The sequence below is a fragment of the Manacus candei genome, unplaced genomic scaffold (genome assembly GCF_025592945.1).
Source record: "Manacus candei isolate 608988 ecotype Guabito, Panama unplaced genomic scaffold, ASM2559294v1 h1tg000112l, whole genome shotgun sequence".
NCBI classification, from domain to species: Eukaryota; Metazoa; Chordata; class Aves; order Passeriformes; family Pipridae; genus Manacus; species Manacus candei.
Window position 1 is genome coordinate 1,352,799 of NW_026138160.1, and position 71,602 is coordinate 1,424,400.

Consider the following 71,602-nt stretch of genomic DNA (forward strand, 5'->3'; position numbering starts at 1 on the left):
CCCACCGCCGTCCGGTATGTACTCTGCTTCTGTAGAGCACTGTCCCCGCCCACTGGGCGGAGTCAGTGCTGTTTGGTCCAAACAGTAACTGCAAGCTATGCCCAAAGCCTGTTCCCTAACCCTACCCTTAAAAGAGAGATTGCAAGCTATGCGCAATCCCTTTTCCCTAACCCTAATCCTAAAAAAGTCAGTGCAAGCTATGCGCAAACCCTTTTCCCTAAGCCTAAAAAAGAGAGACTGCAAGCTATGCGCAAACCCTGTTCCCTAGACCTAACCCTAAAAAAGAGAGTGCAAACTATGTGCAAATCCTGTTCCCTAAACCTAACCTTTAAAAAAAGACTGCAAGCTATGCACAAAGCCAGTTCCCTAACCCTAACCTTAAAAAAGAGACTGCAAGCTACTAGGGTTAAATTTAGAGTTAGGGTTAGGGTTAGGCTTAGGGTTAGGGTTAGCAAGAGTTAGGGTTTAGGGTTTACGGTTTGGGGTTTAAGGTTAAGGTGTGGGTTAGGGTTAGGGTTAGGGTTAGGGGTAGGGGTAGGGTTTAGGGTTAGGGTCAGGGTTAGGGTTATAGTTACGGTTCGGGTTAGGGTTAGGGTTAAAGTTAGAAAGAACCTGTCTCAATGTGTGATCTAGCAATCGCGGGTTTACCCATTCCAGACACGCAGTGGTGCCCAGTAAGCCCCTCTCAGGCTATAAACCCAATTCACTGCCCACTGCTGTCAGAATCTTTTGTTTTTTCTCTTGGGTCTCTGTTTTTGCTGTTGCTGTTCTGTTGCGTGTCTGGCAGAATACCCACCGCCATCCGGTATGTACTCTGCTTCTATAGAGCACTGTACTTTGCCCACTGGGCAAAGTCAAGAGGCGGAGTCAGCGCTGATTGTTCTGAAACCCTGGCTCCGCCTACTGGGCGGAGTCAGTGCTGTTTGGTCCACACAGTAACTGCAAGCTATGCCCAAAGCCTGTTCCCAACCCTAACCTTAAAAGAGAGACTGCAAGCTATGCGCAAAACATTTTCCCTAACCCTAACCCTAAAAAAGACACTGCAAGCTATGCGCAAACTCTTTTCCTAACCCTAACCAAGAGACTGCAAGCTCTGTGCAAACCCGGTTCCCTGACCCCAACCTTAAAAAAGCGACTGCAAGCTATGCGTAAACCCGGTTCTTTAACCCTAACATTAAAAAAGCGACTGCAAGCTATGCACAAAGCCAGTTCCGTAACCCTAACCTTTAAAAAGAGACTGCAAACTACTAGGGTTAGGGTTTGGGTTTGGGTTATGGTTAGGGTTAGGCTTAGGGTTAAGGTTAGGGTTAGGGTTAGGCTAAGAGTTAGGGTTAGGGTTAGCAAGGGTTAGGGTTTAGGGTTTACGCTTTGGGGTTTAAGGTTAGGGTTACGGTGTGGGTTAGGGTTAGGATTTAGGGTTAGGGTTAGTGTTAGGGTTAGGGTTAGCAAGGGTTAGGGTTTATGGTTTAGTGTTTAGGGTTTAGCGTTAGGGTTAGGGTTTAGGGTTAGGGTTAAGGTTAGCAAGGGTTAGGGTTTAGGTTTTAGGGTTTACGGTTTGGTGTTTAAGGTTAGGGTGTGGGTTTGGGTTAGGGTTTAGGGTTAGGGTTACGGTTAGAGTTAGACAGAATCTGCCTGAATGCGCGATCTAACAATCACAGGTTTAGCCCATTCCAGACATGCAGCGGTGCCCAATAAGCCCCTCTCGGGCTATAAACCCAATTCACTGCCCACCGCTGTCAGAATCTTTTGCTTTTTCTCTTGGGTGCCTGCTTTTGCTGTTGCTGTTCTGTTGCGTCTGGTAAAATACCCACCGCCTCTGGTATGTACTCTGCTTCTATAGAGCACTGGCCCCGCCCACTGGGTGGAGTCAAGAGGTGGAGTCCGTGTTGATTGTTCTGTGTCACTGGCTCCGCCTACTGGGCGGAGTCAGTGCTGATTGGTGTTACAACCCGCCCCAGGAAAATGGGAGAAGGGGTAACTCAGGTTTTTATTAATAATTCCCTTCGGGTGGATTCAAGTGAAACGACACTAAATAATCGGTGTCTGAAAACATATACTGGCAAGGTTTATTTTAACAATTCTGTATCAACAGGCATGCTAGCAGTTTGGTGCTGTCATACCACAATGTGACACAAAGATAACCTTTGGGGGGAGAAAGAAAATGCATGGGGGAGAGAAAGGCAGGATAAGAGCAAGGGAGAGTAAGAGAAAGAAAAGCTGAGAGTGGACAGATGTATATAGTCACCACCCACGGGGTCCAGTGATGCTTCCATGTCTGTCAGTTGAAGTGGTGGCCTTGATCTGCCGGGAGTGAAGGAGGGAAGTCCCCATACTCCAAGAAGTTATGAGTTATAGCCATGATTAGTGTCACGGGCCATGCCTCGAGCCTCCAACATCTCCTAGGTCTGTGCTGAGTTTTTTTTGTGTCTCGCCTGGTTCCCGCCTTTCAAGATTAGCAGAGGGAGGGAGGGGCCTGATTCCTCATCAGATATATCAACAGTCAAAAGCCTGTAAGCTCAGCTCTTGCCTTTTCAGGGCTTCACACCGTCAGCACTGGAGGGAGGCAGGGACCCAACTGCTCATCAGAGGTATCATGCAAGTCAAAAGCCTGAAAAGTCTCCTAGAATGCATAAATCATTAACCATTTCAATCTATGACAATTGGTCCACACAGTAACTGCAAGCTATGCCCAAAGTCTGTTCCCTAACACTAACCCTAAAAAAGAGACTGCAAGCTATGCGGAAACCCTTTTACCTAACCCTAACCCTAAAAAAGACACTGCAAGCTATGCGTAAACCCTCTTCTCTAACCTTAACCTTAAAAAAGAGACTGCAAGCTATGCACAAAACCAGTTCCCTAAACCTAACCTTAAAAAACAGACTGCAAGCTACTAGGGTTAGGGTTACAGTTAGGGTTAGCAAAGGTTAGGGTTTAGGGTTTAAGGTTTAGGATTTATGGTTAGGGTTAGGGTTGGGGTAAGAGTTTGGGTTAGGCAGAATCTGTCTCAATGCGCGATCTAACAGTCGCAGGCTTAGCCCATTCCAGGCACACCGCGGTGCCCAACTAGCCCCTCTTGGGCTATAAGCCCAAATCACTGCCCACCGCTGTCAGCATCTTTTGCTTTTTCTCTTGGATCTTTACTTTTGCTGTTGCTGTTCTGTTGCGTCTGGCAGAATACCCACCGCCGTCCGGTATGTACTCTGCTTCTATAGAGCACTGGCCCCGCCCACTGGACGGAGTCAAGAGGTGGAGTCAGTGCTGATTGGTCCGCATCACTGGCTTTGCCTAATGGGCGGAGTCAGTACTGATTGGTCCACACAGTAACTGCAAGCTATGCGCAAACCCTTTTCCCTAACCCTAACCTTAAAAAAGAGACTGCAAGCTATGCACAAACCCGGATCCCTGACCCTAACCTTAAAAAAGAGACTGCAAGCTATGCGCAAACCCGGATCCCTGACCCTAACCTTAAAAAAGAGACTGGAAATTATGTGCAAACCCTGTTCCTTAACCGTAAAAAAGAGACTGCAAGCTATGCACAAAGCCAGTTCCCTAACCCTAACCTTAAAAAAGAGACTGCAAGCTACTAGGGTTAGATTTAGGTTTAGGGTTAGGGTTAGGGTTATGGTTTGGGTTAGGGTTAGGGTTAGGGTTAGCGTTGTGGTGGTTTCACTCTAGGCCTTCCTGGAGACCAACTTGTAACCAGGAAGGAACTAGAAAAGTGATCACGGAAGTATTCCATGCTATTCCTTTACGTAACTTGAGGTATAAATAAAGCCAGCGGGAGGGATCTCGCCCTCTTCCTTTCCGGCGAGGTTCGAGAATGGCGGGTCCCTGTTTTGGTCTGGTTTATCTGGAGCTGAGGCCTACGGTGACTACCGTTATCTGCCACACGTGAGGGGAGAGCCTTGGGCCGTGTCTAGCCATCCTGCCTGTTCGAAGGGAAGTGGTGAGATTTTTGCTAGTTTGCCTTCGGTTGGCTGGTTGGCTTGTTCGGTCCTTGCCCCTTTTTGTCCTTCCCCCTTCCCCTTCCCCCCCTGCCCCGGTGTGTGGTATTCTCCTTTTGTGTATCTGTCTCATATGTAATATATATATATATATATATATATATATATATATATATTTGCTATAGCTTTGGCTGCTTGGTTTTTTCTTCTTTTCCCTCTCTGGGAGGCGGGTCCTTGTTGTCGAGTTTCGGGGACTTGGCGGGAAGCCAGTTCGAAACTTGCACAACATTTTTGGTGTCAGAAGTGGGATATTTTGGTTAAGTTTGGCTTGTTTTGATAAACATTTTTCCAGGAAGACAGCCAAGCTCGGTGTTGTTTTGCAAACCAATCTATTGTTTTGGGAACAGGTCTGGGAACACTGCCAGAGTCTGGGAAAGCAGCCAAGGAAACATTTGTTTTTATAAACAAATGTTTGTTTTGGGATCAAGAAGAAATAATAACAAAAAACAATGGCTATTTCATTAATTTGTCTTATAATTCTAGCCATCTTTGCACCTGTGTTAGGCTACCCTATAGGAAGACGTCCAGACCTTGAGGATGGATGGAACGAATTGCTTCCATCCTTTAATTTTGACATTGAAGGTTTGGTAAAGGAGATCCCCATGGTTAAAATCGGCTCTAATTACTATATAAATCTTATTGCAACAGTACTGTCATTGATAAAGGTACTGGAAGTGCCCCTTAAACTTGGAAGAATGGAGTTCCGTTGCCTTCCCTCTTGTAGGAAAGATCACACCTCAAAGGGACTCGCTGGAACTTTGGAAAGGGCTGCAGACAGGCCAGTCCCTGGGTGGCATGGAGCTTGGGGAGATTTCGGTAGATTAGTAGGACATGTGTCACCCCCCATTAATTGGGAGTTCACACCAGAACAAATGTTTGATTCTGGTGAGATGGCCCACTGTTTGGCAGAAGGGTGTTTTTCCTACAAAGATCCGAATATGCGATTCTCCGCTTTGTGCTGGGGCCTGGCTAATGCTTATCGAGCTGCCGTAGACCACCTTCAAAGGGTTAAGGTCGACACAGAAACCCAAACCACGCCACTTGAAACCAGTGATGTCCCTATTAGGTCCACAGAAGTTGGGGTCCAAACACAACTTGAAGTCAATGCCATTTCTACTAAGCCCACTAGAACCGGGACTCAAGCTAAGAACCGGAAGGTCATCATTGCCCCTATGAAGAAGAAGAAGACGTGGGTAAGAGAGATCAAGGAACTTACTGACCCATCTCCCCAACCAGAACGCACAGAAGAAAGAGAAGAAGAAGAAGAAGAAGAAGAAGGAACAGAAGAACCTATCCAATTCACTCAAGACGTAGTGGACGAAGGAGCGGCAGCAATGGGAGAAGGAGCAACAGTAAGTGATGAAGGCGCGTCTGCGAGAGAGGAAGTAGTGGTTGTGACTGAGGAAGGAGTGACTGGAAGAGAAGAAGCAGCTACCAGAGAGGAAGAAACGGCTACACGGGAAGGAGCACGTCCAAAGGAACTAGGGGCACGCCCAAAGGAATACAGAACAGCATCAAGAGAAAAGAAAGCAACAGTACAAACGGCCGGTGGTATATTGTCGCTTGATGATTTATATCCTGACTACACATTCAGTGTTACAAAAGACGCAAAGAAGGAGCCAAAGCATCCCCCTCAATTGGAGGGGGAATTATCCCTACCCCTCCAGACCCAACCTTCTCTTGGAGGTGTGAATGATTGGAGGAGGAGGCCCTTATCTCAGCACGCGAAAGATTACTCACTACCTCCACCCGCTGGGTATCGCGAACGGCGCAGGAGTCCATCCCCATGGCGTGAATGGCATAGAAGTCCATCTCCACAGCGTGAACGACGCAGAAGTCCATCTCCGCGGCGCAAACGGCGTAGGAGTCCATCCCCACGGTATGAACGATGTAGGAGTCCATCTCCGCGGCGTGAACAATATAGAAGCTTATCCCCACGGCATGCCCAGTCTCCACCTCCACATGAGAGATATGGGAGGAAGTGGGAGCAGTCCCACGTAGGAGTGGAAGAGTAAAGAGAGAGGTGGAAAAGATTCTACGTGGGAGAGATGGACAAGAAATAATGCGAGAAAGCGAAATTACACAATCACTGACCACCAGAGAGCTTCGAGATTTACGGAGAGATTATATGCGCTTGCCTGGTGAAGAAGTCCTCACCTGGCTGGTGCGATGCTGGGACAAGGGAGCTGATAGTCATGTAATTGAAGGTGATGAAGCACGACAGTTGGGATCCATTGCTCGAGACCCTGTGATAGAGCAAGAAATGGGGAGGGAGAAAATGGCGTCCAGTCTTTGGCTCCGAATCCTCCACGCGGTGAGAGTGAAATACCCATTTAAGGAGTCCCTGAAGAGTTCTCCAAGAAGGTGGAGGACTGCGGAAGAAGGCATCCAATACCTACGGGAATTGGCCATGCTGAAGATCATCTATTCTGATCCAGATTATTATGACATCCAAGTTCCTGAGAATGTTCCCTGCACGCAACCAATGTGGAAAAAGGTAATTCAAGGTGCCCCTAAACCATATATTTCCTGCTTGATACCCGTATATAATCCAAAGATGGATGAACCAAGCGTGGACACTATGTGTGCTTGGATAAGAACCATCGAGGAAAATATGGAAGACTCCTTCAATCCCCTGTACCGACGCACCTACGATAGGGAAAGAACGGAGAGAGATTATGAATATTCCAGATATGAGGACGACATTAGAGACAGAGAGGACAGAAGGTATAGAGATTACCAAGAAAGGCCAATGGGAAGATCACGGCGGGACCGACAAAGACGACCTCGGCCTAGACCTCGATCCTGGTCTCGATCTTGCTCACGATCCCTGTCATTCACACGTCGAAGGAAAGAGAACTCTAAGCGTTGGTCACGTAACCAACTATGGGCATACCTTCGTAGTAAAGGAGAAAACATGAAGAAGTGGGATGGTGAACCCACTTCTAAGCTTGAAGCTAGAGTGAGGGAGCTGAAGCGAAAGAAGACTGACAAGAAAGTTGTCTATGTAGTAGACAGAGATTTCTTAGAAGAGAAACTGCGATCGCCGAAACATGAGAAGATGGAGGTCCACTTCGACAACGGCAAAAAGTCTAAGAAGTCAAAGTCAAACTCTGACGACGAATGCTCTGATCAAGACCAGTAGAGGGGCCCTGCCTTCTGCCAGGAGAAGGAGAGGGACCAAGAAGATAACCGGGTTTACTGGGCTGTGTGGGTCCGATGGCCTGGCACATCGGATCCTCAGAGATACCAGGCCTTGATAGATACTGGAGCCCAGTGTACTGTAATGCCTTCAGAGTATAAGAGTACCGAGACTGTTACTATTTCTGGAGTGACAGGAGGGTCTCAAGAATTGTCAGCAGTAGAGGCGGACATGAGCTTGACGGGAGACCAATGGGAAAAGCATCCCATTGTGACGGGGCCAGAAGCCCCTTGCATCCTTGGTATGGACTACCTAAGAAGAGGATACTTCAAGGACCCGAAAGGGTACCAGTGGGCTTTTGGGGTAGCCAAGGTGATTGAAGAGGAGTCCAAGCAATTGTCTGCCCTTCCTGGCCTTTCAGAAGACCCTTCCATTGTAGGATTACTGCGAGTTAAAGATCAAGAAGTGCCAATAGCCACAACAACTGTACACAGACGACAGTATCGGACAAATCAAGATGCTGTGATCCCTATCCACAAAATGATCCGAAAGTTGGAGAGCCAAGGGGTGGTCAGCAGAACCCATTCACCCTTCAACAGCCCCATCTGGCCTGTGCGTAAATCCGATGGAGAGTGGAGACTGACTGTGGACTATCGTGGCTTAAATGAAGTTATGCCACCGTTGAGTGCTGCCGTGCCAGATATGTTGGAGCTCCAATACAAGTTGGAGTCCAAGACAGCAAAGTGGTACACCACCATTGACATAGCCAACGCGTTTTTCTCCATTCCTTTAGCGGCAGAGTGCAGGTCACAGTTTGCTTTCACCTGGAGGGGCGTTCAATACACCTGGAATCGACTGCCCCAGGGGTGGAAACACAGTCCAACCATCTGTCATGGACTGATCCAGGTCACACTAGAGAAGGGTAAGGCTCCCGAACACATCCAGTACATCGATGACATCATTGTATGGGGGATACAGCAGAAGAAGTTTTCAAAAAAGGACAGACGATCATCCAGATTCTCCTCGAGGCCGGTTTCGCTATCAAGAAGAGCAAAGTCAAGGGACCTGCCCGAGAGATCCAATTCCTAGGGGTGAAATGGCAAGATGGACGACGCCAGATACCAACAGACATAATCAACAAGATTGTAGCAATGGCTCCCCCCACAAACAAGAAAGAAACCCAAGCTTTTCTGGGAGCAATAGGTTTCTGGAGGATGCATATCCCAGAATACAGTCAGATTGTGAGCCCTCTTTACTTTGTGACCCGTAAAAAGAACAATTTCCAGTGGGGTCCTGAGCAACAACAAGCTTTCAGGCAGATCAAGCAAGAAATTGCACATGCCGTGGCTCTTGGACCAGTTAGAACGGGACCAGATGTAAAGAATGTGCTCTACTCTGCAGCTGGAGATAAAGGTCCCTCCTGGAGCCTCTGGCAAAAGGTGCCTGGCGAGACGCAAGGGCGACCACTGGGTTTCTGGAGCCGAAGCTACAGAGGTTCTGAGGCCAATTACACCCCTGTGGAGAAGGAAATCTTAGCGGCGTATGAAGGTATACGAGCAGCTTCAGAGGTAATTGGTACCGAAGCACAGCTCTTCCTGGCACCCCGATTACCAGTGTTGAGCTGGATGTTCAAAGGGAAGGTGCTCCCTACGCATCATGCCACCGATGCCACGTGGAGCAAGTGGATGGCTTTGATTACACAACGTGTCCGAATCGGGAACTCGAATCGCCCTGGCATTTTGGAAATCATAACCAATTGGCCTGAAGGTGGGAACTTCAGTCTGGCAGAAGAAGAAGAAGAGCCAGTGAGCCGAGCCGAAGAAGCTCCGCCATTTGATCAGCTGCCAGATGAAGAAAGGCGTTATGCCCTTTTCACTGATGGTTCTTGCCGAATTGTAGGAAGGAATCGGAAGTGGAAAGCAGCCATTTGGAATCCCACCCGACGAGTGGCAGAAGCCGCTGAGGGTCAAGGCGAGTCGAGTCAATTTGCAGAACTCAAAGCCGTCCAATTGGCCCTGGACATTGCTGAATGAGAAGGTTGGCCGAGACTCTACCTCTACACAGACTCGTGGATGATAGCCAATGCTCTATGGGGATGGTTAGACCGATGGAAGAAGATGAACTGGAGGCGTGGAGGAAAACCCATCTGGGCTGCTGACTTGTGGCAGGACATCGCTGCCAGAGCAAAGAGTCTGAATGTGAGAGTCCACCATGTAGATGCCCATGTGTCCAAGAAGCGAGCTAATGAAGAACATAATAACAACAGAGAAGCGGACCGAGCTGCACAGATAGGGGTGTCACAAGTAGACCTAGACTGGCAGCAGAAGGGAGAGCTGTTTCTGGCTCGATGGGCCCATGATGCTTGCGGTCATCAAGGCCGAGATGCCACCCACAGATGGGCACGAGACCGAGGGGTGGATTTAACCATGGATATCATTTCTGAAGTTATCCATGATTGTGAGACTTGTGCCGCTATTAAGCAGGCGAAAAGACTGAAGCCCCTGTGGTATGGTGGACGATGGGATAAGTATAAGTATGGAGAGGCCTGACAGGTTGATTATATCAAACTGCCACAGACCCGCCAAGGTAAGTGCTATGTACTTACCATGGTGGAAGCAACAACGGGATGGTTAGAGACTTTTTCAGTGCCCCACGCAACAGCCCGGAATACCATTCTGGGCCTTGAAAAGCAAGTCCTGTGGAGACACGGGACCCCAGAACGTATTGAGTCAGACAACAGGACTCATTTCAAAAATGAATTAGTCACCACTTGGGCGAGGGAACATGGTATCGAATGGGTGTACCACATTCCTTATCATGCACCAGCTGCTGGGAAGGTTGAGAGATATAACGGACTATTGAAGACCACTCTAAAGTCATTAGGTGAAGGAACTTATAAAACCTGCGACAAAAACTTAGCCAAGGCTACCTGGCTAGTTAACACCAGGGGTTCTGTCAATCGAGCTGGCCCTGCACAGGCAGAATCCCTTCACATTGTTGATGGAGATAAAGTTCCAGCAATCCATTTGAGGGGAATGCTAGGGAAAGTTGTTTGGGTTACCCCTGCCGCAGGCCAAGACAAACCCATTAGTGGGATTGTCTTTGCTCAAGGGCCAGGACATATGTGGTGGGTAATGAGGAAGGATGGAGTCATCCAGTGTGTGCCTCAAGGAAACTTAGCCTTGGGGGAAAGCTAATTGTATGTCCTAAGTTGTGTTTTTACAGGAAGCCAGTCACCAGATGAGAGAGAGACCTGAACTAAGCTGATGCTGGTATCCGGTGATGAGACAGTCCAGTGATGAAACAGCCATAAATCAGAACTGTAATTGTGACTGAGGAGACCAAAGATCTGGACTGAACTGACATCGGCATTGATTTTCCAACGACGAGACAACTGTGCCAAGAGACCAACAAGAACAATATATATATATGCATATGTGTATATATATGCGCGGGATGTAGGCGAACGTGAGACATAGGTGTTACGTAAAGAAATAGTATGGAATAAGGGGTGGAGAATGTGGTGGTTTCACTCTAGGCCTTCCTGGAGACCAACTTGTAACCAGGAAGGAACTAGAAAAGTGATCACGGAAGTATTCCATGCTATTCCTTTACATAACTTGAGGTATAAATAAAGCCAGCGGGAGGGATCTCGCCCTCTCCCTTTCCGGCGAGGTTCGAGAACGGCGGGTCCCTGTTTTGGTCTGGTTTATCTGGAGCCGAGGCCTACAGTGACTACCGTTATCTGCCACGCGTGAGGGGAGAACCTCGCGCCGTGTCTAGCCATCCTGCCTGTTCGAAGGGAAGTGGTGAGATTTTTGCTAGTTTGCCTTCGGTTGGCTGGTTGGCTTGTTCGGTCCTTGCCCCTTTTTGTCCTTCTCCCTTCCCCTTCTCCCCCCCCCCGCCCAGGTGTGTGGTATTCTCCTTTTCTGTATCTGTCTCATATGTAATATATATATATATATATATTTGCTATAGCTTTGGCTGCTTGTTTTTTTTTTCTTTTCCCTCTCTGGGAGGCGGGTACTTGTTGTCGAGTTTCGGGGACTTGGTGGGAAGCCAGCTCGAAACTTGCACAGGGTTAGCAAGGGTTAGGGTTTAGAGTTTACGGTTTGGGGTTTAAGGTTACGGTGTGGGTTTGTGTTAGGGTTAGGGTTTAGAGTTAGGGTTAGTGTGTGGGTTACGGTTAGGGTTAGTGAGTGGGTTAGGGTTAGGGTTAGGGTTAGGGTTAGGGTTTAGGGTTAGGGTTAGGGTTAGGCAGAATCTGTCTCAATGTGCAATCTAACAATCGCGGGTTTAGCCCATTCCAGACACGCAGCGGTGCCCAATAAGCCCCTCTCGGGCTATAAACCCAATTCACTGCCCACCGCTGTCAGAATCTTTCGCTTTTTCTCTTGGGTCTCTGCTTTTGCTGTTGCTGTTCTGTTGCGTGTCTGGCAGAATACCCTCCGCAGTCCGGTATGTATTCTGCTTCTCTATAGCACTGGCCCCGCCCACTGGGTGGAGTCAAGAGGCGGAGTCAGTGCTGATTGGTCCGTGGCACTGGCTCCGGCTACTGGGTGGAGTCAGTGCTCTTTGGTCCAAACAGTAACTGCAAGCTATGACCAAAGCCTGTTCCCTAACCCTACCCTTTAAAGACAGATTGCAAGCTATGCGCAAACCCTTTTCCCTAACCCTAACCCTAAAAAAGATAGTGCAAGTTATGCGCAAACCCTTGTCCCTAAGCCTAAAAAAGAGACTGCAGCTATGCGGACACCCTTTTCCCTAGCCCTAACCGTAAAAAAGAGAGTGCAAACTACTAGGGTTAGGGTTAGGGTTAGGGTTAGGGTTAGCAAGGGTTAGGGTTTAGGGTTTAGCGTTTAAGGTTTAGGGTTAGGGTTAGGGTCAGGGTTAGGGTTAGGGTTAGGGTTAGGGTTAGGGTTAGGGTTCGGGTTAGGGTAAGGGTAACGGTTAGGGTTAGGGTTAGCAAGGGTTAGGGTTAGCAAGGGTTAGTGTTTAGGGTTTAGAGTTTACAGTTTGGGGTTTAAGGTTAGGTTGTGGGTTTGGGTAAGGGTTAGAGTTTAGGGTTAAGGTTTAGGGTTAGGGTTAGGGGTTAGGGTTTAGGGTTTAGCGTTAGGGTTAGGGTTAGGGTTAGGGGTTAGGGTTAGGGTTAGGAGTTAGGGTTAGGGTTAGGGGTTAGGGTTAGGGTTAGGGTTAGGGTTAGGGTTAGTGTTAGGGTTTAGGGTTAGGGTTAGGGTTAGGGTTAGGTTTAGGGGTAGGGTTAGGGTTAGGGTTAGGGTTAGGGTTAGGATTGGGGTTGGGTTTAGGGTTCGGGTTAGGGTTAAGGTTAGGGTTAGAGTAAGGGTTAGGGGTTAGGGTTGGGGTTAGGGTTAGGGTTAGGGTTAGTGTTAGGGTTTTGGGTTAGGGTTAGGGTTAGGGTTAGGTTTAGGGGTAGGGTTAGGGTTAGGGTTAGGGTTAGGGTTAGGATTGGGGTTGGGTTTAGGGTTCAGGTTAGGGTTAAGGTTAGGGTTAGAGTAAGGGTTAGGGGTTAGGGTTGGGGTTAGGGTTAGGGTTAGTCAGAATCTGTCTCAATGCGCGATCTAACTATCGCGGGTTTACTCCATTCCAGGAATGCAGTTGTGCCCAGTAAACCCCTCTTGGGCTATAAGCCCGATTCAGTGCCCACCGCTGTCAGAATCTTTTGCTTTTTCTCATGGGTCTCTGCTTTTGCTGTTGGTGTTCTGTTGCATGTCTGGCAGAATACCCACCACCATCCGGTATGTACTCGGCTTCTATAGAGCACTGGCCCCGCCCACTGGGTGGAGTGAAGAGGTGGAGTCCGTGTTGATTGTTCTGCATCACTGGCTCCGCCTACTGGTCGTAGTCAGTGCTGATTGGTGTTACAACCCGCCCCAGGAAAAGGGGAGAGGGGGTAACTCAGGTTTTTATTAATAATTCCCTTCGGGTGGACTAAAGTAAAACGGCACTAAATAATCAGTGTCTGAAAACATATACTGGCAAGGTTTATTTTAACAATTCTGTATCAACAGGCATGCTAGCAGTTTGGGTGCTGTCATACCACAATGTGACACAAAGATAACCTTTGGGGGGGGGAAAGAAAATGCATAGGGGAGAGAAAGGCAGGATAAGAGCAAGGGAGAGTAAGAGAAAGAAAAGCTGAGAGTGGACAGATGTATATAGTCACCGCCCACAGGGTCCAGCAATGCTTCCATGTCTGTCAGTTGAAGTGGTGGCCTTGATCTGCCGGGGGTGAAGGAGGGAAGTCCCCATACTCCAAGAAGTTATGAGTTATAGCCATGATTAGTGTCACGGACCATGCCTTGAACCTCCAACATCTCGAGGGTTGCAGTCTCTCTTCTAAGGTTAGGGAACAGGCTTTGGGCATAGCTTGCAGTTACTGTGTGGACCAATTGTCAGAGACTGAAATGGTTAATGATTTATGCATTCTAGGAGACTTTTCAGGCTTTTGACTTGCATGATACCTCTGATGAGCAGTCGGGCCCCTCCCTCCCTCCAGTGCTGACGGTGTGAAGCCCTGAAAAGGCAAGAGCAGAGCTTACAGGCTTTTGACTGTTGATATATCTGATGAGGAATCAGGCCCCTCCCTCCCTCTGCTATGAGATGTTAGGGTTAGGGTTAGGGTTAAGGTTAGCAAGGGTTAGGGTTTAGGTTTTAGGATTTACGGTTTGCCTTCCTGGAACGGGGTAAACCCACGATAGTTAGATCGCGCATTGAGACAGATTCTGACTAACCCTAACCCTAACCCCAACCCTAACACCTAACCCTTACCCTAACCCTAACCTTAACCCTACCCCGAACCCTAACCCTAACCCGAACCCTAACCCTAACCCTAACCCTAACCCTAAACCCTAACCCCAACCCTAACCCTGACCCTAACCCTAACCCTAACCCTAGTAGCTTGCAGTCTCTTTTTTAAAGTTAGGGTTAGGGAACTGGTTTTGTGCATAGTTTGCAGTCTCTTTTTTAAAATTAGGGTTAGGGAACTGGTTTTGTGCATAGCTTGCAGTCTCTTTTTTAAGGTTAAGGTTAGGGAACAGGGTTTGCATATAGCTTGCATTCACTTTTTTAGGATTAGGGTCAGGGAATCGGGTTTGCACATAGCAACACTAACCCTAAAAAAGAGACTGCAAGCTATGCGCGAACCCGGTTCCCTAACCCTAAAAAAAACCCTAACCCTAACCCTAACCCTAACCCCTAACCCCAACCCTAAACCTAACCCTAACCCTAACCCTGATTCTGAGGAGAGACAGAAACCAGGAGACTTTGAAGTTCAACTGATGTTTCTACAGTCTCTCAGCTTTCCTCACATTAATGAAAATTGACTCATTGAGGATAATGAGGATGCAGCTTCTGCTATGGGGAATTCTAAGCATTCTGGGGTCGGTAAGACAACCTGGTAAGTAACACTTGAGTGAATGGGGGGTTGTCTTGGGGGCTTGTTTCCCTTCTCTTTTCTGTCTCTCGGTTTCTCATTTTGTTTGCTACTTTCTTTGGAATAAATGTTGTTTTGTTCAGCTTTCAACTGTGTACTGGTTTCAGTTTTGGCAATCTCCCTGCTGCCACGGTCCAGGGGGATGGGAAATAGGACTGAGCACTGCAATAACGGTTCTTGGCACAGTTGAGGGTTCGTGCAGCAATGCCACTTTATTCAGGGACAACAGGGGTTTAAATAAGGGGTTTAAAGTCTGAGGGGAGGATTCTGAACTGGGGAGGAGCATGGGACTGACAACTCAGGGAAAAGTGTGATAGGGAGACAGGGAAAAGGTGGGTGGGACTTTGGAGTTCCTCTTTACCTCTTTACTCCTGACGGGGTACTGCGATCCCCCTACACCGCTGACTCTGATGTTAGTGGTCTGGGCTGGCCAGCCGTACGGCCAGTCCTTGGAGGCAATTATGGTGACATCCGCCCCCATGTCGAGTAACCCTTCCACCTTGACTTTCTGAGGGTGCCTAGGCTGAGAAAAGTAGATGAGACATGTTAGAAGAGGGCCAGAGGTCTTCACCGAGGTTGTCCAGTGGACTTCCCTCAGTGATCCCTCCCTCCGCTCCTCATCTGGAGACACCACGCAGAGCAGCTCATCGGTGGAGACCATCTTCGCCATGGGGAAGCGGTCCTCCAACTGCACGGGAGGGAGATGCACAGTTAGGCATATAGCTATATTTGTGTTCGTCAGTCCCGTCAGGAGAGTAGGCACTACAATTATTCCCTTAGCCAGTGCTGAAAAGTGCGATATCATCAGGTAAGTCTTATCTGGATCGACCGGGGCAGATGGTCTAACCCTGGCCTACTCATAGGAGCTTAGGTGAGTAGACGGGTGAGTAACGGAAAGGATTATCCAATTTAGGGGAACACACTGGTTTTTAACTGAGATAGGGTCTGCTGAATTTAAAGGATCACACTGAACGGGAATGAGGTCTGTCGGAGGCTCTTGGGTAATGGGGTAGCTGGGCGCGGTGTTGGGCGCAGGATGGAGCGGAGAGCAGGGGTTATTTGTGTCGTCGCGCCCCCCTGGGCGCTCTGCTCCCCGTTTCCCTGATGTTCACAGGAGTAAGGGCGAAGATCGGGCAAAGATTGGAAGGTTACCCTTTTCCTCAGCTCTGGGGACCTCCTGGGGGGAAGGGGCTCACCATTGATATTGGTCATTGACCTACAACTAGAAGACCAATGGCGGCCCTTCCCACACCTCCGACATAGGGTCTTAGGCAAACTTGGTTCGGTGACTAACTTAGGACAATGTTTTTTGAAGTGTCCCTTTTCACCACGATTGAAACATGATTGGGGACCCGTGAAAGTGGCAGCCAATAGACGCACTTTATGGGAATTGGAACCTATATTTTTACAAGCGTCTATCATTTCGAGTAGGGAGGGATCCTTTAGCATCTTCAAAGCTTTCTGACAGTCCTCATTCGCCTTTTTGATAACCAATTTATTGAATAAAATTTCCTGGCTCTCTTTTTTGTGGACCTGCCTGCTGATTGCCTCTTTTAGCCTGGTTATGAATTCTACAAAAGGTTCTTTTGGGCCTTGGTTAATAAGTGTGAAAGAAGGCGTCTGCACATAGGCATCTGTCACCCTTTTCATGACCTCCAATGTCAATTCTTTAGTCGCTTCTAAAAATTTGGGGTCAATTCGAGCTTGATTCCCCCTACTCGAATAGTTCCCCTCCCCATAGAGCATGTCTATTGCCTGCTGAATTGGGATTCCCCTTCTTTGCATTTTGTCATTGACATATGCAGTGATTAATTTTTTCCATTCTGCCTCAAATACTGAGGACTGTACTGTTGTAAAGAGTCCTCCTATCACTGCTCTTATGTTGTAACGTATCAGCTTATAGGCCAGGAAGAAGGATTCTAGCAACTCGATGGTGAAGGGTGCCCCCAACCCATACTCGACGATGGCCTTTTTCATATCTTTTAGCATGTGGTACGATATTGGTAGCCACTTGTCGTGACGAGGGAAGAATGAGACGCTCAATATGAGAATCAGCAAGCTTCGTTTATTGATCATTGCTAACAGCTTAATATATGCTTTATAATTAGTTCATACATATTGCAAAAGCTAAGCTCATTATTGGTTCTGCTTAAATGTTGATCTCACCTCTTACTCATTTCTTTGTTGACACAGGTGGTACTCAGTTGCTTTTTGTTTTGCTAATCACAATGTCCTGTTTACCAGCCAGCTAACAGGGTACAAGGGCACTGTAACCTCGCTATCTAAGATGTTCCCATGGCCTAGGCAAGCCGTGTTCTATAGCCAATTCCCTACAAATACCCCCGTTTTTTTATTCTGGGCTAATAATGTTTTCTCTGTTATAGCACTTACACATTTAACAATACAAGAAAAAGCAATATGAACTATTACTAAAATTACAACAATTGTCAACAACCATCGTAGGTTTTTCTGTAACAAAACTTAAAACCCATTCAGACATAGAACCAAAAATAGACTGAAGCCACAAGTCTATAGGACTAGTTGTTACTGTTACTTTCTTTGTGTGTTCTACTGTTTCACTCAGGCTCTACAGTTCTTTTGTGTACAGGTTAGGCAGTTTGTGCCAGCTGGACAACTCGTGGTTTTGATAAACACTTTATCTAGATTGAAATAATCTCAACATAAAACAGGTTTGAGTCCCATTACCACTTGTGTTATGTATATACAGTGATCCCATTAAATCTAACTCTTGGGGATCTTTTGCCAGAGTAAGACCTCGAGGGTTAGTACTAAAATAGACAGTACAAGCACGACGACAATCCGGACAAGAGACAACAACTGAGCGAGCAATAGAATGAATTAAGCTAAATCGACATCTGAAGGCTTCTGTATGCTGTGCTCTCAGTTTCTCACCAGTGCCCTCCTCCTTGCTCTCAGCCCTGTCACGAAGCTCAGGCAACATGGCCGAGGTGGGTGCTGAGGCCAGGCTGAAGGACGAACTGACATGCCCCATCTGCCTGGACATTTACAGGAACCCTATGTCTCTGGGGTGCGGTCACAGCTTCTGCAAGGAGTGCATGCATACAGAAGGAACAGAAATATGCCAGCAGGGCCCTTCCCAGTGCCCACTCTGCCTTTACCTCACAGGCCCCCGTTCAGCCATGAAGACTTGCCTGACCTGCAAGGTCTCCCTGTGCCAAGCCCACCTGAGTAAGCATAGCACAAAGAACACTCAGAAAAAACTACGTCCTGGTGGGGCTCTGTGGTGCCCAGGTTTTGGCTGAGAGAAAATCCCCCAGTACAGTAAACTGCTGGAATGCTACTGTGAGAAGGACAAGGTCCACACCTGCACGCTGCGCTCCGCCCCCAGCTCCCACAGGGACCACAAGACCATCAGCTTAAAGGAGGCTTTTGGCCAAGCACAGCGTGTTTTTCTCAAAACTGTAAAAGAGGTAAAAAACTATGAAACTGCACTGGATCGAAGCAAAGGAAACTTGCTGGAACAATCCTCTGCAAAGGAGTTCTTTAGAGTACAAACAACGCTTGAAAATTAAGACTTGGCATAACTGGTTGAGAAATGACTGCTTTTTGTGTACATGAACCCTAAATATTTCCAGGGTACTTTTCACTGCACCGTGTCAGGAGCAACTACTAGGCCAAAGAATTGTAGACTCTTTCTGGTTTCAGCATCCAACACACCCAGCTAATCCTCAGTGGCTACAGCTAGCAGAAATATCATCTATATAATGACAACAAAGACAGTCAGAAAATTGCATTGGAAACATAAACCACTGACAAATTATAGAAAAGCCTTTCATTCTATGGGAGAGGGTTTTCTATGGATAACACTCATAAGGTTCTGCACGAATAATAGATGGAACTAAAAATGCACATTTTTTCTCTATCACTGGGATCTAACTGGATTGTGAGAAGATAACCTGTCAAATCAATAATAACAATGGGTTATTCAGCAGAAAGCACAGAAGGGGTCAGTAAGCCAATGCTTACTAACCATGATTGCACCAACCTGTCTGAGATCATGCAAAGGTTTTCATTTCATAGATTTTTTCTTTATCACAAACACAGGGGTAATTAAAGGATTCTGAGATGGTTCAATGTAATCAGAATCAAGTTGCCTTCTGACAAGCTGTTGCAGGGCCAACAGCTGTTCTGTAGGTAGGAGCCATTGTTTAAGTCACACAGGATCTGTATGTTCTAAAGGAAAACTCCAAGCAGTACCTCCTAATATCACAACCTTAACTCTTGGAATGACTAGAGAAGTTTGTTTGTTTGTTTGTTTGGACAATTAACAGCAAGTTTTGAGCATCACAAAGAATACAGGTTGCCTTTGTACAACCCTAAACATTCACTAGTCAAATTATGCAAGCAATACATCTGGTATAAAACAAGGATTAATCACAATTAGTGAGGCTATTTTGCTGAGAACACAGCTACAATGGGTAGGGCATGTTTTAAGGAGGAGAGACTAGCCGTTTTACAATTAATATTGCTACCAGCTGTTGCACGGGAGGGGTTTTGAAGACAATATATAAGGATTCTTTAAAACAACACTTCAGCTCTGGTCACACTGATCAACATAATTGGTCTGCTCTGGCCTCCAGCCAGGAGGCCTGAAGACACACTATACACAACACTACAGATGTTTTTGAGAAGGCACGCAGGATGGCCTTGACAGTCTGCCCCTGCAACGAGCTGAGCAAACAAGGCAGCAACACCGACAACTCCTGATTTAAATCCTGGAAAACACAGAAAAGCTCAAAACGACTCTCACTACTGCCATAGCAGATGCAAATGCAATTATTTGATGGTCTAAGGACCTCACCCTGGCACAAGCCTGCATTATCTCTAGCTAGTTATGTAACTAGCAACTTCTGTATCTGTCACAAAACTTGTTTCTCTACAGCATCTTGCAGCTTTTCCACAAATTGTAAGAATGGTTCCCGGGCACCTGGATGCATAGTGGTGTATTTTGTTTCGGGCTCTGCCAACCTTGCAGTCTGCACTAATGTTTGCTGGCTTATGATTTTTACTTGCTCTAAAACTAGTGGTCTCCTGCGCAGCTTACACAGCTAAGGAACAACAGCAATGGAAAAACTCCACCTGAGACTTAACTTGCATAAATTTCATACAAGGCTGTAATAGAATATTAAATTTTTGTAAGAACTTCTTATTTAACTTCAGTTCAGATCATACAGCTAGCCGGACAGGGCTTGTCTAGAAATAACTAAAACCTCATCACTCACGGTGAGAATTTGAAGAATTCATATACCATTCAGAATAAGGATTCACTATGGTTCAACAGAATCATGTTACACATCTCCAAAATCTTAACACCGGCAGAAGGTATTTTTAAGTTTACACAGTCACACATTCATGTAGCTTTTCTCTTTCACACCACATTCAGGTGGCCACCTCAAACATGCTCCTCAATCACACACATTTTCAAGTAGTCATTGACTGTGCACTTCTTATCAGTTTCATAATTCAAAGGAAATTTATGGCATAGCCGTCATCAGCAATCTGCAAATCCTGCATAACTCTCTATGTAAAAGACAGATACAGCAAGAAAGAACAGAATATTATCTTGGAAATCTTCAACCCTTCTCATAGAGCAATGATATTCTGTCATAAAGGCAATAAAACTACTTTTGCAGGGGGCAAGACTATGTCCCCTTCTGTCTCATCGTTCCGTCTCCAAATCTTCTACCTGCACCCTGCCCCTGGGGGAAACAGCCAAATTTCATGTAAGAGATGCGAAATAGCAAGCTATAGGAAATTCTTAATAACCTTCTGTAATATGCAAAAGGCTAAGCACGGATGTTGCATTATTTCTAATCTTGCTTCAAAGGATTTTTCGTCAGTCTCCCTTTCTGTTTTTGAAGAAAACATTTGAGAATGCCATGAGCACGCTGCATGCGTAACACCTATTGCTGTAAAAACAATGTAATCTTATCTGATTTATAAGTTGGGATATTGCTAATTTTAAGTTGTTTTTTCTCTTTTCCCTTTTTTCTGTGTTTTACCGCCTTTGCGCATAGTTTGCAGTCTCTTTTTTAAGGTTAAGGTTAGGGAACAGGGTTTGCACATAGCTTGCATTCGCTTTTTTAGGATTAGGGTCAGGGAATCGGGGTTGCGCATAGCTTGCAGTCTCTTTTTTAAGGTTAGGTTCAGAGAAAAGAGTTTGCGCATAGCTTGCAGTCTCTTTTTTAAGGTTAGGGTTAGGTAACAGGGTTTGCGCATAGTTTGCAGTCTCTTTTTTAAGGTTAGGGATAGGGAAGAGGGTTTGCGCATAACTTGCAGTCTCGTTTTTAGGGTTAGGGTTAGGGAAAAGGGTTTGTGCATAGCTTGCATTCTCACTTTTAAGGTTAGGGTTAGGGAAAAAGGTTTGCGCATAGCTTGCAGTCTCTTGGTTAGGGTTAGGGTTAGGGAACAGGGTTTGCGCATAGCTTCCAGTCTCTCTTTTAATGTTGGGGTTACGGGACAGTGCTCTATAGAAGCAGAGTACATACTGGACGGCGGTGGGTATTCTGCCAGACACGCAACAGAACAGCAACAGCAAAAGCAGAGACCCAAGAGAAAAAGCAAAAGATTCTGACAGCGGTGGGCACTGAATCGGGCTTATAGCCCCAGAGGGGCTTATTTGGCACCGCTGCGTGTCCGGAATGGGCTAAAACCGCGATTGTTAGATCGCGCACTGAGACAAATTCTTCCTAACACTAAGCCTTACCCATAACCCTAACCCTAACCCTAACCGTAACCCTAACAGTAACCCTATCTTTTGCTAACCCTAAACCTAACCCTAACCCTAACCCTAACTTTGGCTAACTCTAACTCTAACCCTAAATTTCCTAACCCTAACCCTAACCCTTTCTAACCCTAACCCTAACTCAAAACCTAACCCTAACCCTAAGCCTAACCCTAACCGTAACCCTAAACCCTAAACCCTCAGCCTAACCCTAACCCTAACACTAAACCCTAAACCAAAAGGAAACTTCCTCTGCTATGCCTACTGGGCGGAGTCAGTGCTGATTGGTGTTACAACCCGCCCCAGGAAAAGGGGAGAGGGAGTAACTCAGGTTTTTATTAATAATTCCCTTTGGGTGGATTAAAGTGAAACGACACTAAATAATCGGTGTCTGAAAACATATACTGGCAAGGTTTATTTTAACAATTCTGTATCAACAGGCATGCTAGCAGTTTGGGAGTTGGGCTATCAGTTGGGAGGCATGGCTGAAAACAGGAAACAACAGCACAAATTCCCAGGAAAGAAAGCCTGGAAGCTTTGGCTTTGTGGTGCAGTTGGTGGGCCACACTGGGCACTCCATGGGCAGGCAGCAAGAGTTTTCTGGATCTGGGAGTCAATCTGGGGGCCTCGGAGTGTTTGAGGGGAAGTTGGGAGTGTCCTGTGGGACCAGGATGGGATTTGAGGGCTCCTAGAGGGGCTGGGACAGGTGTATACTGCGGGCATCGTCTAGTATTGATGGGGGTAATCAGTGAGCTGACTGTTTCATAATCATCCAAATTTTAACATACAATATGATTATTAGAATAAAAAGCAAAAAGGTAATATCAACAAAACAGTAACAGGGTGAAGCTCTTGGTTGAAGACTGGTTTCTTCTTTTTCTCCAGTGATTTTAATTCTTTTTCGTCTGGGTTTTAATCCCATCTTTGGCATTTTGCTGCCAACATTTTGTCCCCATATCCATTGGAAATTGTATTAACTGTTGATGAGAACAAAGTGGAATCCCAAGGTATGTGATATATTGATAGGATTTCCCTGGTTGGCTTTTAATTTGTCCAGGTTTATCGCCATAATGCTTCTGCTCTTTAACCACTTGAATCAGAATGAATTGAGTTGTTTTCTGGGTCGGGTTCTCTTTTTGAGTCCAAGGTTTTTTAGTGGATTCAGTATCAGGCACAAAGGAAATTGAGGGAGGTAAAGAATAATCTTCCCTTTGTTCATTATCACAGGGATCACTCAGTCTATTTTCATTAATGTGAGGAAAGCTGGGAGACTCTAGAAACATCAGTTGAACTTCAAATTCTCCTTGTTTCTTTCTCTCCTGAGACTTAGAATCAGGGTTCTCTGTGGTTTCCCAAGTCTCAATGCCAGGGTAAGACACTGGTTTATGAAGTTGCCTGACCAAACCAGGAGCCTGTTTTTTTAGCAACAGTTTTCTCTCTGCACTCTGGTGCAACAAGACTTTGAAGGTGGTCAACCTCAGTTTGAAGCAGCTCATTTTTAGCAACAAGTTTATCCGATTTTTCTCCTGTTTCCCTCTCAAAGGCTAACGATGACTTCAGCACCACATTTTCTGATTTCAAAACAGTAGATTCAACATCAGAAATCCATTCATGACTTCCCTGTCAGCACTCCATCCAAATGTCTGTGCTCTCACTTTGACCTGAGAGAAACCTCAGCCAGGTGGAAAAGGGCAGATAAAGAAAAAACAGATGGGTCCAGCAGAAGTGATGCTGCTTCTGTCAAAAGCAGAGCAGAGGCCGAAAGCACTTTAGGAAGTTGCTTACAGAAGCACTTGTGCATTCCAAGTTACAGCTCAGGAGTCTCAGTGACTTGTCCAACATGAGAGTTTCTTTTCCATTTCTCAACCCCCAGATTCCTCAGGAGTAGGAAACTGGAAACACTGACTGAGAAAAGCTCCATTCCTTCCTAATAATTGTGCTTTGCCCTTCCCATTTGACAGTGCTCTTGGAAATGTGCTGGTGTGATCTGGATCTGTGAGCAGCCCTGACCTCCCAGAGCACTCATCCAATGGCAGGAAGACCCCAGCTGGCTCCTGCTGGGGTTCTTGCCACCACGACCCAGTATGGGTCAATGGAATGGGGAGCAGGGCGGTGGGACCAGTAAGGACCAGTTAAGGGGGTTGGGGGCACTTCAGCATCTCCATCAAGGTCAGACCAGTACAGAGCAGCATAGACCAGTATAGATCGGTATAGACCAGTATAAACCAGTATGGACCAGTATAGACCAATATGGGTCACTGGAATGGGGAATGGGGCAGTGGGACCGATAAGGACCAGTTAAGAGGCTTGGGGGCACTTCAGCATCTCCATCAAGGTCAGACCATTATAGACCAGTGTAGACCAGTGTAGACCAGTATAGACCAGTATAGACCAGTATAGACCAGTAAAAAACCAGTACGGACCAGTATGGACCAGTATGGACCAGTACAGGTCACTAGAACAGCGAGCAGGGTGGTGGGACCAGTAAGGACCAGTTAAGGGGGTTGGGGGCACTTCAGCATCTCCATCAAGGTCAGACCAGTACAGACCGGTACAAACCAGTATGGACCAGTATAGACCAGTATAAACCAGGGTAGAGCAGTATAAACCGATATAAACCAGTACGGGTCACTGAAACAGGGAATGGGGTGGTGGGATCAGTAAGGACCAGTTAAGGGGGTTGGGGGCGCTTCATCATCTCCGTCAAGGTCAGACCAGTACAGACCAGTATAAACCAGTATAGACCAGTATGGACTGGTATAGACCGGTATAGACCGGTATAAACCAGTACAGACCGGTACGGGTCATTGGAATGGGGAATGGGGCAGTGGGACCAGGAAGGACCAGTTAAGGGGGTTGGGGGCACTTCAGCATCTCCATCAAGGTCAGACCAGTACAGACCAGTATAAACCAGGGTAGAGCAGAATAAACCAGTATAAACCAGTACGGGTCCCTGGAACGGGGATGGGGTGGCGGGGCCAGTAAGAACCAGTTAAGGGGGTTGGGGGCACTTCAGCATCTCCATCAGGGTCAGGTCAGTATAAACCAGTATAGACCCGTATAGACCAGTATGGGCCAGTATAAACCGGTATAAACCAGTATGGACCACTACAGGTGACTGGAACGGGGAATGGGGCGGTGGGACCAGTAAGGACCAGTTAAGGGGGTTGGGGGCACTTCAGCATCTCCGTCACCGTCAGACCAGTACAGACCAGTATAGACCAGTATAGATTAGTATAAACCAGTATGGACCAGTATAGACCAATATAAACCAGTACGGGTCACTGGAACACGGAATGGGGTGGTGGGACCAGTAAGGACCAGTTAAGGGGGTTGGGAGCACTTCAGCATCTCCATCAAGGTCAGACCAGTATAGACCAGTATAAACCAGGATAGACCAGTATAAACCAGTATGGACCAGTACGGACCAGTACGGGTCACTGGAACGCAGAATGGGGTGGTGGGACCAGTAAGGACCAGTTAAGGCAGAACTCAGCTGGGACTTAGTGGTTTGGGGGTGGGCGTGTCCCTTCTTTAGGTGGGCGTGGTCTCTCCCTGGTGGGCGTGTCCCATCCCAAGGTGGCCATAGCCTCTGCAAGTGGGCGTGTCTTTTGCATCCTCTCCCCCTCCCTGAACTGGGAGCTCAACTGGGACTTACTGGGTTTTGGGTGGGCGTGTCCCCTCCCAATGATGGACCCACTTTCAGCCCCTCCCCACACCTTTAAGGGCCCCCCCAAAGCCCCTCCCCCCCCTTCCTGCACCTCCCCAACCCTCAGGGTCCCTCCTGTCCCTCCCCCACCCTCAGGGTCCCTTCCTTCCCCTCCCCCCAGTGAACCTGCTACCCCTCCCCCACTCTCAGCTGCCCTCCCTGCCCCTCCCCCAACCTCAGAGACTCTCCTGCCCCTCCCCCACCCTCGGGGAACTTCCTTCCCTTCCCCAACCCTCAGGGACCCTCAGGGCCCCTCCTTCACTTTCGGGGTCCCTCCCTGCCCCTCCCCAACCCTCAGGACCCTCCTGCCCCTCCCCCCACCTCGGGGTCCCTCCTGCCCCTCCCCCACCCTCAGGGACCCCCGCCTACCCCTCCCCCACCCTCAGGGACGGTCCTGCCCTTCCCCCACCCTCAGGGAACCTCCTGCCCTTCCCCCATGCTCAAGGACCATCCTGCTCCATCCCCACCCTCAGTGTTCCCTCCTTCCCCTCCCCCCCCCACTGGGGCCGTTACTGGTCCCTTACTGGTCTGTACTGGGAAGGGAGAGGGGAGGGGCTGCCCCCTCGAGGCCCCTCCCCCCCAGTGACGTCACCGGGTCCCAAAAATAGCCCCGGGGGCCCAAACTGGAGGGGGGACCTGGAGCCGCTCCCAGTGGGACCAGTTCAGGTACTGGGAGGGACTGGGAGGGAACTGGGAGGGACTGGGAGGGACTGGGAGGGGGCAGGGCTTCCCCCGCTCCCCCACCTCCGTGTCCTTGGGGTGACCTTGGGGAGGGAGGGGGATGGGCCGCTCCCAGTGGCTCCCAGTAGCTCCCAGTAACCCCAGTAATGCCTCCGATATCTCCAGCGACCCCCCCAGTAACCCCAGTGACCCCCCAGTAGCTCCTAGTAGCTCCCAGTAACCCCAGTAATGCCTCCGATATCTCCAGCGACCCCCCCAGTAACCCCAGTGACCCCCCAGTAGCTCCTAGTAGCTCCCAGTAACCCCAGTGTCTATCCCAGTAGCTCCCAGTAACTCCCAGTAATCCTAGTGTCCATCCCAGTAACTCCCAGTAACCCCAGTGTCCATCCCAGTAACCCCAGTGACCCCCCCAGTAGCTCCCAGTAACTCCAGTGTCCATCCCAGTAAGCCCAGTGACCCCCCCAGTAGCTTCCTGTAGCTCCCAGTAACTCCCAGTGTCCCCCCCAGTGCCTCCCAGTATGTCCCAGTTTAACCCAGTTCCCCCCCCCGTGGGCCCTGGGCCGGGTGGGGGAGGGGTGGGCTCACATTTCCATGGCAACATCCCTTTCCCTCTGGCCCAGTTTCTCCCAGTTCCTCCCAGTTTAACCCAGTTTTTCCACATTTTCCTGAATTTTTCCACATTTCCCCCCATTTTCCCCATTTTTCCCAGATTTCCCCCATTTTTCCACATTTTCCTGAATTTTTCCCCATTTCCCCCCATTTTCCAGATTTTTCCCAATTTTCCTACATTTTCCCAGATTTTTTCCCATTTTTCCCCCATTTTCCCAGATTTTTCCCCATTTTTTCCACATTTTTCCCACATTTTCACACATTTTTCTCCAGATTTTCCCAGATTTTTTTCCCCATTTTTTCCACATTTTCCCCGATTTTTTATCACATTTTTCCCAGATTTGCCCAGATTTTTTCCCCCATTTTCCTGGATTTTTCCCAGAATTTCCCATATTTTCCCCATTTTTCCAAAATTTTTTTTATCTTTCCCCATTTTTCCCCATTTCCTGGATTTTCTCCCATTTTTTCCACATTTTCCCAGATTTTTCCTCATTTTTCCCACATTTCCCAGATTTTTCCCCATTTTTCCCACATTTTCCCAAGATTTTTTCCCATTTTTTTAAATCTTTCCCCATTTTTCCCCATTTTCTGGGATTTTTTCCCATTTTTCTCCATTTCCCCCCATTTTTCCCAGAATTTCCAGCATTTCCCCCCCACTTTGTCCCCATTTTCCCAGATTTCTCCCAGATTTTCCCAGATTTTTCCCTATTTTTTCCCCATTTTCCCGGATTTTTCCCAGATTTTTCCTCCACTTTTCCCAGAATTTCCCACATTTTTTCCCATTTTTCCCAGATTTTTTCCCATTTTTCCCACATTTTCTCAGATTTTTCTCCAGATTTTCTTCCAGATTTTCCCACATTTTCCCACATTTTCCCAGACTTTCTCCCATTTTTCTTGATTTTTCCCGATTTTCCCCATTTTTCTGGATTTTTTCCCATTTTTTTCCCATTTTCACACATTTTTCCTCATTTCCCCCCATTTTCACGGATTTCTCCTCATTTCCCCCATTTTCCCACAGTTTTCCCCAATTTTTTCACATTTTCCCAGATTTTTCCCACATTTTCCCCATTTTCCCCAGTTTTTTCCCCATTTCGCTCCCATTTTCTCCGATTTTTCCCCATTTTCCCACATTTTCCCAAATTTTTTCCCACATTTTCCCAGATTTTTTCCCTATTTCCCCAGATTTTTCCTCATTTTTCCCATTTTTTCCCAGATTTTTTCCCGATTATTTTCTGCATTTTCCCAGATTTCCCCCCTTTTTTTCCCACATTTCCACGGATTTTTTCCCAATTTCCCCCCATTTTCCATGATTTTTTCCCACATTTTTTCCACATTTTCCCAGATTTTTCCTCATTTCCCCCCATTTTTCCCAGATTTTTCCCTATTTTGCTCAGATTTTTTTCCCCATATTTCCAGATTTTCCCACAATATTCCCCATTTTCCCCCCATTTTTTCCCTATTTTCCCAGATTTTTCCCATTTTTTCCCCTTTCCCCCCCATTTTTTCCACATTTTTCCCAGATTTTCTCCCATTTTCCCCAGAATTTCCCAGGGTTTTTCCCAATTTTTCCCCATTTTCCCAGTTTTTTCCCAAATTTTTCCCCATTTTCCCGGATTTTTTCTCCATTTCCCCCCATTTTCCCAGATTTCCCCCCCATTTGTCCCAGATTTTCACCCTTTTTTTCCTCATTTTTCCCCTTTTTTTCCTCATTTTTTCCATATTTTCCCATATTTTTCCCCATTTTCCCCAGAATTTCCCACATTTTCCCCCATTTTTCCCATTTTCCCCGGATTTTTCTCACATTTTTCCCAGAATTTTTTGCAATTTCCCCATTTTCCCACATTTTCCGAGATTTTTCACCATTTTCCCGATTTTCCCCCCATTTTTCCCACATTTTCACAGATTTTTCTCCAGATTTTCCCCACATTTTTCCCCCATTTCCCCACATTTTCTTGGATTTTTGGGTCCCCAGTTTTCCAAATTTCCCAAATTTCCCCAGTGGGAAAAAATGGGGGGAAAAAACCAGGAATTTTGGGGAAAATGGGGAAAAATTGGGGAAAAAAGTGGGAAATTTGGTGAACACGAATGAAAAATTGGGAAAAATGGGGGAAAATTTGAGAAGAAAGTGGGAAATTTGGGGAAAATTGATAAAAATGGGGAAAAATGGGGGGAAATTTAGGAAAACTGGGGGAAAATCTGGGAAAATGTGGAAAAATGGGGGAAATTTTGGGGAAAAAGTCAGAAATTTGGGGAAATGGGGATTTTGAGGGGAAATGGAGGGAAAACTGGGAAAAAAGTAAGAAATTTGGGGAAAAGGGGTGAAAAATCAGGAAAAATGGGGGATAATTGGGACAAATTAGGGGAAATTTAGGAAAAACTTGGGAAAAAATGGCGGAATTTGGGGAAAATGGGGAAATTTGGGAAAAATGGGGTGAATTGAGAAAAAAATGGGGGAATTTGGGTAAAATTGGATGAAAAATTGGGGAAAGTTGGGAAAAATAGGGGGAAATTTGGGGAAAATGGGAAAAAATGGGGGAAATTTGGGAACAATGGAAGGAATTTGGAAAAAATGGGGAAAAATTGAGAAAAATGGGGAAATTTGGGAAAAATGGGGGAAATGGGGGGAAAATTGGGGAAAGAGTGGGAAATTTGGGAGAAATGGATGAAAAATTGGGAAAAATGAGGGGAAATTTGGGAAAAACTTGGGTGTCCCCACCAGGTTCGGCCCCACCATGGCCCCGATAGCCCCGGGATCAGGTGAGACCCCTACCCCATGCCCTGACCCCTCCCCCTCCCCGAGGTCACTGCCCTGACCCCCCAAGTCCAGGCTGTGACCCCTCCCCCGCCCCGTGGCCCCTCCCACACTTTATGGCCCCTTCCCCATTCTGTGGCCCCTACCCCATTCTGTAGCCCCTACCCCACTCTGTGACCCCTCTCCCACTTCATGGCCCTTCCCCCACTCTCTGACCCCTCCCCCACTCTATGGCCCCTCATCCACTTTATGGCCCCTCCCCCACTCCCAGACCCTTCCCCGACTTTATGGCCCCTCCCCCACTCTGTGGCTCCTCCCCCACTCTGATGCAATCAGGTCGAGGCGGAGGTGGCCTGGAGGGTGGTGCTAAGGGAGCCCGCCTCCTCCTTTCCTGCGCTGATTTTTCTCGCGGTGTCCCTTCCTGCCTTTTCTCCGCGTGGTCCCTGGGTCCCTCCTCCTCAACGCCATTTTGAATTCGGTGCGATGGTTTCTTCCCCCTCCTGCCATCTTGTGTGTCTGTCTGCTCAGTGTCCGTCTCTGTCTGCTCAGTGTCCCTCTCTGTCCGCTCAGTGTCTGTCTTGGGGAGGCTGATATTCTTGTTCATCATCTGGTGCTGTAGCACCATCAGAACTAACCTCCATGCCATGAGCGCCTCTTTAGCTATACGGTCCCCCTTATCGCTGTCCCGCCAGAGGCTGTAGCCTATGGCTTGCCACTGCTCTACGCTGGTGTCCTCGGCAAGCTGGTGACCCTTGTGGTCGAGCCATCTGGCAAGTGATTTTGCCAATTTTTTATCTAAGGGGTGACTGTGTTCTATTACAAAGTCTTTTAGGCACCTGTATACAAATTTTTGGGAGGTTGAGAGTGTGAGTCCCATGTTGATGTTAGTCGGGTCTCAACAACAGTCTCTTGATGGAAAGTCCTCCCTTTGGTGTTCTGCCGGGCTGTGGGTGTTAGGGTAGGGTGAGGAATGTCCTCAGCAGTTCACCTGTCTGGTGCGTCGACCCGTGCAGCTACCACTCAGCCCACAGTCGTCCGCTCTGCTAAGGAGGACCGGCGGGGACGATCGCCTCTCCTGGCGTCGCCTGAACCCAGGTGAGGACACAGGAGTTCTCTCAATATGAGAGTCCTCAACTGTGCCTCACGTTGGGTGCCACTTGCCATGGTCCGGGGGGATGGGAAATGGGACTGAGCACTGCAATAACGGTTCTTGGCACAGTCGAGGGTTCGTGCAGCAATGCCACTTTATTCAGGGACAACAGGGTTTTAAGTAAGGTAAGTCTGAGGGGAGGATTCTGAACTGGGGAGGAGCATGGAACTGACAACTCAGGGAAAAGTGTGATAGGGAGACAGGGAAAAGGCGGGTGGAACTTCGGAGTCTCCAGGAGAAAGGGCCAATGGGAGCTCTCTTTGCACTGCAGCAAACTGTAGCCAATCAGTGGCAGAGGAGCGGGAAAGCAGAGGAGGACAGGGTGAAAAACAACTTTGGGCGGGAAAATCTGAGGGAGAAAGGGGAACAATATGGAGGTATAACAAACTTCATAAAAATTCAACAGTAAACTGGGGTACATAAAACTCCATGACAATACAGCAATAAACTGGGGTAAAACTGGGGAACAACTGTCAGTCCGGTGGATGAATTGTCCAGTGTATAAAAGTCCATCTAGTTCCCATAGATGCTTCTCCATGCCACATATCTTTCCCAATTGGTTTTTTCTTCCACCACACCCTGCTACACGCAAACACAACAAACGACAGCATCAGCAGATGTCTTTCCATTCCTCTTTCCCTTCCCATTCTCCGTTCCTCTTCCCTTCCCATTCCCACAGCCAACACACTATTTCACTTCTCACTTTAACAAAGCTCTTTTCTCCTTCAAGCCCCTCAAAGGCGCCAAGGCCACATAGGAGGCCACACACAAACAGTACTCCTCTTCCCACTTGACTGCACCTTCTCCCTCACTGTTCTACAGGGAACACCAGGAATCTGCTCGCAGAGGCCTCTCCTTTCCCATCAGTAGCTCAGCACAAGGAGCTAAAGGAGCTCAAGCCTTAGGCCACAAGAGCTGACAGCGAGGAAACTTTGGGAGCAAACTAATGCTGCTAACACAGACCCAGCTGAATCCAGCACACAATCACAGAATCCAAGAGTCCTTCAGCTTGGAAAAGACCTCCAAGCTCACTGAGTCTTGTGCAGCCCCTCCCCGACCGCCTACAGGGACTGGATGATGCTTTGCACAAGCACCAAAAGGAATGTTGTGAACGCCATGACCTGCAGGAGGACACAGAGAAGGGCTTGGTTGGGGCTGGGAAGGAGGGAGCTGGCGCTGGGGGAGCGGGGATGGAGCCTCGGGGATGTGGCGCAGCAAGGACAGGGGCCCAGGCAGCTGGCAGGCGGCAAGGCCTCACCCCCTGCCCCAGTAGCAGCACCGGGCCCTGCCCAAGGCGCTCCTGCCAGGGGCTGGGCCCTGCAGGCAGGGGCAGAACCCACTCCCTGGGGCGGCCTTGCTGCCCCGGCCCTCGTCCGGCCCAGCCTCTCCCTGTGTGCGTGCTCCCCACAGCACAGGCTGCACTGGGCAGCATCCCCTGATGGGCCCTGCAGAGCTGCCGCACGGGGACACTTCCCTTTTATGTCACAGGTGCCACAGCCTGTCCCAACCAGCCCTGCCCATTGTCCCCACCCCGGCTCAGTGACTCACAGTGGCCCCTGGCAACCAAAGAACCAAAGCCCCACACCCCCAGAGTGCAGCCCTACCCATGTGCAAGGGGCCCCCAAAGGGTTCCCTGCACAAAGCAGCCCCTCCAAACCCTTGTCAGATAGAAAACTGGGGGACGTGACCCTTGGATGCTTTTAGTACAGAGATACAAGCTTTTCTTGAATAATGGAGGGGGTCACTTTTTAATTATTAATATTTACAGTTATCCATCTGGGGACAGGATGTCCTACAGGCTAATGTAGTGTCACATTTGGAGTGAAAAGTACTTTTCAAAGAAACCCAGGGTGCATTGGGTGATGCAGAGGAAGCTGCCAAGTCACCCAATGTGAAGCTCAACACTGCTTTGCAACAGCACTGCCCTTTCACACACATCTTTGGCAAAGACAAAGATGTCAGGCTTTAGTTTCTAAATCAGTAACACTTGACAAGACCTCTTTATGAACTGACAGCAAGAGAACTTAGGAGCAGCTTAGGGTTGGCAAGTGTAGGAGCCAAGAAGAGAAGGGCTGATGGGTATGTCATGAACACTGACAGCTGGATGGTCGTGGAGCCAACCAAGGACTGCGAGACACAAAAGACATCACCTGCTGGACTTGGCCCAAACACCAGCCCCCTCCTCTCCCTTCTCAACCACTCAACCACAGCCTGCACACACCCACACCTGCCAGGGCCAACTGGCTGTTTCTCTTCTCTTTTCTGCCTGGGGGTGAAGGAAGAAGGACAGCGAGGGCATTTGCCTTCGGGCCAGAGGGAAGGGGAAGGAGATCCCCCCAAATCCATCCCTGGCAGGATGGGGGCTGGAGAAGACATTGGGGGACCCCCAAGAATATTTTCGAGGGGAAGAAAGGATGGGGGCACCCACTGGGGGTTGGGGGGGGGGAGGGACCCAGGAATCTCGTGGTGGGACACTGGGGAGTTCCCAGTAGTTTCTTGGGGGGGTGGACCCCCAGCAGTCCGGGGTGGAAAAATGGACGGAGCAATCCGCCGTAAAGGGTTGGTGACACCCAAAAGACTCTAGGAGGGGGTCGGGAGGGGCCCCGGAGTCCTGAAGAGTGTTTGGGGGTCCCCAGGAGGGAGTCTGGGGGTCTGAGGTGGTCCCAGGAGATTTTCAAGGGTTAAGGGGATGCATAGGAGATTTGGGGGAGGAGGGGGAAAGGCGGAGGGTCCCCAGGAGTCTTGGGGGGGATCTGGGCAGTTCCCGAGAGTCTTGGGGGAGATTCGGAGGGGTCACCAGGAGCCCCCGGACCCCCTGAACTCACCCCACACCACCATGACCTCGTTGGGCCGCACGTGAAAAACAGCGCGGCGGGGGGAGACCCTGGGGCCGGGATCGATCGGGACCAATCGGGTTCAATCCCGATCCTCCCCTCCCCTCCCCCCCCGCCCCGCTCCCGGCAGCCCCCGCGGAAGTTTCGACGTTCTATTGGGTGACTCACCGGCACAAGGACAGGGGCCCAGCAGAATTTGGCAATGACGTCATTCCAGCAGAGCCGTTCTATTGGCTGCGACCCACGAGGGAGCCCCAAAACCTGTTCATGGCTTGGGGGGGAAGGACAGCCGGCACGGCCGGGAACGGGGGTGCAGAGGGTGTTCAAGTGCCCAGGAAAGGGGCAAAAAACTTTCCCCTCTCCCTCCCAGTGCCCCCTCAGCCCATCCCAGTGTCTGCCCTCTCCCCCAGTGCCCTCTCAGCCCATCCTGGTCTCTCCCCTGCTCTCCCAGTGCCCCCGTCCATCGAGGTCCCAGCCCGGCCCTGCCCCTTGCTCTGCTCCGGCCTGGATTTCTCCCCTGCAGGGGCAGCTGAGGTGGCTCCAGGGCGGGCGGGAGCTTTCGGGGCAGGGGGTGGCTCCTGACATGCTGCTGGAACCGCCCCTGTCTGGGCAGGCCCGTCAGCCTGGGGCACCTCCTCACCCGAGCCTGGGGGACGGGCCGGCAACTGGGAGGGGCTTTGGGAAGGAATGGGGAGGCTGAGAAGGGGTTGGAGGTCGTGGGGGTAACTGGGAAGGTGTTTGGGGGAGTTTGGGGGTTTGGGAGGGAGGTTGGGGAGATTGGGGCAGCTGTGAGGGGTTTTGGGGAATCGGGATGTGGGAAGGAACTGGGAGAGAGTTTGGGGGCATACTCAAGGGGAAGGGGGTAAATAGGAGAGGATTTGAAAGGTCCTGGGAGGGCTGGAGGTAACTGGGAGGGGTTTGGGGGCATCTTGTGGGTTTTTGTGGGTCTGGGAGGCAGTCTGGGGGCCTCGGAGGGTTTAAGGGGAAGTTGGGAGTGTCCTGTGGGACCGGGATGGGATTTGAGGGTTCCTGGAGGGGCTGGGAGGGCTTTATGCATTTATACTGCGGGCATTGTCTAGTATTGATGGGGGTAATCCGTGAGTTGACTGTTTCACAATCATCCAAATTTTAACAAGACTTTGAAGGTGGTCAACCTCAGTTTGAAGCAGCTCATTTTTAGCAACAAATTTATCCGATTTTTCTCCTGTTTCCCTCTCAAAGGCTAGCGATGACTTCAACACCACATTTTCTGATTTCAAAACAGAAATCAGTAGACTCAACATCAGAAATCCATTCATGACTTCCCTGTCACCACTCCATCCGAATGTCTGTGCACTCACTGTGGCCTGAGAGAAACCTGCCTGTTTGCAGCACTGACTGGGCAACTTTTATTTTTGCAGGTGGAAAAAGGCAGATAAAGAAAAAACAGATGGGTCCAGCAGAAGTGATGCTGCTTCTGTCAAAAGCAGAGCAGAGGCCGAAAGCACTTTAGGAAGTTGCTTACAGAAGCACTTGTGCATTCCAAGTTACAGCTCAGGAGTCTCAGTGACTTGTCCAACATGGGAGCTCCTTTTCCATTTCTCAACCCCCAGATTCCTCAGAAGTAGGAAACTGAAAACACTGACTCAGAAAAGCTCCATTCCTTCCTAATAATTGTGCTTTGTCCTTCCCATTTGACAGTGCTCTTGGAAATGTGCTGGTGTGATCTGGATCTGGGAGCAGCCCTGACCTCCCACAGCCCTGACCACACACACCTCATCCAACGGCAGGAAGAACCTGCCTGGCTCCTGCTGGGGTTCTCAGCACCCACCGACAGGTTCTCCCTGCAGAGGGGTGGGCAACTACCCAGGCAGGATGAGACCTGACCCCAGCAGGCAGCAAAGTCCCTGCCCTGGCACAAAGAACCCCAGAGCACAGGGACCCTGCTCTGCAGGACAGCCCCAGGCATCCCTGGCTGCACCCCCACCTTCCCACCCCACAGCCATCCCTGGGAGAAGGAGCCCACCTGCGCTGTCCCTCTGACGGTGCTGCAGGGAAGGCCTGCCCTGGAGAACATCCTCCTCCGGCGCAACAGAGAAACTGGGAGAGTCCTGACAGATGTGCAAGGCTGTGGCATGTGGTAGCTTTAGGAGATTCCTCCAGGAACACAAGCGACATTGCCCTGCACCTGTAGACTCACTCTGCAGAGGAGTGTGAAGTTGTGTCCCCAAGTTGTGTCTCAGCTGAACACCTCCCATCTTTCTGCTGCCTTTAACCTCCCTTTGCCTTTCCTCTCTTCTCTCGTGCCTACAGGCAGTGCCCTCGGCCCTGCTGGGCTGTGCAGAGGAGCTGCTCCTGGGCAGAGCTGTCTCTGCAGTGCTGCCCGCTTGCCAGGATTTCCCTGTGTGCCAGGAGCCCGGCCCAGCTGAGCAGCCCAGCAAGAGCCAAAGGCAGCCCTTTCTGCCCCTCTGGGTTCCCCGCAGGTGTCCCTGGGGCTCCAGGGGAACCTGTTGTGGAACAGACTGAAGGAAACAATGATGTTCCCTCTTCTCACCTCTTCAGTGACACTTCTTTCCAGCAGTGACACTTCTTTGCAGCAGTGACATTTCTCCTCTTAGAAAATTACCAGGGTATGATGATCACCTTTTCTAGTTTCATCATTACACAGGACACCAGGAGGGTGACAGCAAAGGATCTGGTAACTCCCTGGCACAGCGGGGGTTTTCCTGGAGTCACACAGAGAAATGTGTCAGGGCTCTGAGAGGTGTCCAACCCTGAACTGGACTGATGCACACACGGGGGTGTTCAGAGACACGAGTCCTTCCCTGGCACACACACAGGCAGTTCATTGCAGCAGGGGCAGTGTCTCCCTGGGCTCCTGCTACCACTCCCAGAACCTGGAGCCACCTCAGCCCTGTAATGCTCCCGCCCTGCCCACTCCTGCACTTCAGATGAACATTGGGGTTTTCTAGTCACTGGAACTGCCCAGACCAGCCCCTCCCTGGTCCCCCCATCTCCCTGCCCCGCCCCAGCCCAGCAGAGTAACACAGTCGTTTCTGGTCCTGCAGAAAGAAAGGGAGGCAATAGAGGACAGGGACAGTGACTGCATGTCTGGACTGCTCAGGAGATCATCAGCTCAGGCGGCAGCTCCTGCAGCCCCAGGGCCAGACCCGCTTCCCAGTGGCCCAGGCAGCTGCTGCCACGTGGGCACAAGCTCTGCTGCCCAGGAGGGTCCTGTAGTGAAGGGCTTTGCAGATGGCCACGTAGCGGTCATACGACATGATGGTGAGAAGGGCAAGCTCCGCTGTGATCAAGAAGAAAAGCAAAAAACACCTGTGCAGCTCATCCTGAGTAGGACATACCCCTGGTGTTCCAGAGGGAATTGGCCATGGCTTTGGGGAGAGTGGTGCAGATGCAGCCCGGGTGTGTGAGGGAGAGGTGGAGCAGGAAGAAGTCCCTGGGGGGTGTGCAGGTGGTGGTGGCAGGTTACGGCGCTGAGGATGAGGCCGTTGCCCAGGAGGGCAGCCAGGGAGATGCCCAGGAAGAAGCAGAAGTGCAAGAGCTGCAGCCAGGAGGAGGAAGTGGGGGATGGAGCTGCTGTTGGACATGAGCTTCCTCCGGGCATCAGGAAATGTCCAAGGAGGAAAAGGCAGTGAAAACTTTGGGACAGGTTTCCTAGATCAAACCCATGAATTCCTCTGAGCATCTACCCTCATCCCAAGTATCTGCAGTCACACATATATAGATTCTGAACTGTAGAAGACAGGCTTAGCATGACTTTAAGATGATTTCTTCTCAATTTTTTGATTTATTTTACTACTGCCAGGTCTGAGAGGGGCATCGTGGAACCAAAGGAACCCTGAGACATTTCAGAATCCCACATGTGTTGGGTCTGTCTGAGCTGGAGTTCATTTTCTCACTGCAGTGCTGTGCTTTGCATTGGGAGCTACAAAGGGGTTAATCACACCAGTGCTTTGGCAACTGCTGAGCAGGGCTGGTGCAGCATCTGCATTGTCATCTTTGTCCCCTGAATCGGGGGCAAGATCATGGGAGGCGATACAGACAGGTCAGTTGAGCCAAATGGACCAAAGGGACATTGCAGAATATATGGCGTCAGCTCAGCTACAAGAGCTCAGGAAAGGAACAGGAAAGGGGAAAATCCATTTTTTTACAATACATGCCTTCTGAGCGGCTTCTCTGTGTGGTGAAGCCCTGCTTCCCATGAAGTGGCCAGGTATCGCTGCTGACAGGAAGTAGAGAGAAAATCTTTTTATTTTCCTCTTCACTTCTACATGCGCAAACTTTGGCTTTTGCTTTAGTAAAGTGCCTGATCTCAAGGTAGCAATAATTTTCCATCTTATTCTGTCTCTTCTGTCTAGCTGGGAAGGGCAGCAATAGAGCAGCTTGGTGGGCACCTGGCATCCAGGTAAGGTCAACCCACTGCAACATTGCAGGGTCTCATGGAACCAAAGGACTGCTGGGAGACTGGGGGAACTCACGGAATCAAGTGGCCGTCGTGGCACTGCCCTGCATCATAGAAGCAAGTGTTCCCTGGGAAACTACAGAAACCAGGGACTTAAGGGACATCATTGGGATGTGCGGGACCTCATGGAATTAAACAAACCGTGGGATATCTTTGGAACTTCATGGAATCAAAGGGATAAAACAAAAGAATTAAACCCCATGACCAGAAACCATTGGATCGAACATTTCTTTAATATGCCAGCTGGGGATTCATGGGGGTACTCTGCCATGCATGAATCAAAGAATCAGTATAAATTTCGGAGTATAAATACAGTGATACTTGAAAGACCCTCCCCTTCACAAGCAGTCCAAAATTCTCTTCTGATTTTAGGGTCAAATAGCCGCTTGGATTTTATTCGTGGAGCAAGACTGCCATCTAGCGTCCACTTCTTCTGGGAGGGGCAGTCATTTTCACAGAGTGGTCTTCTCCCTTAGCAGGCCTCGTAGCATCTCTGATTGATCTATCCGACCCCTAACCCCTAAACTAAATGCTTTAGGACCAGCTAAGACGTGTCTTAGAGCTTCCCATTTTCTTAAACAATGTATAATTGACTTTCTTCTTAACAGAACAATCTCTTATTAAACAAGTTTTCTGAGGCCTGTCAGCTAATTTCTTGAAGATGGGCCTATGATACACTCTCTATTAGTTTCCATGTATCATCTACATTCTCTCTCCTACAACTAATTGTAGTCTTAAAAGAAAAGACTGCTACCATGCCAAGAAAGCAAACCCCTTTGTTGATTAGGATTAGTTGTAGGAGAGAGAACGTAGATGATACATGGAAACTAATGGAGAGTGTATCATAGGCCCATCTTCAAGAAATTAGCTGACAGGCCTCAGAAAACTTGTTTAATAAGAGATTGTTCTGTTAAGAAGAAAGTCAATTATACATTGTTTAAGAAAATGGGAAGCTCTAAGACACGTCTTAGCTGGTCCTAAAGCATTTATTTTAGCGGTTGGGGTCGGATAGATCAATCAGAGATGCTACGAGGTCTGCTAAGGGAGAAGACCACTCTGTGAAAATGACTGCCCCTCCCAGAAGAAGTGGACGCTAGATGGCAGTCTTGCTCCACGAATAAAATCCAAGAGGCTATTTGACCCTAAAATCAGAAGAGAATTTTGGACTGCTTGTGAAGGGGAGGGTCTTTCAAGTATCACTGTATTTATACTCCGAAATTTATACTGATTCTTTGATTCATGCATGGCAGAGTACCCCCATGAATCCCCAGCTGGCATATTAAAGAAATGTTCGATCCAATGGTTTCTGGTCATGGGGTTTAATTCTTTTGTTTTATCCCTTTGATTCCATGAAGTTCCAAAGATATCCCACGGTTTGTTTAATTCCATGAGGTCCCGCACATCCCAATGATGTCCCTTAAGTCCCTGGTTTCTGTAGTTTCCCAGGGAACACTTGCTTCTATGATGCAGGGCAGTGCCACGACGGCCACTTGATTCCGTGAGTTCCCCCAGTCTCCCAGCAGTCCTTTGGTTCCATGAGACCCTGCAATGTTGCAGTGGGTTGACCTTACCTGGATGCCAGGTGCCCACCAAGCTGCTCTATTGCTGCCCTTCCCAGCCAGACAGAAGAGACAGAATAAGATGGAAAATTATTGCTACCTTGAGATCAGGCACTTTACTAAAGCAAAAGCCAAAGTTTGCGCATGTAGAAGTGAAGAGGAAAATAAAAAGATTTTCTCTCTACTTCCTGTCAGCAGCGATACCTGGCCACTTCATGGGAAGCAGGGCTTCACCACACAGAGAAGCCGCTCAGAAGGCATGCATTGTAAAAAAATGGATTTTCCCCCTTTCCTGTTCCTTTCCTGAGCTCTTGTAGCTGAGTTGACGCCATATATTCTGCAATGTCCCTTTGGTCCATTTGGCTCAACTGACCTGTCTGTATCGCCTCCCATGATCTTGCCCCGATTCAGGGGACGAAGCTGACAATGCAGATGCTGCACCAGCCCTGCTCAGCAGTTGCCAAAGCACTGGTGTGATTAACCCCTTTGTAGCTCCCAATGCAAAGCACAGCACTGTGACGCCTGCAGTGAGAAAATGAACTCCAGCTCAGACAGACCCAACACATGTGGGATTCTGAAATGTCTCAGGGTTCCTTTGGTTCCACGATACCCCTCTCAGACCTGGCAGTAGAAAAATAAATCAAAAAATTGAGAAGAAATCATCTTAAAGTCATGCTAAGCCTGTCTTCTACAGTTCAGAATCTATATATGTGTGACTGCAGATACGTGGGATGAGGGTAGATGCTCAGAGGAATTCATGGGTTTGATCTAGGAAACCTGTGCCAAAGTTTTCACTGCCTTTTCCTCCCTGGACATTTCCTGATGCCCGGAGGAAGCTCATGTCCAACAGCAGCTCCATCCCCCACTTCCTCCTCCTGGCTGCAGCTCTTGCACTTCTGCTTCTTCCTGGGCATCTCCCTGGCTGCCCTCCTGGGCAACGGCCTCATCCTCAGCGCCGTAGCCTGCCACCACCACCTGCACACCCCCCAGGGACTTCTTCCTGCTCCACCTCTCCCTCACACACCCGGGCTGCATCTGCACCACTCTCCCCAAAGCCATGGCCAATTCCCTCTGGAACACCAGGGGTATGTCCTACTCAGGATGAGCTGCACAGGTGTTTTTCGCTTTTCTTCTTGATCACAGCGGAGCTTGCCCTTCTCACTATCATGTCCTATGACCGCTACGTGGCCATCTGCAAAGTCCTTCACTACAGGACCCTCCTGGGCAGCAGAGCTTGTGCCCACGTGGCAGCAGCTGCCTGGGCCACTGGGAAGCGGGTCTGGCCCTGGGGCTGCAGGAGCTGCCGCCTGAGCTGATGATCTCCTGAGCAGTCCAGACACGCAGTCACTGTCCCTGTCCTCTATTGCCTCCCTTTCTTGCTGCAGGACCAGAAACGACTGTGTTGCTCTGCTGGGCTGGGGCGGGGCAGGGAGATGGGGGGACCAGGGAGGGGCTGGTCTGGGCAGTTCCAGTGACTAGAAAACCCCAATGTTCATCTGAAGTGTAGGAGTGGGCAGGGTGGGAGCATTACAGGGCTGAGGTGGCTCCAGGCTCTGGGAGTGGTAGCAGGAGCCCAGGGAGACACTGCCCCTGCTGCAATGAACTGCCTGTGTGTGTGCCAGGGAAGGACTCGTGTCTCTGAACACCCCCGTGTGTGCATCAGTCCAGCTCAGGGTTGGACACCTCTCAGAGCCCTGACACATTTCTCTGTGTGACTCCAGGAAAACCCCCGCTGTGCCAGGGAGTTATCAGATCCTTTGCTGTCACCCTCCTGGTGTCCTGTGTAATGATGAAACTAGAAAAGATGATCATCATACCCTGGTAATTTTCTAAGAGGAGAAATGTCACTGCTGCAAAGAAGTGTCACTGCTGGAAAGAAGTGTCACTGAAGAGGTGAGAAGAGGGAACATCATTGTTTCCTTCAGTCTGTTCCACAGCAGGTTCCCCTGGAGCCCCAGGAACACCTGCGGGGAACCCAGAGGGGCAGAAAGGGCTGCCTTTGGCTCTTGCTGGGCTGCTCAGCTGGGCCGGGCTCCTGGCACACAGGGAAATCCTGGCAAGCGGGCAGCACTGCAGAGAGACAGCTCTGCCCAGGAGCAGCTCCTCTGCACAGCCCAGCAGGGCCGAGGGCACTGCCTGTAGGCACGAGAGAAGAGAAGAAAGGCAAAGGGAGGTTAAAGGCAGCAGAAAGATGGGAGGTGTTCAGCTGAGACACAACTTGGGGACACAACTTCACACTCCTCTGCAGAGTGAGTCTACAGGTGCAGGGCAATGTTGCTTGTGTTCCTGGAGGAATCTCCTAAAGCTACCACATGCCACAGCCTTGCACATCTGTCAGGACTCTCCCAGTTTCTCTGTTGCGCCGGAGGAGGATGTTCTCCAGGGCAGGCCTTCCCTGCAGCACCGTCAGAGGGACAGCGTAGGTGGGCTCCTTCTCCCAGGGATGGCTGCGGGGTGGGAAGGTGGGGGTGCAGCCAGGGATGCCTGGGGCTGTCCTGCAGAGCAGGGTCCCTGTGCTCTGGGGTTCTTTGTGCCAGGGCAGGGACTTTGCTGCCTGCTGGGGTCAGGTCTCATCCTGCCTGGGTAGTTGCCCACCCCTCTGCAGGGAGAAGCTGTCGGTGGGGGGGGGGGTCACAGAGTGGGGGAGAGGCCATAAAGTGGGGGAGGGGCCACAGAGTGGGAGAGGGGTCACAGAATGGGGGAGGGGTCACAGAGTGGGGGAAGGGTCTGAGAGTGGGGGAGGGACCATAAAGTGGATGAGGGGCCATAGAGTGGGGGAGGGGTCAGAGAGTGGGGGAGAGGCCATGAAGTAGGAGAGGGGTCACAGAGTGGGGTAGGGGCCACAGAATGGGGAAGCGGCCATAAAGTGTGGGAGGGGCCACGGGGTGGGGGAGGGGTCACAGCCTGGACTCGGGGGGTCAGGGCAGTGACCTCGGAGAGGGGGAGGGGTCAGGGCAGTGACCTCGGGGAGGGGGAGGGGTCAGGGCATGGGGTAGGGGTCTCACCTGATCCCGGGGCTATCGGGGCCATGGCGGGGCCGAACCTGGTGGGGACACCCAAGTTTTTCCCAAATTTCCCCTCATTTTTCACAGTTTTTCATCCATTTCTCCCAAATTTCCCACTCTTTCCCCAATTTTCCCCCCATTTCCCCCATTTTTCCCAAATTTCCCCATTTTTCTCAATTTTTCCCCATTTTTTTCCAAATTCCTTCCATTGTTCCCAAATTTCCCCCATTTTTTCCCATTTTCCCCAAATTTCCCCCCATTTTTCCCAACTTTCCCCAATTTTTCATCCAATTTTACCCAAATTCCCCCTTTTTTTTCTCAATTCACCCCATTTTCCCAAATTTCCCCATTTTCCCCAAATTCCGCCATTTATTCCCAATTTTTTCCTAAATTTCCCCTAATTTTTCCCAATTATCCCCCATTTTTCCTGATTTTTCACCCCTTTTCCCCAAATTTCTTACTTTTTTCCCAGTTTTCCCTCCATTTCCCCTCAAAATCCCCATTTCCCCAAATTTCTGACTTTTTCCCCAAAATTTCCCCCATTTTTCCACATTTTCCCAGATTTTCCCCCAGTTTTCCTAAATTTCCCCCCATTTTTCCCCATTTTTATCAATTTTCCCCAAATTTCCCACTTTCTTCTCAAATTTTCCCCCATTTTTCCCAATTTTTCATTCGTGTTCACCAAATTTCCCACTTTTTCCCCCAATTTTTCCCCATTTTCCCCCAAATTCCTGGGTTTTCCCCCCATTTTTTTCCCACTGGGGAAATTTGGGAAATTTGGAAAACTAGGGACCCAAAAATCCAAGAAAATGTGGGGAAATGGGGGAAAAATGTGGGGAAAATCTGGAGAAAAATCTCTGAAAATGTGGGAAAAATGGGAGGAAAATCAGGAAAATGGTGAAAAATGTGGGAAAATGTGGGAAAATGGGGAAATTGTGGAAAATTCTGGGAAAAATGTGAGAAAAATCCAGGGAAATGGGGGAAAATGTGGGAAATTCTGGGGAAAATGGGGGAAAATATGTGAAAATATGGAAAAATGAGGAAAAAAGGGGGAAACTGGGGAAAAATGTGTGAAAATCTGGGAAAATGTGGGGAAAATGGGGGGAAATCGAGAAAAAATCTGGGAAAATGAGGAAAAAAATTGGGAAAAAACTGGGAAAATGGGGAAAAAATTGGGAAAAACCTGGGAAATTCTGGGGAAAATGGGAGAAAATCTGGGAAAAATGTGGGATAAAATGGGGGGGAAGGGGAAAAAATGGGAAAAATCTGGGAAAATAGGGAAAAAATGGGGGAAAATGGGGAATATTCTGGGAAAATCTGGAAATATGGGGAAAAAAATCTGAGCAAAATAGGGAAAAATCTGGGAAAAATGGGGGGAAATGAGGAAAAATCTGGGAAAATGTGGAAAAAATGTGGGAAAAATAATGGAAAATGGGGGGAAATTGGGAAAAAATCCGGGGAAATGTGGGGAAAAAAAGGGGGGAAATCTGGGAAAATGGGGAAAATAATTGGGAAAAAATCTGGGAAAAAATGGGAAAAATGAGGAAAAATCTGGGGAAACGGAGAAAATCTGGGAAAATGTGGGAAAAAATTTGGGAAAATGTGGGAAAATGGGGAAAAATCGGAGAAAATGGGGGCGAAATGGGGAAAAATGTGGGGAAAATGGGGAAAATGGGGAAAAATCTCGGAAAATGTGAAAAAATTGGGAAAAACGGTGGGAAAATGGGGGAAATGAGGAGAAATCCGTGAAAATGGGGGAAAATGAGGAAAAATGTGGGAAAATGGGGAAAAAATGGGAAAAAAATCCAGAAAAATGGGGAAAATCGGGAAAAATCAAGAAAAATGGGAGAAAGTCTGGGAAAATGTGGGAAAATGTGGGAAAATCTGGAAGAAAATCTGGAGAAAAATCTGAGAAAATGTGGGAAAAATGGGAAAAAATCTGGGAAAAATGGGAAAAAATGTGGGAAATTCTGGGAAAAGTGGAGGAAAAATCTGGGAAAAATCCGGGAAAATGGGGAAAAAATAGGGAAAAATCTGGGAAAATCTGGGAGAAATCTGGGAAAATGGGGACAAACTGGGGGGGAAATGCTGGAAATTCTGGGAAAAATGGGGGGAAATGGAGAAAAATGGGAAAAAATCCCAGAAAATGGGGAAAAATGGGGAAAGATTTAAAAAAATGGGAAAAAATCTTGGGAAAATGTGGGAAAAATGGGGAAAAATCTGGGAAATGTGGGAAAAATGAGGAAAAATCTGGGAAAATGTGGAAAAAATGGGAGAAAATCCAGGAAATAAGGAAAAATGGGGAAAGATAAAAAAAATTTTGGAAAAATGGGGAAAATATGGGAAATTCTGGGAAAAATTCAGGAAAATGGGGGAAAAAATCTGGGCAAATCTGGGAAAAATGTGATAAAAAATCGGGGAAAATGTGGAAAAAATGGGGAAAAAAATCTGGGAAAATCTGGAGAAAAATGTGTGAAAATGTGGGAAAAATGTGGAAAAAATGGGGAAAAATCGGGGAAAATGGGGGGAAAATCTGGGAAAATCTGGACAAAATGGGGAAAAATCTGGGAAAATGGGGGAAAAATGGGAAAAAATCTGGGAAAATGTAGGAAAATTGGGAAAAATCTGGAAAATGGGGGGAAATGTTGAAAAATTCAGGAAAATGTGGAAAAATGGGGGAAAATCTGGGAAAAATGTGGAAAATGGGGGGAAATGTGGAAAAATGGGGAAAAATGGGAAAAACTGGTTTAAACTGGGAGGAACTGGGAGAAACTGGGCCAGAGGGAAAGGGATGTTGCCATGGAAGTGTGAGCCCGCCCCTCCCCCACCCGGCCCAGGGCCCAAGGTGGGGGGGAACTGGGTTAAACTGGGACATACTGGGAGGCACTGGGGGGAACACTGGGAGTTACTGGGAGCTACTGGGAGCTACTGGGGGGGTCACTGGGGTTACTGGGATGGACACTGGGGTTACTGGGAGCTACTGGGGGGGTCACTGGGGTTACTGGGATGGACACTGGGGTTACTAGGAGCTACTGGGGGGGTCACTGGGGTTACTGGGAGTTACTGGGAGCTACTGGGGTGGACACTGGGGTTACTGGGAGTTACTGGGAGCTACTGGGATAGACACTGGGGTTACTGGGAGCTACTAGGAGCTACTGGGGGGGTCACTGGGGTTACTGGGGGGGTCGCTGGAGATACCGGAGGCATTACTGGGGTTACTGGGAGCTACTGGAAGCCACTGGGAGTGGCCCATCCCCCTCCCTCCCCAAGGTCACCCCAAGGACACGGAGGGGGGGAGGGGGGGAAGCCCTGCCCCCTCCCAGTCCCTCCCAGTCCCTCCCAGTTCTCTCCCAGTTCTCTCCCAGTCCCTCCCAGTACCTGAACTGGTCACACTGGGAGCGGCTCCAGGTCCCCCCTCCAGTTTGGGCCCCCGGGGCTATTTTTGGGACCCGGTGACGTCACTGGGGGGGAGGGGCCTCGAGGGGGCGGCCCCTCCCCTCTCCCTTCCCAGTACAGACCAGTAAGGGACCAGTAACGGCCCCAGTGGGGGGGGGAGGGGAAGGAGGGAACACTGAGGGTGGGGATGGAGCAGGATGGTCCTTGAGCATGGGGGAAGGGCAGGAGGTTCCCTGAGGGTGGGGGAAGGGCAGGACCGTCCCTGAGGGTGGGGGAGGGGTAGGCGGGTCCCTGAGGGTGGGGGAGGGGCAGGAGGGACCCCGAGGTGGGGGGAGGGGCAGGAGGGTCCTGAGGGTTGGGGAGGGGCAGGGAGGGACCCCGAAAGTGAAGGAGGGGCCCTGAGGGTCCCTGAGGGTGGGGGAAGGGTAGGAAGTTCCCCGAGGGTGGGGGAGGGGCAGGAGAGTCTCTGAGGTTGGGGGAGGGGTCCTGAGGGCCCCTGAAGGTGGGGAAGGGGCAGGGAGGGCTCCTGAGAGTGGGGGAGGGGTAGCAGGTTCACTGGGGGGAGGGGAAGGAAGGGACCCTGAGGGTGGGGAAGGGACAGGAGGGACCCTGAGGGTTGGGGAGGTGCAGGAAGGGGGGGGAGGGGTTTTGGGGGGGCCCTTAAAGGTGTGGGGAGGGGCTGAAAGTGGGTCCATCATTGGGAGGGGACACGCCCACCCAAAACCCAGTAAGTCCCAGTTGAACTCCCAGTTCAGGGAGGGGGAGAGGATGCAAAAGACACGCCCACTTGCAGAGGCTATGGCCACCTTGGGATGGGACACGCCCACCAGGGAGAGACCACGCCCACCTAAAGAAGGGACACGCCCACCCCCAAAACCACTAAGTCCCAGCTGAGTTCTACCTTAACTGGTCCTTACTGGTCCCACCACCCCATTCTGCGTTCCAGTGACCCGTACTGGTCCATACTGGTTTATACTGGTCTATCCTGGTTTATACTGGTCTATCCTGGTTTATACTGGTCTATACTGGTCTGACTTTGATGGAGATGCTGAAGTGCCCCCAACCCCCTTAACTGGTCCTTACTGGTCCCACTGCCCGATTCCCCATTCCAATGACCTGTACCGGTCTGTACTGGTTTATACTGGTCTATACTGGTCTATACCAGTCCATACTGGTCTATACTGGTTTATACTGCTCTGTACTGGTCTGACCTTGACGGAGATGCTGAAGTGCCCCCAACCCCCTTAACTGGTCCTTACTGGTCCCACCACCCTGCTCGCTGTTCTAGTGACCTGTACTGGTCCATACTGGTCCGTACTGGTTTTTTACTGGTCTACACTGGTCTATACTGGTCTATAATGGTCTGACCTTGATGGAGATGCTGAAGTGCCCCCAAGCCCCTTAACTGGTCCTTATCGGTCCCACTGCCCCATTCCCCATTCCAGTGACCCATATTGGTCTATACTGGTCCATACTGGTTTATACTGGTCTATACCGATCTATACTGGTCTATGCTGCTCTGTACTGGTCTGACCTTGATGGAGATGCTGAAGTGCCCCCAACCCCCTTAACTGGTCCTTACTGGTCCCACCGCCCTGCTCCCCATTCCATTGACCCATACTGGGTCGTGGTGGCAAGAACCCCAGCAGGAACCAGCTGGGGTCTTCCTGCCATTGGATGAGTGCTCTGGGAGGTCAGGGCTGCTCACAGATCCAGATCACAGCAGCACATTTCCAAGAGCACTGTCAAATGGGAAGGGCAAAGCACAATTATTAGGAAGGAATGGAGCTTTTCTCAGTCAGTGTTTCCAGTTTCCTACTCCTGAGGAATCTGGGGGTTGAGAAATGGAAAAGAAACTCTCATGTTGGACAAGTCACTGAGACTCCTGAGCTGTAACTTGGAATGCACAAGTGCTTCTGTAAGCAACTTCCTAAAGTACTTTCAGTCTCTGCTCTGCTTTTGACAGAAGCAGCATCACTTCTGCTGGACCCATCTGTTTTTTCTTTTTCTGCCCTTTTCCACCTGCCTGCGGTTTCTCTCAGGTCAAAGTGAGAGCACAGACATTTGGATGGAGTGCTGACAGGGAAGTCATGAATGGATTTCTGATGTTGAATCTACTGTTTTGAAATCAGAAAATGTGGTGCTGAAGTCATCGTTAGCCTTTGAGAGGGAAACAGGAGAAAAATCGGATAAACTTGTTGCTAAAAATGAGCTGCTTCAAACTGAGGTTGACCACCTTCAAAGTCTTGTTGCGCCAGAGTGCAGAGAGAAAACTGTTGCTAAAAAAACAGGCTCCTGGTTTGGTCAGGCAACTTCATAAACCAGTGTCTTACCCTGGCATTGAGACTTGGGAAACCACAGAGAACCCTGATTCTAAGTCTCAGGAGAGAAAGAAACAAGGAGAATTTGAAGTTCAACTGATGTTTCTAGAGTCTCCCAGCTTTCCTCACATTAATGGAAATAGACTGAGTGATCCCTGTGATAATGAACAAAGGGAAGATTATTCTTTACCTCCCTCAATTTCCTTTGTGCCTGATACTGAATCCACTAAAAAACCTTGGACTCAAAAAGAGAACCCGACCCAGAAAACAACTCAATTCATTCTGATTCAAGTGGTTAAAGAGCAGAAGCATTATGGCGATAAACCTGGACAAATTAAAAGCCAACCAGTGAAATCCTATCAATATATCACATACCTTGGGATTCCACTTTGTTCTCATCAACAGTTAATACAATTTCCAATGGATATGGGGACAAAATGTTGGCAGCAAAATGCCAAAGATGGGATTAAAACCCAGACGAAAAAGAATTAAAATCACTGGAGAAAAAGAAGAAACCAGTCTTCAACCAAGAGCTTCACCCTGTTACTGTTTTGTTGATATTACCTTTTTGCTTTTTATTCTAATAATCATATTGTATGTTAAAGTTTGGATGATTATGAAACAGTCAGCTCACTGATTACCCCCATCAATACTAGACGATGCCCGCAGTATACACCCGTCCCAGCCCCTCCAGGAGCCCTCAAATCCCATCCTGGTCCCACAGGACACTCCCAACTTCCCCTCAAACACTCTGAGGCCCCCAGATTGACTCCCAGATCCAGAAAACTCTTGCTGCCTGCCCATGGAGTGCCCAGTGTGGCCCACCAACTGCACCACAAAGCCAAAGCTTCCAGGCTTTCTTTCCTGGGAATTAGGGCTGTTATTTCCTGTTTTCAGCCATGCCTCCCAACTGATAGCCCAACTCCCAAACTGCTAGCATGCCTGTTGATACAGAATTGTTAAAATAAACCTTGCCAGTATATGTTTTCAGACACCAATTATTTAGTGTCGTTTCACTTTAATCCACCCGAAGGGAATTATTAATAAAAACCTGAGTTACCACCTCTCCCCTTTTCCTAGGGTGGGTTGTAACACCAGTCAGCACTGACTCCGCCCAGTAGGCATAGCAAAGGAAGTTTCCTTTTGGTTTAGGGTTTAGTGTTAGGGTTAGGCTTAGGGTTTAGGGTTTAGGGTTAAGGTTCGGGTTAGGGTTAGGCTTAGGGTTAGGTTTTGAGTTAGGGTTAGGGTTAGAAAGGGTTAGATTCTGGACTGTAGAAGACAGGCTTAGCATGACTTTAAGATGATTTCTTCTCAATTTTTTGATTTATTTTTCTACTGCCAGGTCTGAGGGGCATCGTGGAACCAAAGGAACCCTGAGACATTTCAGAATCCCACATGTGTTGGGTCTGTCTGAGCTGGAGTTCATTTTCTCACTGCAGGCGTCACCGTGCTGTGCTTTGCATTGGGAGCTACAAAGGGGTTAATTGCACCAGTGCTTTGGCAACTGCTGAGCAGGGCTGGTGCAGCATCTGCATTGTCAGCTTCGTCCCCTGAATCGGGGCAAGATCATGGGAGGCGATACAGACAGGTCAGTTGAGCCAAATGGACCAAAGGGACATTGCAGAATATATGGCGTCAGCTCAGCTACAAGAGCTCAGGAAAGGAACAGGAAAGGGGGAAAATCCATTTTTTTACAATACATGCCTTCTGAGCGGCTTCTCTGTGTGGTGAAGCCCTGCTTCCCATGAAGTGGCCAGGTATCGCTGCTGACAGGAAGTAGTGAGAAAATCTTTTTATTTTCCTCTTCACTTCTGCATGCGCAAACTTTGGCTTTTGCTTTAGTAAAGTGCCTGATCTCAAGGTAGAAATAATTTTCCATCTTATTCTGTCTCTTCTGTCTAGCTGGGAAGGGCAGCAATAGAGCAGCTTGGTGGGCACCTGGCATCCAGGTCAGGTCAACCCACTGCAACATTGCAGGGTCTCATGGAACCAAAGGACTGCTGGGAGACTGGGGGAACTCACGGAATCAAGTGGCCGTCGTGACACTGCCCTGCATCATAGAAGCAAATGTTCCCTGGAAAACTACAGAAACCAGGGACTTAAGGGACATCATTGGGATGTGCGGGACCTCATGGAATTAAACAAACCGTGGGATATCTTTGGAACTTCATGGAATCAAAGGGATAAAGCAAAAGAATTAAACCCCATGACCAGAAACCATTGGATCGAACATTTCTTTAATATGCCAGCTGGGGATTCATGGGGTACTCTGCCATGCATGAATCAAAGAATCAGTATAAATTTCGGAGTATAAATACAGTGATACTTGAAAGACCCTCCCCTTCACAAGCAGTCCAAAATTCTCTTATGCTTTTAGGGTCAAATAGCCTCTTGGATTTTATTCGTGGAGCAAGACTGCCATCTAGCGTCCATTTCTTCTGGGAGGGGCAGTCATTTTCACAGAGTGGTCTTCTCCCTTAGCAGGCTTCATAGCATCTCTGATTGATCTATCCGACCCCAACCCCTAAACTAAATACTTTAGGACCAGCAAAGACGCGTCTTAGAACTTCCCATTTGCTTAAACAATGTATAATTGACTTTCTTCTTAACAGAACAATCTCTTATTAAACAAGTTTTCTGAGGCCTGTCAGCTAATTTCTTGAAGATGGGCCTATGATACACTCTCTATTAGTTTCCATGTATCATCTACATTCTCTCTCCTACAACTAATTGTAGTCTTAAAAGAAAAGAAAAGACTGCTACCATGCCAAGAAAGCAAACCCCTTTGTTGATTAGGATTTTTATCTAAGAAAAACTTCTGATTTACGAAGCCATTAAGGATGGAGATCCTCTCTCATTTCAGTGCCATTGTGACAATATGGGGCCTCATGTAACACACGGAACACAGAACACTGCACATTCCCAAGCAATCAAGGGGCCATTGTAACACTCCAGGGCCTCATGGAAGACGGAGGCCCCACAGAGAGACCTCAAATCAGAGGTTTGGGCAATCCTCAACCAGAGGATGTTCAACAAGGGGAAGTGCCAGATTCTGTCCCTGTGATGGGGTAACCCCGAATGTCCGGACAGACTGGGAATGATATTCTGCATAGCAGCGCTGGAAAATGACCTCTGGGGTCCTGGTGGATGGCCAGTTGACAAAGAGTCAGTGGTGCTCTGGCGGGGGCTCACTGCTCGGTCTCAGGAGGGTTTTCAGACACACGAGTCCTTCGCTTACACACAGACACAGACAGTTCATGGCAGCAGGGCAGTATCTCCTGGGGTTCCTGCTGCCACACCAGGAGCCTGGGTGAACCTAAGCCCTTGTGGGGTGCCATCTGCTCGGCCACTATCTAAGATGCGCCACCGCCTGAGAGATGGAAACGCGGAGCTCTGTCCAAGAGAAGCACATCCCAGAGCTGCACGCATGGGCTTTACCAGGATTTAGAACCGGAAATGCAATGTGACACCGAGACACTCTTTGTCCCACATAACTTCAAGGTCTCCCCAGGAGGTTGATGGCAATTGTTCTTGCTCAGGGTCATCTCCCCACACCAACAGCAGGTGTGTGCTCAAGACTTGTCTGTGCAATGCAAACAGATACACCCTGTCTAGCTCTTCCGGTCTCTCCAAGGAAGGCAAAAGAATCTCTGTGTGCCGGGTGAGAAACCAGTGCTGGAAGTTGTGGTTCTATTGTGAGTGCCAAGAGCGGATGGCAGGTCTGTGATGAATGCCCTGAGGAGATGACCTGGGTTTTCCAGTGCACATGGCAATAGATCACACCCTGCTTTGGTGGTCATTTATGTCCTTCGGAGGTGACAGAGATGGGAAAGAGAATGAAATTTTTGAATGTGCCTCTGAGTGCCCCTCAACCTGCTGCAAATGTGCAGATTCCAGTACATCCAGTTCAGGTGTGAGAGGCTGTTCCCTGGTCCTCTGAGCAAGAAGAGCTGGACGAGGGACGCAGCAGAACTCGCTTACTGAGACTGCATCTCCATGAAGCCCGAAGCAAGTGCGAGGGGTTATGCCACGTCCGAGTTTTCTCAGGGGAACGTGTTTCTCCCATGCATTGCCTCCCCGTGGCACTGGTGCCACAGCCCCCGACAAAACCACAAGTGGTCTTTGTCCCTAGCAAAAGTGCTCCTACTGCTAGCAGGGATGTTCCACGGGAAAGGCCAGGAGAGGCTGAGTCCAGCGGGCACTGAGCCCGGCGGGATATTCTGCCTCTCGTGCCCCTCGACCATTCTCGCAAGCCCAGCCCGGCCCCGCCGGTTCTACGGTGCAGAGCACGGACCGCTGCCGCGCTGCCGCCGCTGTCGCCTGGCCTCCTCCTCCAGCCAGCACCCGAGGAGATCCCGAGAGGCGCCGGCGCCTGTTCCAGCCCCGGGACGGATTTGTCGGAGGAGGACAGGGGAGGAGAGAGAGGAAGGCAGAGGAGGTGGAGAGGAGGCGGCCCTTCAGGAGCAGAGAGTCGGGGCTGGCGGGGGTAGTGAGGTACCGGGAAACGGATCGGCGGCTTCGGCGCTGTCAGGGAGTGGGGCTGGCGGCGCCGGCCGCGGTTTTGATCTGTGCGCAGAGCTGGCGGCCGGAGACCGTAGGGGCCGGGGTAGGCCCCTGGGGTGGATGTGCATATTCCTCGAAGCTGCCCTCCTGTCTGGTAGGTTCTTCACAAAGCTCTTCTCCCGAACTATCTTCCCAGCCCTCCCTCCCTCTGGTCCATAAAGTATTCCCTGGGAACACTCATCGCTTTTTTCTTTGTCGAGTCGTTATTCTTTCCTTGCTTTACTCTCTGTCCTTCAGTGAATTCGTGCAGTCCGTCCTTCTCCTTTCCTACTTTTGTTCCTCTCTTCGCTTGGCTTAATCCCGCAGCTTTCCATTCTTCAGTGACTTCACCAATCCACTTCTCTTTTCCACTCACCTCTCTCCAGCAAATATTAATGGACATTTCAACTGCTACACACCTTTATATCCTCTTAAAATTCTTCTCCGTATTGGCTTGACTGCTGCTGTGCCCTTTGTTTTGGGAAAAAATATCCAGTGCAAAAACACTTCCGACAGCTTTTCTTCATCTCCCTGCCAGTGTCTGCAGGTAGAGCCCAGGTGCAGCAGGACCCATTGGTAGAGACCTGCGAGAGCAGTGAAATCACCAAGTGCTCACACGCCAACATACGAAACGGTGAATTTATCCATTCCTACCGGCAGCTCCTGTGTCACAGCCCCGAGCTCCTCGTACGTACTGCTAAATGGTCCTGAGAGCTGTGGGCGCCAACGGGGTGGCTGTTGGTGACGGAAGACGGTCTTTCCACCGTCCTCTGGCTCTCTGGGCCCCATCATGGGAACGGGGCTCTGTATTCCTGGGCCTGGCTGACACGGACTCTTTGACACTGTCGTCTTCAGAGATCTCAGGGGATTCTCTTAGAAACAAAACTCGGTTAATTTGTTCTACGGCTGAGCAAATTAACACCCCTATGAAAACATGGATTTCATTCCTACATAGAGCGCAGGCTTGCGACAGAATGCCTCAGTGCAAAGTGATTTATACAGCACAGGGCAGCGCAAATCTGGGCATCCTGCACTCAGCTGCCATGTGTGTCCCTAGCTTCTCGTGAGAAGAACCAGGTCTCCTGGTTACTCTGATCCACTCCAGGCAGGAGCCGCGATTCTCTGGTTCTTGCCTTGCCTGGAGTGTGGAAAAAACAGAGAGTAAGGGTCCGCAAGATTTGGAATGTCACTCGTCAAGGATCTGAACACTACATCTCGGACGTGTTCTGAAGAAGCTGTGAAGGCAGACAGTGCGAAGGAGCGAGGTGCAACCAAGCCAGACCAAGCGTTAGAGGTGGTGAGAGAGGAAAGCAAAGCAGTAAGAAAGGAGAGACCTCCAACCATGTGGCCCTGGCCTCAGGAAGGATGGTTGCAGGACCATCCTTCATTAGCCTCTCAGTAAAAATGCAGAATTCTCAGCTTCCTCTAAATGTGTTATCTCTCCTCTGATACTTAAGATGGTAGAAAATTTTCAGGAGCACACAGGCATAAGGAGGGTGAACACGATAATGCTCTTCCACCTGGGAAGCATGTGAAAGCCTCTGTTTCCTGTGGTGTGATGGGTGCCTGGGATCTTCTGGACTTGGTTTAGGGAAGGGGCTGGGTGTAAGGGTCTCCATCTGCCAAGCCCCCAGACCTTCATCTGCACTGGGTGGGCCAGGGTTCTCCTAGCCCCACCACTCGCAAGCAGCACTCTGGCAGTTGCCCCATGTGCTCCCTGCATGTGCGTCAGGGTCTTCATCCTGTTCCCTGATCATCCCTCAGTACATTCCCTAGGGCAAATGCTCTCCTTGCCATCGCTGTAGCTGGGATATCCAGCAGCCCTGCTGGAGCCACGTTCCTCTCAGACTTTGCGTTTTGGCAGAAGAGAAAGACAAATCTAGAGACACTGGGCTGCTGCCCAGCAGGGTTCATCTCCCTTTCCCAGGGAGCAGGGAGAGAGGCATTCTTCCCAGGTCGATGAAGAAGGACAGGGGAAAAGCCACAAAAGCGGAGGAGACACGTGTTCCCCGAGGAAGCTGCAAGCAGCCCAGAGAGCTGAGGACAGCATGGGAAGATGTGAAAGGTGCAGAAGAGTAGAAGCCCGGAACTCCCAAAAGCACATCAGTGGGTGTGCAGCAGAGCAGGTGATTACAACTGGGGAGGGGAGGACTGCACTGCGAGCTGACCGGGAACAACCTCTGCTCATGAGTGAGACCCCAGAGCCTGGCAATGCTCAGAATGACATTGACTGGGGGAGCCAGACGGGCTGTTGCTTGGGGAGGGAGAAACCCAAGGAGAGCATTTAAGGTACTGAAAGTACAGTTCATTTCTCAGCCCTCCTGCTTCCTTTGCTCCCCCTCTAAGAGATTCGTTTCTGGCAACTCTCTTCTCTCGGCACAGGGTGGAGATTTCTGAAATTCTCGGCAAACATGAATTTTGGCTACCTCGTCGTCACTTTCTGCCTGGTACAACTCCTCTCTATATCCCAGCTTTTCATAAATGCATTCTTTTTCCCCCCAGGAAATAGTCAACTGCCTTTTCAGGTCCCGTGGGGGAATACAACTGAATAGAGAAACATCGCTACCGATCATGTACTTGCTGTCTTTTTTGTGTTCACTCCAGGCTATCTTACTTCTCTAAAGAAATAAAGAGGGAAAGAAGAGAAAGCTCAGACCTCCTTCTCTCTCTCTGCTCGCCACTTCAACTTCGCTATCCCTCTCCGTCTGTCCTCTCCTCCACATGCTACCACTAAAAGATATCTCGGCTCTCTCTGCAGTCACACATTTCTCCTTTTCTAAAGAAAATCAGGAGATCATTCCAAAGCTGCTCCAGGTCTATCAAACTCTCATCTCACTAACTTTATAAATGCATCCCTTTCAACCTGCAGGCTGCCTCTGGCACGACTTCCAGTTTTCCCCGGCTTGCAACATATTAAAATCTCTCTGTTTGCAGTGGGCCATGGCTTACGGGGGCTGCGGTACACCGGGAGACCAATCGACGTCTGTGGGGAGCGAAGCTGTCAGCAGGAGCATTTCCGCTGGAGACAAATAGCACATTAGTTTTAGACTTGAGCTGTGGCACCAGTTCTACGCCGAAGTAGTGCATGGGTGAAGCACCTGCCCATGAGAAATCACGACATGGCATCTCCCACCCGCTTTGGACCAATGGAGATACAGTCTCCGTGATGAGATCCTCTTCTCCTGCTCAGAATACCTGAAATATATATGCTTGTCCTGAAAACAGAGAGTTCTAGCTATTTGGGCAGCCTGGAGAAAACTGGAGGTCGTGCCAGAGGCAGCCTGAAAGCAGAATCTGACGCATTATTAAGTTTAGTGAGATGAGGATTTGATAGGCCAGGGGTAAATTCAGTGTTCTAGCACTGGTGCCTCTTGCGCTGCACTGTGTTTTTTACGTCACTTGGTACCAGGGTACTCAAGCCTGTTCTCTTTGTATGGCTGAAAACCCTGTTTTAATAGAAGCTTTAATACCCAACTCGTCTCCATGACGGTGCCCGGAGAGCCAGAGGACGGTGGAAAGACAATCACCCGTCACCCACAGCAGCCCCGTTGGCGCCCGCAGCTCTCTAGACCATTTAGCAGCTCTCTGGACCATTTAACACGAGGAACTCGGGGCTGTGACCCGGGAGCTGCCGGTAGGAATCGATAAATTCACCGTTTCGTACGTTGGTGTGTGAACACTTGGTGATTTCACTACTCTCGCTGGTCTCTACCAATGGGTCCTACTGCACCGGGCTCTACCTGCAGACACTGGTAGGGAGATGAAGAAAAGCCGTCGGAAGTGTTTTTGCACTGGATGTTTTTTCCCAAAACAAAGGGCACAGCAGCAGTCAAGCCAATACGGAGAAGAATTTTAAGAGGATATAAAGGTGTGTAGTAGTTGAAATGTCCATTAACACTTGCTGGAGAGAGGTGAGCGGTAAAGAGAAGTGGATTGGTGAAGCCACTGAAGAATGGAAAGCTGCGGGATTAAGCCAAGCGAAGAGAGGAACAAAAGTAGGAAAGGAGAAGGACGGACTGCACGAATTCACTGAAGGACAGAGAGTAAAGCAAGGAAAGAATAACGACTCGACAAAGAAAAAAGCGATGAGTGTTCCCAGGGAATACTTTATGGACCAGAGGGAGGGAGGGCTGGGAAGATAGTTCGGGAGAAGAGCTTTGTGTAGAACCTACCAAACAGGAGGGCAGCTTCGAGGAATATGCACGTCCACTTCAGGGGCCTACCCCGGCCCCTACGGTCTCCGGCCGCCAGCTCTGCGCACAGATCAAAACCGCGGCCAGCGCCACCAGCCCCGCTCTCTGACAGCGCCGCAGCCGCCGATGGGCTTCCCGCCCCCCCGCTGCCCCCACCAGCCCCGACTTTTTGCTCCTGACGGGCCACCTCCTCCCCGCCTCCTCTGCCTTCCTCTCCCTCCTCCCCTGTCCTCCTCCTACAAATACGCCCTGGGGCTGGGACAGGCGCCGACGAATCTCGGGCTCTCCTCGGGTGCTGGTTGGAGACGGAGGTCAGGCGACAGCGGCGGCAGCGCGGCGGCGGTCCGTTTTCTCAACCGTTAGAACCGGCGGGGCCGGGCTGTGTGGCAGGGGTCATGTTTGGTATGGAAGATCTTCAGATTGACAGACCATGTAGTTCTTAAACCGCCATCGTCTCTTCCCTCACATCTCTCTTTTGGTACGTGAAGACTTCTGAATTGTCCTCCAGGGCAAGCGCTTGCAAGAATGGTCGGGGGGCACGAGAGGCAGAATATCCCACCGGGTTAAGTGCCCACTGGACTCAGCCTCTCCTGGCCTTTCCCGTGGAACATCCCTGCTAACAGTAGGAGCACTTTTGCTAGGGACAAAGACCACTTGTGGTTTTGTCGGGGGCTGTGGCACCAGTGCCACGGGGAGGCAATGCATGGGAGAAACACGTTCCCCTGAGAAAACTCGGACGTGGCATAACCCCTCGCACTTGCTTCGGGCCTCATGGAGATGCAGTCTCAGTAAGCGAGTTCTGCTGCGTCCCTCGTCCAGCTCTTCTTGCTCAGAGGACCAGGGAACAGCCTCTCACACCTGAACTGGATGTACTGGAATCTGCACATTTGCAGCAGGTTGAGGGGCACTCAGAGGCACATTCAAAAATTTCATTCTCTTTCCCATCTCTGTCACCTCCGAAGGACATAAATGACCACCAAAGCAGGGTGTGATCTATTGCCATGTGCACTGGAAAACCCAGGTCATCTCCTCAGGGCATTCATCACAGACCTGCCATCCGCTCTTGGCACTCACAATAGAACCACAACTTCCAGCACTGGTTTCTCACCCGGCACACAGAGATTCTTTTGCCTTCCTTGGAGAGACTGGAAGAACTAGACAGGGTGTATCTGTTTGCATTGCACAGACAAGTCTTGAGCACACACCTGCTGTTGGTGTGGGGAGATGACCCTGAGCAAGAACAATAGCCATCAACCTCCTGGGGAGACCTTGAAGTTATGTGGGACAAAGAGTGTCTCGGTGTCACATTGCATTTACAGTTCTACATCCTGGTAAAGCCCATGCGTGCAGCTCTGGGATGTGCTTCTCTTGGACAGAGCTCCGCGTTTCCATCTCTCAGGCGGTGGCGCATCTCAGATAGTGGCAGAGCAGGTGGCACCCCACAAGACTTAGGTGCATCCAGGCTCCTGGCGTGGCAGCAGGAACCCCAGGAGATACTGCCCCTGCTGCCATGAACTGTCTGTGTCTGTGTGTAAGCGAAGGACTCGTGTGTCTGAAAACCCTCCTGTGATCGAGCAGTGAGCCCCCACCAGAGCACCACTGACTCTTTGTCAACTGGCCATCCACCAGGACCCCAGAGGCCATTTTCCAGCGCTGCTATGCAGAATATCATTCCCAGTCTGTCCGGACATTCGGGGTTACCCCATCACAGGGACAGAATCTGGCACTTCCCCTTGTTGAACATCCTCTGGTTGAGGATTGCCCAAACCTCTGATTTGAGGTCTCTCTGTGGGGCCTCCGTCTTCCATGAGGCCCTGGAGTGTTACAATGACCCCTTGATTGCTTGGGAATGTGCAGTGTTCTGTGTTCCATGTGTTACATGAGGCCCCATATTGTCACAATGGCACTGAAATGAGAGAGGATCTCCATCCTTAATGGCTTCGTAAATCAGAAGTTTTTCTTAGATAAAAATCCTAATCAACAAAGGGGTTTGCTTTCCTGGCGTGGTAGCAGTTTTTCTTTTCTTTTAAGACTACAATTAGTTGTAGGAGAGAGAGTGTAGATGATAAATGGAAACTAATAGAGAGTGTATCATAGGCCCATCTTCAAGAAATTAGATGACAGGCCTCAGAAAACTTGTTTAATATGAGATTGTTCTGTTAAGAAGAAAGTCAATTATACATTGTTTAAGCAAATGGGAAGTTCTAAGACGCGTCTTTGCTGGTCCTAAAGTATTTAGTTTAGGGGTTAGGGGTCGGATAGATCAATCAGAGATGCTACGAGGCCTGCTAAGGGAGAAGACCACTCTGTGAAAATGACTGCCCCTCCCAGAAGAAATGGACGCTAGATGGCAGTCTTGCTCCACGAATAAAATCCAAGAGGCTATTTGACCCTAAAATCATAAGAGAATTTTGGACTGCTTGTGAAGGGGAGGGTCTTTCAAGTATCACTGTATTTATACTCCGAAATTTATACTGATTCTTTGATTCATGCATGGCAGAGTACCCCATGAATCCCCAGCTGGCATATTAAAGAAATGTTCGATCCAATGGTTTCTGGTCATGGGGTTTAATTCTTTTCATTTATCCCTTTGATTCCATGAAGTTCCAAAGATATCCCACGGTTTGTTTAATTCCATGAGGTCCCGCACATCCCAATGATGTCCCTTAAGTCCCTGGTTTCTGTAGTTTCGCAGGGAACATTTGCTTCTATGATGCAGGGCAGTGCCACGACGGCCACTTGATTCCGTGAGTTCCCCCAGTCTCCCAGTAGTCCTTTGGTTCCATGAGACCCTGCAATGTTGCAGTGGGTTGACCTGACCTGGATGCCAGGTGCCCACCAAGCTGCTCTATTGCTGCCCTTCCCAGCTAGACAGAAGAGACAGAATAAGATGGAAAATTATTTCTACCTTGAGATCAGGCACTTTACTAAAGCAAAAGCCAAAGTTTGCGCATGCAGAAGTGAAGAGGAAAATAAAAAGATTTTCTCACTACTTCCTGTCAGCAACGATACCTGGCCACTTCATGGGAAGCAGGGTTTCACCACACAGAGAAGCTGCTCAGAAGGCATGTATTGTAAAAAAATGGATTTTCCCCCTTTCCTGTTCCTTTCCTGAGCTCTTGTAGCTGAGCTGACGCCATATATTCTGCAATGTCCCTTTGGTCCATTTGGCTCAACTGACCTGTCTGTATCGCCTCCCATGATCTTGCCCCCGATTCAGGGGACGAAGCCGACAATGCAGATGCTGCACCAGCCCTGCTCAGCAGTTGCCAAAGCACTGGTGCAATTAACCCCTTTGTAGTTCCCAATGCAAAGCACAGCACTGTGAAGCCTGCAGTGAGAAAATGAACTCCAGCTCAGACAGACCCAACACATGTGGGATTCTGAAATGTCTCAGGGTTCCTTTGGTTCCACGATGCCCCTCTCAGACCTGGCAGTAGTAAAATAAATCAAAAAATTGAGAAGAAATCATCTTAAAGTCATGCTATGCCTGTCTTCTACAGTCCAGAATCTATATATGTGTGACTGCAGATACTTGGGATGAGGGTAGATGCTCAGAGGAATTCATGGGTTTGATCTAGGAAACCTGTCCCAAAGTTTTCACTGCCTTTTCCTCCTTGGACATTTCCTGATGCCCGGAGGAAGCTCATGGCCAACAGCAGCTCCATCCCCCACTTCCTCCTCCTGGCTGCAGCTCTTGCACTTCTGCTTCTTCCTGGGCATCTCCCTGGCTGCCCTCCTGGGCAACGGCCTCATCCTCAGCGCCGTAGCCTGCCACCACCACCCGCACACCCCCCAGGGACTTCTTCCTGCTCCACCTCTCCCTCACACACCTGGGCTGCATCTGCACCACTCTCCCCAAAGCCATCGTCAATTCCCTCTGGAACACCAGGGGCATGTCCTACTCAGGATGAGCTGCACAGGTGTTTTTTGCTTTTCTTCTTGATCACAGCGGAGTTTGCCCTTCTCACCATCATGTCCTATGACCGCTACGTGGCCATCTGCAAAGCCCTTCACTACAGGACCCTCCTGGGCAGCAGAGCTTGTGCCCACGTGGCAGCAGCTGCCTGGGCCACTGGGAAGCGTGTCTGGCCCTAGGGCTGCAGGAGCTGCCGCCTGAGCTGATGATTTCCTGAGCAGTCCAGACATGCAGTCACTGTCCCTGTCCTCTATTGCCTCCCTTTCTTGCTGCAGGACCAGAAACGACAGTGCTGCTCTGCTGGGCTGGGGCGGGGCAGGGAGATGGGGGGACCAGGGAGGTGCTGGTCTGGGCAGTTCCAGTGACTAGAAAACCCCAATGTTCATCTGAAGTGTAGGAGTGGGCAGGGTGGGAGCATTACAGGGCTGAGGTGGCTCCAGGCTCTGGGAGTGGTAGCAGGAGCCCAGGGAGACACTGCCCCTGCTGCAATGAACTGCCTGTGTGTGTGCCAGGGAAGGACTCGTGTCTCTGAACACCCCCGTGTGTGCATCAGTCCAGCTCAGGGTTGGACACCTCTCAGAGCCCTGACACATTTCTCTGTGTGACTCCAGGAAAACCCCCTCTGCGCCAGGGAGTTACCAGATCCTTTGCTGTCACCCTCCTGGTGTCCTGTGTAATGATGAAACTAGAAAAGGTGATCATCATACCCTGGTAATTTTCTAAGAGGAGAAATGTCACTGCTGGAAAGAAGTGTCACTGCTGGAAAGAAGTGTCACTGAAGAGGTGAGAAGAGGGAACATCATTGTTTCCTTCAGTCTGTTCCACAGTAGGTTCCCCTGGAGCCCCAGGGACACCTGTGGGGAACCCAGAGGGACAGAGAAAGGGCTGCCTTTGGCTCTTGCTGTGCTGCTCAGCTGGGTCGGGCTCCTGGCACACAGGGAAATCCTGGCAAGTGGGCAGCACTGCAGAGAGACAGCTCTGCCCAGGAGCAGCTCCTCTGCACAGCCCAGCATGGCCGAGGGCACTGCCTGTAGGCACGAGAGAAGAGAAGAAAGGCAAAGGGAGGTTAAAGGCAGCAGAAAGATGGGAGGTGTTCAGCTGAGACACAACTTGGGGACACAACTTCACACTCCTCTGCAGAGTGAGTCTACAGGTGCAGGGCAATGTCGCTTGTGTTCCTGGAGGAATCTCCTAAAGCTACCACATGCCACAGCCTTGCACATCTGTCAGGACTCTCCCAGTTTCTCTGTTGCGCCGGAGGAGGATGTTCTCCAGGGCAGGCCTTCCCTGCAGCACCGTCAGAGGGACAGCGCAGGTGGGCTCCTTCTCCCAGGGATGGCTGCGGGGTGGGAAGGTGGGGGTGCAGCCAGGGATGCCCGGGGCTGTCCTGCAGAGCAGGGTCCCTGTGCTCCGGACTTCTTTGTGCCAGGGCAGGGACTTTGCTGCCTGCTGGGGTCAGGTCTCATCCTGCCTGGGTAGTTGCCCACCCCTCTGCAGGGAGAACCTGTCGGTGGGTGCTGAGAACCCCAGCAGGAGCCAGGCAGGTTCTTCCTGCCGTTGGATGAGGTGTGTGTGGTCAGGGCTGTGGGAGGTCAGGGCTGCTCCCAGATCCAGATCACACCAGCACATTTCCAAGAGCACTGTCAAATGGGAAGGACAAAGCACAATTATTAGGAAGGAATGGAGTTTTTCTGAGTCAGTGTTTTCAGTTTCCTACTCCTGAGGAATCTGAGGGTTGAGAAATGGAAAAGGAGCTCCCATGTTGGACAAGTCACTGAGACTCCTGAGCTGTAACTTGGAATGCACAAGTGCTTCTGTAAGCAACTTCCTAAAGTGCTTTCGGCCTCTGCTCTGCTTTTGACAGAAGCAGCATCACTTCTGCTGGACCCATCTGTTTTTTCTTTATCTGCCCTTTTCCACCTGCAAAAAGAAAAGTTGCCCGGTCAGTGCGCTGCAAACAGGCAGGTTTCTCTCAGGCCACAGTGAGTGCACAGACATTCGGATGGAGTGCTGACAGGGAAGTCATGAATGGATTTCTGATGTTGAGTCTACTGTTTTGAAATCAGAAAATGTGGTGTTGAAGTCATCGCTAGCCTTTGAGAGGGAAACAGGAGAAAAATCGGATAAATTTGTTGCTAAAAATGAGCTGCTTCAAACTGAGGTTGACCACCTTCAAAGTCTTGTTAAAATTTGGATGATTATGAAACAGTCAACTCACGGATTACCCCCATCAATACTAGACAATGCCCGCAGTCTAAAGGCATAAAGCCCTCCCAGCCCCTCCAGGAACCCTCAAATCCCATCCCGGTCCCACAGGACACTCCCAACTTCCCCTTAAACCCTCCGAGGCCCCCAGACTGCCTCCCAGACCCACAAAAACCCACAAGATGCCCCCAAACCCCTCCCAGTTACCTCCAGCCCTCCCAGGACCTTTCAAACCCTCTCCTAGTTGCCCCCTTCCCCTTGAGTATGCCCACAAACTCTCTCCCAGTTGCTTCCCACATCCCCGACGATTCCCCAAAACCCCTCACAGCTGCCCCAATCTCCCCAACCTCCCTCCCAAACCCCCAAACTCCCCCAAACACCTTCCCAGTTACCCCCATGACCTCCAAGCCCTTCTCAGCCTCCCCATTCCTTCCCAAAGCCCCTCCCAGTTGCCGGCCCTTCCCATAGGCTCGGGTGAGGAGGTGCCCCAGGCTGACGGGCCTGCCCAGACAGGGGTGTTCCAGCAGCATGTCAGGAGCCACCCCCTGCCCCGAAAGCTCCCGCCCGCCCTGGAGCCACCTCAGCTGCCCCTGCAGGGGAGAAATCCAGGCCGGAGCAGAGCAGGGGGCAGGGCCGGGCTGGGACCACGATGGACGGGGGCACTGGGAGAGCAGGGGAGAGACCGGGATGGGCTGAGGGGGCACTGGGAGGGAGAGGGGAAAATTTTTTGCCCCTTTCCTGGGCACCTAAACACCCTCTGCACCCCCGTTCCCGGCCGTGCCGGCTGTCCTTCCCTCCCAAGCCATGAACAGGTTTTAGGGCTCCCTCGTGGGTCGCAGCCAATAGAACGGCTCTGCTGGAATGACGTCATTGCCAAATTCTGCTGGGCCCCTGTCCTTGTGAGTCACCCGATAGAACGTCGAAACTTCCGCGGGGGCTGCCGGGAGCGAGGTGGTGATGGCGGGGGAGGGGAGGATCGGGATTGAACCTGATTGGTCCCGATCGATCCCGGCCCCAGGGTCTCCCCCCGCCGCGCTGTTTTTCACGTGCGGCCCCAATGAGGTCATGGTGGTGTGGGGTGAGTTCAGGGGGTCCGAGAGCTCCTGGTGACCCCTCCGAATCTCCCCCAAGACTCTCGGGAACCGCCCAGATCCCCCCCAAGACTCCTGGGGACACTCCACCTTTCCCCCTCGTCCCCCAAATCTCCTGTGCATCCCCTTAACCCTTGAAAATCTCCTGGGACCACCTCAGACCCCCAGACTCCCTCCTGGGGACCCCCAAACACTCTTCAGGACTCCGGGGCCCCTCCCGACCCCCTCCTAGAGTCTTTTGGGTGTCACCAACCCTTTACAGCGGATTCCTCCGTCCATTTTTCCACCCCAGACTGCTGGGGGTCCACCCCCCCAAGAAACTACTGGGAACTCCCCAGTGTCCCACCACGAGATTCCTGGGTCCCTCCCCCCCCCCAACCCCCAGTGGGTGCCCCCATCCTTTCTTCCCCTCGAAAATATTCTTGGGGGTCCCCCAATGTCTCCTCCAGCCCCCATCCTGCCAGGGATGGATTTGGGGGGATCTCCTTCCCCTTCCCTCTGGCCCGAAGGCAAATGCCCTCCCTGTCCTTCTTCCTTCGCCCCCAGGCAGAAAAGAGAAGAGAAACAGCCAGTTGGCCCTGGCAGGTGTGGGTGTGTGCAGGCTGTGGTTGAGTGGTTCAGAAGGGAGAGGAGGGGGCTGGTGTTTGGGCCAAGTCCAGCAGGTGATGTCTTTTGTATCTGGCAGTCCTTGGTCAGCTCCACGACCATCCAGCTGTCAGTGTTCATGACATACCCATCAACCCTTCTCTTCTTGGCTCCTACACTTGCCAACCCTAAGCTGCTCCTAAGTTCTCTTGCTGTCAGTTCATAAAGAGGTCTTGTCAAGTGTTACTGATTTAGAAACTAAAGCCTGACATCTTTGTCTTTGCCAAAGATGTGTGTGAAAGGGCAGTGCTGTTGCAAAGCAGTGTTGAGCTTCACATTGGGTGACTTGGCAGCTTCCTCTGCATCACCCATGCACCCTGGGTTTCTTTGAAAAGTACTTTTCACTCCAAATGTGACATCACATTAGCCTGTAGGACATCCTGTCCCCAAATGGATAACTGTAAATATTAATAATTAAAAAGTGACCCCCTCCATTATTCAAGAAAGGCTTGTATCTCTGTACTAAAAGCATCCAAGGGTCACGTCCCCCAGTTTTCTATCTGACAAGGGTTTGGAGGGGCTGCTTTGTGCAGGGAACCCTTTGGGGGCCCCTTGCACATGGGTAGGGCTGCACTCTGGGGGTGTGGGGCTTTGGTTCTTTGGTTGCCAGGGGCAACCAGTGACTGTGAGTCACTGAGCCGGGGTGGGGACAATGGGCAGGGCTGGCTGGGACAGGCTGTGGCACCTGTGACATAAAAGGGAAGTGTCCCCGTGCGGCAGCTCTGCAGGGCCCATCAGGGGATGCTGCCCAGTGCAGCCTGTGCTGTGGGGAGCACGCACACAGGGAGAGGCTGGGCCGGACGAGGGCCGGGGCAGCAAGGCCGCCCCAGGGAGTGGGTTCTGCCCCTGCCTGCAGGGTCCAGCCCCTGGCAGGAGCGCCTTGGGCAGGGCCCAGTGCTGCTGCTGGGGCAGGGGGTGAGGCGAGGCCTTGCCGCCTGCCAGCTGCCTGGGCCCCTGTCCTTGCTGCGCCACATCCCCGAGGCTCCATCCCCGCTCCCCCAGCGCCAGCTCCCTCCTTCCCAGCCCCAACCAAGCCCTTCTCTGTGTCCTCCTCCAGGTCATGGTTTTCACAACATTCCTTTTGGTGCTTGTGCAAAGCATCATCCAGTCCCTGCAGGTGGTCGGGGAGGGGCTGCACAAGACTCAGTGAGCTTGGAGGTCTTTTCCAAGCTGAAGGACTCTTGGATTCTGTGATTGTGTGCTGGATTCAGCTGGGTCCGTGTTAGCAGCATTAGTTTGCTCCCAAAGTTTCCTCGCTGTCAGCTCTTGTGGCCTAAGGCTTGAGCTCCTTTAGCTCCTTGTGCTGAGCTACTGATGGGAAAGGAGAGGCCTCTGCGAGCAGATTCCTGGTGTTCCCTGTAGAACAGTGAGGGAGAAGGTGTAGTCAAGTGGGAAGAGGAGTACTGTTTGTGTGTGGCCTCCTATGTGGCCTTGGCGCCTTTGAGGGGCTTGAAGGAGAAAAGAGCTTTGTTAAAGTGAGAAGTGAAATAGTGTGTTGGCTGTTCTCTCTGCAGGGAGAAGCTGTCGGTGGGGGAGGGGTCACAGAGTGGGGGAGAGGCCGTAAAGTGGGGGAGGGGCCACAGAGTGGGAGAGGGGTCACAGAATGGGGGAGGGGTCACAGAGTGGGGGAGGAGCCATAGAGTGGGGGAGGGGCCATAAAGTGGGGGAAGGGTCTGAGAGTGGGGGAGGGGCCATAGAGTGGGGGAGGGGCCATAAAGTGGGGGAAGGGTCTGAGAGTGGGGGAGGGACCATGAAGTAGGAGAGGGGTCACAGAATGGGGGAGGGGTCACAGAGTGGGGGAGGAGCCATAGAGTGGGGGAGGGGCCATAGAGTGGGGGAAGGGTCTGAGAGTGGGGGAGGGGCCATGAAGTAGGAGAGGGGTCACAGAGTGGGGTAGGGGCTACAGAATGGGGTAGGGGCCACAGAATGGGGAAGGGGCCATAAAGTGTGGGAGGGGCCACGGGGTGGGGGAGGGGTCACAGCCTGGACTCGAGGGGTCAGGGTAGTGACCTCGGGGAGGGGGAGGGGTCAGGGCATGGGGTAGTGGTCTCACCTGATCCCGGGGCTATCGGGGCCATGGCGGGGCTGAACCTGGGGGGGACACCCAAGTTTTTCCCAAATTTCCCCTCATTTTTCCCAGTTTTTCATCCATTTCTCCCAAATTTCCCACTCTTTCCCCAATTTTCCCCCCATTTCCCCCATTTTTCCCAAATTTCCCCATTTTTCTCAATTTTTCCCCATTTTTTTTCCAAATTCCTTCCATTGTTCCCAAATTTCCCCCATTTTTTCCCATTTTCCATAAATTTCCCCCCATTTTTCCCAACTTTCCCCAATTTTTCATCCAATTTTACCCAAATTCCCCCATTTTTTCTCAATTCACCCCATTTTTCCCAAATTTCCCCATTTTCCCCAAATTCCGCCATTTTTTCCCAAGTTTTTCCTAAATTTCCCCTAATTTTTCCCAGTTATCCCCCATTTTTCCTGATTTTTCACCCGTTTTCCCCAAATTTCTTACTTTTTTCCCAGTTTTCCCTCCATTTCCCCTCAAAATCCCCCATTTCCCCAAATTTCTGACTTTTCCCCCAAAATTTCCCCCGTTTTTCCACATTTTCCCGGATTTTCCCCCAGTTTTCCTAAATTTCCCCCCATTTTTCCCCATTTTTATCAATTTTCCCCAAATTTCCCACTTTTTTTCTCAAATTTTCCCCCATTTTTCCCAATTTTTCATTCGTGTTCACCCAATTTCCCACTTTTTCCCCCAATTTTTCCCCATTTTCCCCAAAATTCCTGGTTTTTTCCCCCCATTTTTTTCCCACTGGTGAAATTTGGGAAATTTGGAAAACTGGGGACCCAAAAATCCAAGAAAATGTGGGGAAATGGGGGAAAAATGTGGGGAAAATCTGGAGAAAAATCTCTGAAAATGTGGGAAAAATGGGGGGAAAATCAGGAAAATGGTGAAAAATCTGGGAAAATGGGGGAAAATGGGGAAATTGCGGAAAATTCTGGGAAAAATGTGAGAAAAATCCAGGGAAATGGGGGAAAATGTGGGAAATTCTGGGGAAAATGGGGAAAAATATGTGAAAATATGGAAAAATGAGGGAAAAAGGGGGAAACTGGGGAAAAATGTGTGAAAATCTGGGAAAATGCGGGAAAAATGGGGGGAAAATCTGGGAAAAGGGGGGGAAATGGAGAAAAAATCCGGGAAAATGGGGAAAAAATTGGGAAAAAACCTGGGAAATTCTGGGGAAAATGGGAGAAAATCTGGGAAAAATGTGGAAAAAATGGGGGGGGAAGGGGAAAAAATGGGAAAAACCTGGGAAAATAGGGAAAAAATGGGGGGAAAATGGGGAATATTCTGGGAAAATCTGGAAATATGGGGAAAAAAATCTGAGCAAAATAGGGAAAAATCTGGGAAAAATGGGGGGAAATGAGGAAAAATCTGGGAAAATGTGGAAAAAATGTGGGAAAAATCATGGAAAATGGGGGGAAATTGGGAAAAAATCCGTGGAAATGTGGGAAAAAAAGGGGGGAAATCTGGGAAAATGGGGAAAATAATCGGGAAAAAATCTGGGAAAAAATGGGAAAAATGAGGAAAAATCTGGGGAAATAGGGAGAAAATCTGGGAAAATGTGGGAAAAATTTAGGAAAATGTGGGAAAATGGGGAAAAATCGGAGAAAATGGGGGCGAAATGGGGAAAAATCTGGGGAAAAATGGGGAAAATGTGGGAAAAATCTGGGAAAATGTGAAAAAATTGGGAAAAACTGTGGGAAAATGGGGGAAATGAGGAGAAATCCGTGAAAATGGGTGAAAATGAGGAAAAATGTGTGAAAATGGGAAAAAATGGGAAAAAAATCTGGAAAAATGGGGAAAATCGGGAAAAATCAAGAAAAATGGGGGGAAATGTGGGAAAATGTGGGAAAATGTGGGAAAATCTGGAAGAAAATCTGGAGAAAAATCTGAGAAAATGTGGGAAAAATGGGAAAAAATGTGGGAAAAATGTGGGAAAATGTGGGAAATTTGGGGAAAAGTGGAGGAAAAATCTGGGAAAAATCCGGGAAAATGGGGAAAAAATAGGGAAAAATCTGGGAAAATCTGGGAGAAATCTGGGAAAATGGGGACAAACTGGGGAGGAAAGGCTGGAAATTCTGGGGAAAATGGGGGGAAATGGAGAAAAATGGGAAAAAATCCCAGAAAATGGGGAAAAATGGGGAAAGATTTAAAAAAATGGGAAAAAATCTTGGGAAAATGTGGGAAAAATGGGGAAAAATCTGGGAAAATCTGGGAAAATCTGGGAAAAATGAGGAAAAATGTGGGAAAATGTGGAAAAAATGGGAGAAAATCCAGGAAATGGGGGAAAATGGGGAAAGATAAAAAAAATTTTGGAAAAATGGGGAAAATGAGGGAAATTCTGGGAAAAATCCAGGAAAATGGGGGAAAAAATCTGGGCAAATCTGGGAAAAATGTGATAAAAAATCGGGGAAAATGTGGAAAAAATGGGAAAAAATCTAGGAAAATCTGGAGAAAAATGTGTGAAAATGTGGGAAAAATGTGGAAAAAATGGGGAAAAATCGGGGAAAATGGGGGAAAAATCTGGGAAAATCTGGACAAAATGGGAAAAAATCTGGGAAAATGTAGGAAAATTGGGAAAAATCTGGAAAATGGGGGGGAAATGGGGAAAAATTCAGGAAAATGTGGAAAAATGGGGGAAAATCTGGGAAAAATGGGGAAAATGGGGGGAAATGTGGAAAAATGGGGGAAAATGTGGAAAAACTGGGTTAAACTGGGAGGAACTGGGAGAAACTGGGCCAGAGGGAAAGGGATGTTGCCATGGAAATGTGAGCCCGCCCCTCCCCCACCCGGCCCAGGGCCCACGGGGGGGGGAACTGGGTTAAACTGGGACATACTGGGAGGCACTGGGGGGGACACTGGGAGTTACTGGGAGCTACTGGAAGCTACTGCGGAGGTCACTGGGCTTACTGGGATGGACACTGGAGTTACTGGGAGCTACTGGGGGGGTCACTGGGGTTACTGGGATGGACACTGGGGTTACTGGGAGCTACTGGGGGAGTCACTGGGGTTACTGGGAGTTACTGGGAGCTACTGGGGGGCTTACTGGCAGTTTCTGGGAGCTACTGGGATGGACACTGGAGTTACTGGGAGTTACTGGGATGGACACTAGGATTACTGGGAGTTACTGGGAGCTACTAGGAGCTACTGGGGGGGTCACTGGGGTTACTGGGGGGGTCGCTGGAGATACCGGAGGCATTACTGGGGTTCCTGGGAGCTACTGGGAGCCACTGGGAGCGGCCCATCACCCTCCCTCCCCAAGGTCACCCCAAGGACACGGAGGGGGGGGAGGGGGGGAAGCCCTGCCCCCTCCCAGTCCCTCCCAGTCCCTCCCAGTTCCCTCCCAGTCCCTCCCAGTACCTGAACTGGTCACACTGGGAGCGGCTCCAGGTCCCCCCTCCAGTTTGGGCCCCCGGGGCTATTTTTGGGACCCGGTGACGTCACTGGGGGGAGGGGCCTCGAGGGGGCGGCCCCTCCCCTCTCCCTTCCCAGTACAGACCAGTAAGGGACCAGTAACGGCCCCAGTGGGGGGGGGAGGGGAAGGAGGGAACACTGAGGGTGGGGATGGAGCAGGATGGTCCTTGAGCATGGGGGAAGGGCAGAAGGTTCCCTGAGGGTGGGGGAAGGGCAGGACCATCCCTGAGGGTGGGGGAGGGGTAGGCGGGTCCCTGAGGGTGGGGGAGGGGCAGGAGGGACCCCGAGGTGGGGGGAGGGGCAGGAGGGTCCTGAGGGTTGGGGAGGGGCAGGGAGGGACCCCGAAAGTGAAGGAGGGGCCCTGAGGGTCCCTGAGGGTGGGGGAAGGGTAGGAAGTTCCCCGAGGGTGGGGGAGGGGCAGGAGAGTCTCTGAGGTTGGGGGAGGGGTCCTGAGGGCCCCTGAAGGTGGGGGAGGGGCAGGGAGGGCTCCTGAGAGTGGGGGAGGGGTAGCAGGTTCACTGGGGGGAGGGGAAGGAAGGGACCCTGAGGGTGGGGGAGGGACAGGAGGGACCCTGAGGGTTGGGGAGGTGCAGGAAGGGGGGGGAGGGGCTTTGGGGGGGCCCTTAAAGGTGGGGGGAGGGGCTGAAAGTGGGTCCATCATTGGGAGGGGACACGCCCACCCAAAACCCAGTAAGTCCCAGTTGAGCTCCCAGTTCAGGGAGGGGGAGAGGATGCAAAAGACACGCCCACTTGCAGAGGCTATGGCCACCTTGGGATGGGACACGCCCACCAGGGAGAGACCACGCCCACCTAAAGAAGGGACACGCCCACCCCCAAACCACTAAGTCCCAGCTGAGTTCTGCCTTAACTGGTCCTTACTGGTCCCACCACCCCATTCTGCGTTCCAGTGACACGTACTGGTCCATACTGGTTTATACTGGTCTATCCTGGTTTATACTGGTCTGTACTGGTCTGACCTTGATGGAGATGCTGAAGTGCTCCCAACCCCCTTAACTGGTCCTTACTGGTCCCACCACCCCATTCCGTGTTCCAGTGACCCGTACTGGTTTATATTGGTCTATACTGGTCCATACTGGTTTATACTAATCTATACTGGTCTATACTGGTCTGTACTGGTCTGACGGTGACGGAGATGCTGAAGTGCCCCCAACCCCCTAACTGGTCCTTACTGGTCCCACCGCCCCATTCCCCGTTCCAGTCACCTGTACTGGTCCATACTGGTTTATACCGGTTTATACTGGCCCATACTGGTCTATACGGGTCTATACTGGTTTATACTGACCTGACCTTGATGGAGATGCTGAAGTGCCCCCAACCCCCTTAACTGGTTCTTACTGGTCCCACCACCCCATTCCCCGTTCCAGGGACCCGTACTGGTTTATACTGGTTTATTCTGCTCTACCCTGGTTTATACTGGTCTATACTGGTCCATACTGGTTTGTACCGGTCTGTACTGGTCTGACCTTGATGGAGATGTTGAAGTGCCCCCAACCCCCTTAACTGGTCCTTCCTTCCCCATTCCAATGACCCGTACCGGTCTGTACTGGTTTATACTGGTCTATACCGGCCTATACCAGTCCATACTGGTCTATACTGGTTTATACTGGTCTGTACTGGTCTGACTTTGACGGAGATGATGAAGCGCCCCCAACCCCCTTAAC